Source organism: Erythranthe guttata, chromosome 7, assembly GCF_056151865.1.
Source record: "Erythranthe guttata isolate IM_541 chromosome 7, IM_541, whole genome shotgun sequence".
Classification (NCBI taxonomy): Eukaryota; Viridiplantae; Streptophyta; class Magnoliopsida; order Lamiales; family Phrymaceae; genus Erythranthe; species Erythranthe guttata.
This window is the reverse complement of record NC_142539.1, coordinates 8,828,739-8,889,686: the sequence shown is the minus strand read 5'-3', so window position 1 is coordinate 8,889,686 and position 60,948 is coordinate 8,828,739. Positions and strand designations below refer to the sequence as shown.

The 60,948-nt window shown below is 35.4% G+C and overlaps 2 protein-coding genes, 2 long non-coding RNA genes and 1 pseudogene across 4 annotated transcripts; 3 read left to right on the top strand and 2 right to left on the bottom strand.

Moving 5' to 3' along the window:
• The first annotated feature begins 2,699 nt into the window (after positions 1–2,699).
• On the top strand, positions 2,700–6,540 carry LOC105950351 (putative disease resistance protein RGA3). Its single transcript, XM_088820888.1, is given in 2 exon segments — positions 2,700–4,648; positions 4,650–6,540. Coding segments are annotated over 2 exon segments (3,588 nt in total). The 5' UTR covers positions 2,700–2,900; the 3' UTR covers positions 6,490–6,540.
• A 480-nt stretch (positions 6,541–7,020) lies between these two features.
• Positions 7,021–9,439, top strand: LOC148769157 (plasmodesmata-located protein 2 pseudogene; annotated as a pseudogene).
• A 54-nt stretch (positions 9,440–9,493) lies between these two features.
• LOC148769156 (uncharacterized) lies at positions 9,494–12,272 on the bottom strand. The gene is made up of 4 exons (XR_016032210.1): positions 12,200–12,272; positions 11,806–11,888; positions 11,673–11,718; positions 9,494–9,798 (listed from the first exon to the last, which is right to left on the bottom strand). It is a non-coding gene; the product is annotated as an uncharacterized LOC148769156 (long non-coding RNA).
• Positions 12,273–13,536: 1,264 nt separating this feature from the next.
• Positions 13,537–15,568, bottom strand: LOC105950352 (uncharacterized). The gene is made up of 5 exons (XR_016032209.1): positions 15,323–15,568; positions 14,905–15,207; positions 14,056–14,140; positions 13,917–13,971; positions 13,537–13,827 (listed from the first exon to the last, which is right to left on the bottom strand). It is a non-coding gene; the product is annotated as an uncharacterized LOC105950352 (long non-coding RNA).
• Positions 15,569–16,193: 625 nt separating this feature from the next.
• Positions 16,194–20,268, top strand: LOC105950354 (uncharacterized). Its single transcript, XM_088820266.1, has 3 exons — positions 16,194–16,396; positions 16,682–17,600; positions 19,951–20,268. The coding sequence occupies exons 1-3, from the start codon at positions 16,194–16,196 to the stop codon at positions 20,266–20,268; spliced, it is 1,440 nt and encodes a 479-aa protein (XP_088676392.1).
• Positions 20,269–60,948: the final 40,680 nt, after the last annotated feature.

Here is a 60,948-nt window from a genome sequence, read left to right as displayed (position 1 = left end):
CATTTAAGGGACTCTTAGCATATTATCTTTGAAACACATCTACACTTTTTTTTTTGGGCCCCCTTGTTAGTTGGGGCCCAAAGCAAATGGTTCCCCGGCAATACCCATAGGCCGGCCCTCATTGTGTTTACAGTAAGATTACAATAATAGACAGTAATATTATTACGTTACTCCGTCAATAACTTAAACAAAACAAAAAACCCAAAGAAATAATAATATTTATGTGGTTGACAGTAATATTATTGTGTTTACAGTTATTTTAATGTCAACGACAGTAATTACGTTGACTTGTCAACAAATCAAACAAAATGAAAAAAACCCCCAAAAAATAATAATATTGTCGTTGACTCTAATTGTACGGTCAATGACAGTACAATTACATAGATGTACTGTTAACGACAGTACAATTACGTTAATGTACTGTCAATGACAGTATAATTACGTTAATGTACTGTCACTAACGGTATAATTACTGTTAATGACATATAATTACAGACAACGTTTAGTAGCGAGCGTAAAAACATGGATACAAATTTTATGAGAAAAAAAATCACTTAAAAAAGTCAACGCCGGAGACTGGCGGCGGAAAAAACAGACCAAAAAAAAAAAAAAAAAAAAAAAAGGTTAACGCCGAAGACCGGCGGCGGAAAAAAAAATCGAAAAGTCAATGCCGGAAACCGGCGGCAAAAAAATAATATTTGAAAAAAAAAGTTTAAAAATAAAAGAGTCAAAATTGATTTTTGTGGTCAAAATTGATTAAACTGGGGTTACAATTAAGAATTGGGTGTAAAGGGTTGGAAGTAATTTTGTCATATACATTAATTTTTATTTTATTTATAATAAATATTAAAGGGATGGACTTATTGACCAAATAGATATAGCCCCTAAACTTAGTTTAATAAAAATGGTTGGTCAGATACTTATAGACAAAAATCCCTTATTATTATTATTGAAAACTACACGCACAAGCAAAAGCATTTTAGGAAACAATCAACTCTAATTAAAGAGCAAGCATATCATAATTAATGCCAGGGTCCTCAAAAATAAAAATAAAAATTAATGTTCGGGAAATTTACAGTTTTTATCCCTCAATTTTGAGACGATTTCAAATTTGGTTCTCTATGTTCACAAAATACACATTTGGTCCTCATGTTTCAATAATTTGACATTTTTGGTCATTTCCGTCAATTTATCGTTAGTCTGTCAGTCAGTTATGGTAGTGATGGAAACACATTTGATTTCGTTAGTTTTAACGGAAATTTGATAGAAATGACTAAAAATGTTGAATTTTTAAAACACGAGTGACCAAATTTGTTTTTTGTGAACATGGGGAACCAAATGTGAAATTGGAGAAAACATGAGGGATGAAAACTGTATTTTTCCCTTAATGTCTGCATACATGGCCTTAGTTAAATTATAATTTCAAAAAATAAATACGTAATTCAATAAAAAGAAAAATAAGTTCTAAATAGTATGGTGGTTGTGCAAAATTCGTCCCAGACTTCTTCCTAAGCACGTCGATCTCCTCTTCGTCGTCGGAAAAGCTTGACCTGCAACACAGGAGTTGAGTCTAGTGGAAAACCGTCCGACGCTTAAATTATGATGGAACATGGAAGACGCGCGACTCAAGATACGGAACAAGTAAAACGGAATCTTTTCCATAGGCCCCTAAAATAAAAGCAGTACTAATCTACATAACTACGAAAACTAGGAAGTCAGTGAGATGTCTTTGTAGTAGGTGTGAGGAAACGTTAAGGATGATTATTATTTAGTGCAACATGATTTAACACGTCTTTGTCATTGACTTTTTGGGAAAAATATAGTTCTTGTCTTCAAGTTTGCACGGATTTCACATTTGATCCTCATGTTCACAAAAAACACATTTGGTCCATTATATTTCAAAACTTCAACACTTTTAGTCATTGCCGTCAATTTCTGGTTAAAACTAATAGAATCAAGCGTGCACCCATCACTGCCTTAATTAACGGTCTAACGGTAAATTGACGGAAGTGACCAATCCAAAAGTGTTAAATTTTAGGAACATGAGGGACCAAATGTCTTTTTTGTGAGCATGTGGGACCAAATATGAAATCGATGCAAACCTGAGGAATGAAAACCATAAATTCCCCTTTTGAGTTTTTCTTTGTGAAAGACTCAAAGGTACTAATAATGTATCAAAATATATAGGGAAAATTACAGTTTTCATCCCTAAAATTTATACCGATTTCACATGTGATCCCCATGTTCACAAAAAAACACATTTGGTCCCTCATGTTTCAATAATTTAACAATTTTGATCATTTTTGTCAATTTACCATTAGTCTGTCGGTTAAGGCAGTGACGGACACATGCTTGATTCCATTAGTTTGTAACGGAAAATTGACGGAAATGACTAAAAGTGTTGAATTTTTGAAACATGAGGAAACAAATATGAAATCGGTGCGAACATGAGGGACGAAAACTATATTTTTCCCAATATATATATATATATATATATATATATATATATATATATATATATATATATATATTAAAATATTGACATATTAACATCATACACTTAATTTAATGATTATGAGTTAAAAGTCCAAGTTGAGCAAAATATTAAATTCATCTTGTCTCTATCTATTGACCAAAATATTTATCAAAAGTCTCCTTATGTGAAATTTGTACTTCGTTGTTGTAGCTAGCTAGTACTTTCATATCTCACCATCGCTGAAGTTCTCACCATCTCTCTCTCTCTCAAATACACTTACATAGTCAACGAAAGAATGGAAGCAGCTCCGGTTGGCGCAGCCCTTGGAGTTCTATTTCCAAGACTGATCTCAGTTTTGGAAAAGTAGATCGACCTCTTCCGAAATTTCAAGAAAGACCTAAAAAAGCTAAGAAGTTCAATCACCATGATTCAAAGATTCTTGAACGATGCAGAGAACAACCAAATCACCAACGGAACCGTCAAACTCTGGTTGCATAAGCTCGAAGGTGTCGCTTTCGATGCCGATAATGTTTTGGATGAGCTCGACTATCAACATCTCTCCGAAACGGTTAATACCCAACACAAAATCAAGAAAAAGGTTCGAGTCTTCTTCCCACGCAATATTCGTCGTCTAAAAATGCCACGTAAAATCAAGGATATCAATAAAAATTTGGAAGAGATCAACAAGGAGGCAAGGAGCTATGGCCTTCAAATGGCGGTAGGAGGTGCATGTGCTCCTATTGTTGGATCAGGCCCATCATGCCGAGAAACTGATTCGTTCGGTAACGATCCGATTTTTCTTGGTAGAGAAAACGACGTGTCTGAAATTGTGAAGATGATGACTACTCCTCCAAAGGGTGATCAAGTATTCTCTATCCTTCCGATAGTCGGAATGGGAGGACTCGGAAAAACAACAGTAGCTCGGGAAGTGTTTGATCATAAAGACATAAAGTCTCATTTCGCTAAACGTTTTTGGGTGCATGTTTCTGAAAATTTCGATCTCATGATTCTTTTCAGAAAGATTCTTACATCATTAACAAAAACAAACGTCAAACTTGAAAGTAAACAAGATGTTTTGGAAGAGCTTCAGACATATTTGGGAGCTGGAAGATTTCTACTTGTCCTCGACGATGTTTGGAATGACAGCAAGGGAAAATGGGATGATTTTATTAATCCGTTGAGAAAAATTAGTTCTGTGACAGGAAATGGCATCGTTGTTACTACAAGAAACCAGAGTGTTGCTTCACTGGTGACAACACTTCCTATTCACAAACTAAAAGAATTGTCAGAAGAGCAGTGTTGGTCCATAATCAAAGCAAAAGCCTTCCCAAAAGATAATGTTCCATCAGAATTTGAGCTCATTGGGGTATCTATTGCAAAAAAATGCCAAGGTTTGCCATTGGCGGCTAGAATGGTTGGGGGATTGTTGCTTGGTAAGTCGATTGATGAGTGGCTCCATATTGAAATGAACTGGCTCTCAGATTTAAGAGATGAAAACTCAGTCTCCAAGATTTTAAAACTGAGTTTTGATCATTTGTCATCACCAGCACTCAAAAAGTGTTTTGCATATTGTTCGATATATCCTAAAGGATATGACTTACCAAGGGAACGCTTGGTTGAGTTGTGGATGGCAGAGGGATTTCTTGGAGGAAATGATGATATGGAGATTGTGGGCAACAAATTCTTTAATAACCTTTTAGAGAACTCCTTGTTGTTACAAGTTGTGGAGAGAAGCGGTGACGACAATATAATATATTATAACATGCACGATCTTGTGCATGATCTTGCCTCCTCTGTTTTAAATTCAAGCGATAAAGTTCGGTACATAGGTTGGGAATCGATTAATGGTCAATCACATGCTATCTTAAAAGAACACGCAAGTTGTCTTCGTTCATTATGTTTCAATGATAGTATATGCGATCTCATGTTCTCGGAGTTCAAATCGTTACACGTTTTAATTTTGAATTCAGGTGGTCATTTATTTTTTGATGAGTTGCCAAGTTCCATTGGAGAGTTAATACATTTGAGATGTCTGGACATTTTTCACACATTTATTAAATGTTTGCCAGACTCTGTTGGTGATCTCTATCACTTGCAGACATTAAGAGCATGTCACATGGAGAAGTTGCCAAACACAATGAAACACTTGATGAACTTGAGGCATCTCCACCTTCCTTCTCGAATCGAAGCCTCCGGAGATGGGAAGATTAATTTCTCTTCGAACACTAGTATACTTTGGAGTGAGCGATAAAAAGGGTTGTGGAATTGGTGAACTCGGAAGCTTGAAGAATCTAAAAGGGGAACTGGAGATTTATAATCTTGAAAAGGTGCATGACAAAGAAGAGGCTAAAAGAGCAGATTTATTACAAAAGTCAAACATAGTCAAGTTAAAGCTTGTGTGGAGTCACGGTCAAAATGGCAATGAGAGTGTTTTGGAAGGCCTCCAACCCCACCCAAATTTAAAGAGCTTAAACATTTATGGATTTCCAGGAAGAAATCTTCCATCATGGTGTTCAATGATGTCGGAGCTTAATAATTTGATGGAGATAGGTCTTCGAAATTGCAAAGAATGCGAACAAATTCCAATGCTAGGGCACATGCGACATTTGAAGAATCTTTATCTACATGGTATGGAGAATGTGAAATCCATAGGTTCGTCATTCTACGGAATGGACAAGTGTGGCAGATCAGGTAATACAATTACTATATTTCCGGCACTTGAAAGGCTCGAGTTGGTTTGTATGTGGAAGCTGACACAGTGGTTAGAGGCAGAGTTGATGCCAAATGCAACGGGCAATCGACGACTATCTCAACTTGTGGTGGTATTTCCTCGCCTCGAGTACTTGAAGATTATAATGTGCATGCAATTGGAGAGTGCTCCAAGTCATTTTCCATGCCTAAAAGAATTGGAGATTTCTCAAGTCCACAGTGAATTACCTTTGGCGAGCATATGTGGGATCAAATTAACCTTGCTTACAAAACTCCGAATTAATTCAATTGATGGATTGGTGTGTCTTCCAGATTGGTTATTCTGTAAAAATCAAAATCTCTCGGAGTTGAAGATAATTCATTGTCCCAACTTAACACATCTAGTGCCTTGCTTCCAAAGTGGCTACACCTCTCTACTTAAAAAGTTGGAGATATGTTATTGTCCGAATTTGGGAGAATTACCAGATGATCTACATAGCCTTAATGCTCTTGAGATATTGAGCATACGTGATTGCCCGAATCTGATGGCAATACCATATCCACACGAATCACATGATGAACAACAATTATTATTATCAGGATTGAGTTGCCTTCGTGAATTGAGTATTCGTAAATGCCCCGGGTTGACCGATTTGCCAAGTGAAATGATAGAGTCATTTGCGGAGTCACTCGAGAAGTTGGAATTGTTTGAATTGAGCAACTTAAGGATGAATGTGGGAATGGTGACAGGGTGTTTGCAGAAAATGCATCGTCTCACGGAGTTAAGGATTGATGATATTCCAACCACCAATTCCTCGAAGATTGAGTTGTCGTCTAGTGACTGCAGCTCGCGGGGTACTTTAAGCACGGGTACAAGTTGCGGTGAGTCCTCACATTCCTCGGTTTTTGATGCCATCTTGAAAGGGTCAGCAAAACCCCTTCGTACATTACAGTTGTACGGGACAAAGCACAGCCGGGATCTACCAAAGGAGCTTCAACATCTCACTGCTCCTTTTGAGATATACTTATATGATTTTCAAGAGATGGAAGAACTGCCTGATTGGGTAATTGGGAACAACAACAACAACAACAACAACTTGTCTTCATCTCTGCACAAGTTAGGTTTATATAACTGCAGCAAGTTGCGGCGTCTACCGTCTAAGGAAGCCATGCTACGTCTCACCAACTTAAATCTTTTACTAATTTACCAATCTCCGATGTTAAATCTAAAAAGGACACCGGATAGAGATTCTGAGTGGCCCAAGATTTCCCATATTCCCCTCGTAGTTGTGGATGGAGTAGCAGTTTCAACTACCCTCGTCTAAATATGTTGCATAAGTCGAATAGGTCGCTCAAGGCATAAAATACAACACATATAAGGTCTAGAAAAGTAGTTGCGGCAGCAAACCGGTAATATTTGTTTGTATGTTGGAATTTTATTTTATATCAAATATTTGTTGCATTCATTTGAACTCCAACTTGTTTTGCACACAAGTGTTTAATTGCTATTTTTTACTTGTTACAAAAGAATAATAACTTACCTTGTGAAAAATATCTCGAATGTTTTTCACAAGGTAAAACTCTGAATACCTAAAACCGAACCCCAAACCCCAAAAAAAAAATATAGGGTTTCATTTTCGATAAAACTCTATTTCGTAAATTGAACGAACTTGATAGGAGCTAGAAAATCAATTGAAAATAAAATTTCTAGAACTAAAAAACTTAAATAGTATTCTACGACATAAATCAGAAGAAAACAGTGCACACACACCAGTTGGAACTTTTCGCCAAGGATTGTGGTCGTCGTTATCATTAGAGTTTAACTCCTTAATCGTGATTTGCTTCCGATTAGCGGAATGATTATCAAATGTGCTGCTGAAAAATCGGTGATTGAATGGATTGAAGAAATCGACCGTTATACCTAAATTTTAAATTAAGCCCTGTTACATGCCTTAACAACCACAAAGAGAAGACTCCATATCATATTTAATTCACGAACCTGGAAAGTACTCTAATGGTTGAAATTCATGATGATACACTATAATATATATATATATATATATATATATATATATATATATATATATATATATATATATATATATATATATATATATATATATATATATATATATATATATATATATATAGCTAGTTGTTATCAATATTTGGTGTCGCTTGCAATTATTCATCTCCATACCGTCAATTTAATTTGTAAATTTAATTTGCTTGCCGAATGCCGAGTGAGAAGATAAATGCATTTAATTTAATTTGGATTGAACGAGAACAAGAGGGTCTGTACGCGAGTAGGTGATCTTGGTTGGAGTCCTTGCTAAGTGGACGATCCAATGTGAGAAAACTCTTACAAGGAGACTCGCTTGGTGCTATCACCCCGTTGCGAGGCAACTCTCACGAGGAGACAACTTGCTCGGTGCTACTGCCCCGCGGCGAGACAACTCGCACGAGGAGCCAACTCGCTCGGTGCTACGACCGCGCTGCGAGACAACTCCCAAGATGAGACTCGCTCGACGCTACCACCCCAGGGCGAGACAACTCTCACGAGGAGACAACTCGTTCGGTACTACAACCCCGCTGCGAGATAACTCCCACGAGGAGACTCGCTCGCCAGTACCACCCCGCGGCGAGACAACTTCCACGAGGAGACAACTCACTCTGCGTTTATGCGTCACAGCGAGACAACTCCCACGAGGAGACAACTCGCTCGACATTCGTACCTCGTGACAAGATCACCCCTCGCACGAGATTACCAATTTGTGAAGTGACCATGTACCTACCTCGATTCGCGTTGCCATACGTGCACCACCATCCTTATTCCGCCACTCGATCCACCTATCCTCCTCCCGCATTGCCGCAACATCCAGTGCCACCCGACTCCTCTTGAGATCACTCCTAATGCCGCCCCAAAGATGCATGAAACCACTCACCCCCCTTGACCTAACGACCTGCTAAGGTCACTCTATTAGTGCCATCTCCAAGACAAACTCGACAATCTACTAGTGCCACACTTAAAGTTTGTGATATGGGCTAATTTGCATAGGCCCAAAACGCCTACTATCTACCCTCTTAGAGTCAGCCCACCCTCCACTCTTCTCTTTTTAGAGTTAGTACAAATAAGAAGATAAGAAATATGTTAACATAATTCACTAGAGGAGGATAATAAAATCACACATAGAAGAAACACATACTACACCAAGAACACACATTCTACACACACAAATACACATAAATACGATGAAGTGACCAAAAAGGCCACATCAATGGCGCCATCTGTGGGAACATTTGAGTTATATACGTGAGTTGTTCGGTATTTTGCTATGATTTCGAGAAACACGATAATAAAATAGAAAATAAGCTGAATGTCGAGAAATTGAGCACCGGCGATATCCAGAGGCTCCAGTGGGAGGCGATCGAAACGAAGATCCGACAGTGGATTAGCGCCGCCAAGATATGCATACCTGTGCTCTTTGCCAGCAACCGGCGGCTGTGCGAGCAGATATTCGAAGCTCTCTTTTCGGTTGTCGGCTTCTCCTCCTCCTCCGCCACCGCGGCCTCCGATGACTACACGAGCCTGGTTTTCAAAGGCTGCGCCGACCAAAACTTCCACGATTTTAATGGGCTGTACAAGCAGACACTCGAGACTCTCCTTGACGACCTGACCTCCAAATCCTCCCCCGCAAAGTTCTACACGGTCTCTTCCAGGGCGGAGGGGACCTCTTGAACGAAGACTGCCACAGATGCATGAAGAGGGCTCCAGAAATGACGTCAAAACTCTGCAGGGAAGCGCTCGCCGCGAAAGTTCAGCTCAATGGGTGCTACTTGAGGTACGAGATTTCCGGGTTCAGGCAGGTGAGCGGGACCGAGTTGCGGTACAAGGTTCGCGGGTCGACTCGGGTGAGTGGGGATGGGTTCGGTGACAGACTAGACACGGCGTTCGCGGAGATAGCGAAACGGGTGGCGAGCGGGAGTGGGTTTTACGCTGGCGAGTTTCAGTCGGTGTACGTTATGGGTTAGTGCGAAGGCGAGTTAGGCGGCGGCGACTCCGTGAGCTGTGTGAAACGTGAGGCGGAAATGGCCAAGTTTGAATGCGGTGGCACAGTTTCTATAGGTCAGTTTAGTATATATATATATATATATATATATATATATATATATATATATATATACACACACTAGGTACGGAGCACCGCGCCTAAGGCGTGGTGTCCGGTCGTCATATTTGCACAAGTCGATCGGTTATTTCGATGGGGTTGGTGATGTGAATGCACCATGTGATACTGTGCCATCCCCAAAATTATGAAACAATTGGACGAAAATGAACCTTAATAACTTATCAGTTGGAATGTACATACTCATGACAACTGCCATAATGTATAGGTAAATCTTGCCAATTATTTACAAATGCGTATTTGAATCCAACATAACTATTGTCGTTAAAAAATCTAATCCTACCAGCATAGTATATCTCTCAATGGTCGTATGATGCTTCCTACTATAGAAGGGAAATTTTGTTAACCATTACAATGACAATTCAGATCCATACGGGTACAAATACCTTGTAGAGAGGCATGCATTCCACATTACTTTGTCCCTCGTGTCAAACAAAATCAAATAGCCTGCAGGAAAAAGTGAATCTCATTTGAATTGGCATGATACTAAATTCAAATTCTTACAAAAGAAGTTGTAATATAAATGTTTTACACACATCAGAATGAATGAGGAGTTTATTAGAAACAAGTTTGGTAAAAAGTAATCAATCAGATAAGTTCCTATATGCTCCATTACGTTCCACCCGTCAAGCAGATAATTTTATAGACGTATTCAGCAAATAATGCACAAGTGATACGATTTACAATAGTCGTACTAAATTATATACTACACTATCCATTCTTTACAAAGACTAATTTACTGCGCTATTATTTGTAAGCAAGTGTGTCGTGAAACAATAAGTTATGCATAACTTTATTAACGGAATTGGTAGTCAGGTTCAGAAGCAAGGCGATCAATTAACATTTTTAAGAAAATGAGATGTCACTAAATAGTGAGGAAGAATAACCTAGGAAGTCAATAAAAATGAATAAAATTCATACCATTTTCTTATAATCACAGAGATTAAAAAAACTTCAATTGACCTTTAGACACTCAATCCCTAAGGGAAAAAAGGTTAATTAATTATTAACAAATCATATAAAGCAGAAAAATCCAGCAGTACTGACCAACTAATTAGACCTTGTACCTTGTTCTATTATATGTTATGTTACCAGAGTAACTGCAGTAGCTGCAGAAGTTATAGTTAAACTAACCAGGGAAAGACAATGAGGCTTTATTCATAAATTCTTGCAAGGGTTGTGCAGATGCTCTTCAAAGTGTGTCTACATTTCATAAAAATGCACAAGCTTATTTAAAAAAAAACATTTGGCACACACCTTTGCACCTTCTGAGGAAATTCTAGGAAATTCTTAATTAAGGTAGCTCTTGGACGGTTACGTTTCTTCAGAAACAAAAAGTGCGATGGCATATAACCAAAACGCATGAAAATATAATTTGAAAAGCTTTCAGATCAATTAGGTATATTGGAAGGTAAAAGGCAAGCATAAAAATACATTTTGACTTATATCGGACTCCGAGTAGCAAACATGAAAGTAAAAAAAGTAAAAATACATTAATTAAGACATCCAGATCAATAAGAAGTTTGTAAAAGATCTCAATCCCCCTTTGAAATAAAAGAACTCAAAAGGTAAACATAATAAGAGAAATGATTACCAAAATAAGGGGAAAAAGATAGAAACAAAAAAATAAAAAATAAAAAAAGCACAAGGGCCTAAACATCAAAAGAAATGAAATGAAATAACACAACCGCAATTATGAGGAATAACAGATAGACATGGAAGGATATATATTTCTGCAACATGGACAAAAGGACAACGTACATATGGAAGTAGGAGGAAAAATAAATTGGCTAGAATAGAATAATAGTGAAGTGACGATACAAGAGGGGCGGGATCGGCGGTTGAGCTTCAGCGGAAGAGGTCAACAAATGTAGGCTAGATGTGGAGGTTGTACGTGTAAACAGCGTTGTTCCGCAGCGAGAAAGAATAAAAGAAAATGGAAAACAAAAAGCAGGCAGGTTGATTGAGCTGGTTCTCAAGAATATAAAAAATAAAAATAAAAAGGCAGTGCAAATGTGGAGCAGTAAGTACGATACGACAGTGTTTTAGAATAAAATGGGGCAAAAAAAAAAGGGGGAAAAGAAATGGGATGATGTGATAAGAATGAAAACTCAACTATCTTGCGGTAATCAGTCATGTGGCATGATTATATTTAAAACGAATCAATCATGTGGCATGATCCTCATAATAGCATGCCCGTTACTGAAGTGCGAATTCCACAAACGCACATAAATACACAAACTTCATAATAAAAAGTTTCACATATCACGCACAAGCATTAAACATAGATTGCTAAATTAAATAAATAATCGAATTGTTACCTTAAAATACAGACATTAATCCAACACCTGAAGCAAGAGAGCATACCTATATGCCAAAATTAGGTGCCAATTATAAGAAAATGGGCCAAAATTAATGAAAATGTAAATTTAAGGAAAATGTGGATAATATTACTGAAAATGGCATTCCATCTCCGATCTATAAGCCTAAATGCGAAAACTCACATCTTGTTCTGTGTCACACAATGAGCAGATGACCTGAAGAGGGATACAAAGCCAAAATAAGTTGATTTTGGATAAATGACCAAAAAACAATATATGAATCAATATAAGAAAAATAAGATCTTCAAGGAATGAGAGAAGGGAAAACAATACCAATTAAGTTCGAAAGATATTCCCAAACACATCCATTAATTACGTGACTCGAGTGGATAAACTTCTAATTAGTTCTGCTTATTTATAGATTAAGAGGGTCAAAATATATATGAATTATAAATCTCGAGTAGAAGGATCCAATCTTATTTATAGATTAATGAGTTATAGTAATAATATTTTCTTTCAAATCTGACCTTTCAATCATTGTGGCAGTGCCTACAGTCAAATATTTCATTGCAAGAAGGTGCTACAATATTGGATCTTCTCATGCAATGCAAGTTTCGAAACGAACCTGCCAAATGAATTTCTTCAACCCAAACCCAATCTTCCAAATGTAGATATTCACATAAATGAAGCCCTAAATCAAAAGGCGCACTAAGAAGAAACCAACAAACATACAGAGTGGAAACCAGGGTAGCCCAAAGTCACAATCTTGAAGTAGCTTTCCAAACTAGAATAAGAAATTAAGATTTTTCTGACAAAGACTGGAGCATCCATATACAACAAATTGACGAAACATCAACAAAGTGGAAGAAAATCGAAACAAATAAAATCCCATAAAGAACCCATGTTAGGACAAAGGGAGGGAGGTAAGGGAAAAAGGCAAAGCGATGTTAAAACAAGAAGAGGGCACGTATCGGTAGCAAGTGAAATGAAGAAGTGACGAGATAACTGTTGACGGCGCAGAAGGTCAGCAATAACGGCGGGGAAGGAAAACGGAGCGGTAGGAGAGAAACAAAAAAGAGAGGTGGTTTGAGGCCTGAGGCAAAAAACGACGTTGGTCCACAATAAGCAGATTAAAGGAAAAGGAAAAACCAATTCCTTACCCGATCAGTCAAAATAAAACAATCATATTTTTTATCCAAAAAGATTAAACTTATGCTTGGGAGGTATATTTATGAATTTCGTACCGCTGTGTTATATTGAATTGCTAAAAGAATCACTGTGATATTAAAATTAGCAAAAGAAGACCCTGTAGTGAATTTTTTTAGCACGCAACCCCCTAAATAGTGAGATTTTAGGGGTGCAATTTGCTAAAAAAATTGAATCATAAGGGTTTAGGGGTTTATTACTATTAAGCATTAAGAGGCTTTTAGCAATTACACAGGGGTGTTGAATGCAATAAACCCTCCTTGAGCAGTTAATTACTTATATTTCAATTTCGTTTTCAAGGGTCCTTTTGCAAAATAAGAATGAGATGAAACCATTTTTTTTTTTAAGGAATTGATACTTACGGATCAAATACGAGTCCACCAGCTTCAGTTACAATAACAGCACTAGCAGCTACATCAGTGAGTAAACGGGGCCCAACTTCAGTAATTTATCGAACATTTTTAGAAATTGGAATAGTTTTAGAAAATCTGCCCAAGGGCCTCCAAAACAGAGCTCGTAGAATAAATCAAGCCTTCCACATGCAATCCTGCATAGATTTAAAGCACAAGAGCCACTCATACAAAGAGATCTAACGTGTTCAAGTGATCATAAATCCATGCTCTCAACTATTTTTTAGCATGAAAAGTAAAATAAATAAATAAATAAACAAAAAAAAATGGTGGAAGAAATATTTGTTGTGGGACCCAATACTGACTACTATGTTACAACCGTGAAGAGTAAGTTGTTGACCCTATTTGTAGAGGCGTCCACAGTAGACTTGTCACGCTTTTTGCCTATCTGTTATTCCAATTAGAATGAATCTTCATTAGTCGTGTAGTTAAAACAATCTAACGGTAATTTTTTTTAATAAATTCTGGTTAAGCTAAATATGTTTTGCAGATTACCTCTGTGACAAGAAGGGACTTCACAAGTTCATTTTGAGAAGATGCTGCACATGAAAAATATGGCAATAAGGATCAAACAATCGTAACCTGAATTTAAAATAAATATATATAAACGCCTGAAGACGTAACATACTGTTCATGGGTTTTCTGTTTAGAAATGCACCTTTGCCTCAAATCGCAGTAAAAAGCTGCAAATCGAAAAAACAAGATTCGTTATCTACTCAACAAGAAAATTCAGCTAATGGTACTATTATTCTCTTGAACAGTCGCACCTCGTCCATAATTGGATTGTAGACAACACCGACTGTCGAAACTCATCCAATCGTGAGCCCGACGGATACGCATACGAAAGGAAACCTGCAATGCATCAAAGATTAGAACACATTAGCTCAGTGCTTTTTACTATTAAACTTGTCGACAATTACTCAAAATTATGACAAGATACTAATAATAAAGATACGAACCTGTGAACAAAATTAGTGGTTCCATCTAGCGGATCGACAATCCAAGTCGGTTCGTCGGTCAATTTTGTGGTGCCAAACGCAGCAGTAGTTTCTTCCCCTATGAGCTAACATGAAACAAAAGACTAACGTCAAGATACGAAGTTCACTATAGCTAGCATCCAAGTGGAAAAAAAATACGGTTTCAAGAAATCTAACCTTGTGGTCAGGAAACTGTAGTTTGAAAAAATAAAAAAATGAGTTCTACGCATTTCTTGTCAGTCTTTGTGACCAAATCTACCTACACGGAACAATCGACACACATCAGCATATAACAAAATTAAAAAGAAACAAACGCGTCCCAATATATAAACTCCTAACATCATCATTCATACGAACAATTTTCAAAACCCGAAGAAGCAATCGAAGCACTACCGAAGTCGACAATCGGAAAGCTACTCTTAACAGTGAGCATAAATATAACAGTCCCAACTGTTTTTTTGACTTATATGATTTACGAAACAAATACCAATTACGATTTACGAAATAGTAAACAAATCTATTACAGGTTACTGAAGATATACCTCTAATCAATTGAAGGGTTACACAAAATGTTTAAATCTAGGAATATAAAATGATATTGTACAGAAATCAATAAATCAAAATAAGCTAATATTTTACCTCGCCCTTTTGCTCCTCGTTTTTTTTCTTGTAACACCCAGAACGAATTACCTATTTACCCAAAACCAAAAAATGAAATACACATAATAATAAAATCAGTGAAATGTGGGCGAAAGCTGATTTAATTAGTTCCTCAAAAAATTGCCGAAGAGCACCTCCCCAGCACTCTTAGTAGCATCCACCGTTGCCGTTAGGAAGTCCTCCGCTGAACTTGAAAATCAAAGAAGAATCTCAATCATAAACCACGGAAAAACAAAGGCGCTAATAAAACTGACCTCGCTCTGCCGACGTCCCATGGCAACTCTGGAAGAAAAGGATTGAAGAAAAATAAAGACGGAAGGTTCTTGAGGAGAAAAAGTGAAGGAAGAAAAAAATGGAGCAGAAATTGAAGATAAGTTTAATTAATTTGGTGCAATACCTATCAATTACTACTTGGGAACTTGAACTCTAGACCAATATTTTTCGGAACTTGAACCGAGTGAAGGGACGGTACAAGGGAGGCCGGGATGTGGGAGTCAAAATTTGTAGGCCACCGACCACCATGGGGGCCCAGCATCGATCGAAGCGGCGGCGGACGTCGGACGAGGTGGGGCTGGCGGGCGGCAGCAGTGGGCGAGCAAGGAGGAGGAAGTAAGAGAGCTGGTGCAAACGGCGTCGTTTTGCAGCGAGTAGAATAAAAAAAAAGGGAAAACCCAAGCACACATGTCACCGTCGAGCTGCACCAAAAATAAAAGGAAAAGAAAAGAATTTGAGAAGCTAATTGGACTGTGGAATTGCAACGTCGTAGTTTCAGCATTAAATGCGCCAAAAGAAAATGAAAAAGAAAAGGCTGTAAAAAAAGGGGTAAGTACAAATAAATCCCAACTCAAAACAAAACATACGGGTCAGTCCCCAGCAATGTTTAACAAGTGGGTCAGTCCCTAAAGCAAACATAAACATGCAGTTCAGTCCCCGACCCCACTTTTTTTCACTTTATACACTCTCTCTGCTCTCTCCTCTTTCTTCCCTTTCTTCTCTTCTCTTTTTCTCTCCTCTCTCCTCTCTCCTCTTATTTCCATTTTTTCTCTTATGTTGCTCTCTCCTCTCCCTTTCCTCATAGTCTCTGTTACTACTTTTTGTTTCCTGACCGCGAAAAAAAACTGAAATTTGCCACAATGGCGGCAAATGGTGAATCAAACCCCCTCGCCGCTGGTATTCTTGGAAGTTGTCGGTACAATGATTATCTTTATCTGCACATCATTTCCATTAAGAATGATTCGACTTTAAAGTAGATCTATGAATCTATCTTAATGAAGTGGAACGATATACATCCCGACAAATTGGTGCTCCAATACTTGGCTCCTCGTGAAAGAATGTTTGTCACATTGACTTCTGACGAAGACTTGGTGAATATGGTTACATTGAATTTGGTAATGCACATGATTGTGGTCGACATTGTAGTGAGCCGCACTGATGAACATGATGGGCGTAGAAAGAGGGCCCCCAGCCACGGGTATGCACCCATTCTGTTTTGTATGCATTTTCAATTTGTTTATATGATCATAGCATAGAATGTAATACTACATAGTATCGTGTTAATATAGTGATAGTGTAGAATAACTATGCTCGTAGTATCATATAAGGCTACTGATAGTATGGAATGATTGTATGTCTAGTATCTTAGAAATGGAGTTCTCGTATGCAAGCATTCCACTCAAAGTACTTATTTCAATTGTTACAATTTATTTGTAGTCCACTGTAATAATCCAATTTGTTTCATTGTTTTTGCATTTTCCAGTGAGTCTGTTAATTCCAACAGTCCGTTGCAAATTGAGTACAATCCGCTTGGAGATTCAATTGGTGCATGGAGACATTGCATACATGAGGAGAATCAAATTTTCAAAGATGCTAATGATTTTAGGTTTATGCTAAAAAATTACTGCATTGCTAACAACCGAAGCTTGAAGTACAAGAAAAATGATCAACAAAAGATCATAGCCGTATGCATTGTTGAAAATTGCAAATGGAGGCTTTATGCATCAGTTCATAAATTAGACAAGTTATTCGGCATTCGCAAATGTATTCTTGAGCACAGTTGTGGTGATGCTACTCTTCGTACAAGGGGTCATCCCAAAGCCGATGCTACGTGGATTTCGCAACTTATGAAACAAAAATTGAGAGATGAGCCAGGTTACAAACCAATCGCTATTTTGAATGAGGTTCAAAGAAAGTACGGTGTGGAGCTTAAGTACTATACGGAGTGGAGAGGTAAGGAAAAAGAAATGTATGACATTCATGGGGATGAGTCGAACTGTTATGATAAACTGAGATGTTATTGTCGTGCATTAAAACTGAATAACCCTGGTAGTTGTGCCGATTATGAGATTGACCTTCAAACTCAAAAGTTTCTTCGGATCTTTATTAGTTTTGGAAATTCTATTTTGGGTTTCCACCTTGGGTGTAGGCAAATGATATGTTTGGATGGGACTCATATTAAAAATAAGTTCAAAGGTTGCTTACTTTCTGTTGTGTCCAAAGATCCAAATGATGAGTTATACACATTGGCCTATGCAATTGTTGATGCCGAGAATGATAGAAATTGGGAGTGGTTTTGTAATAAGATGAAAGAGATTCTTGTTTATCACAATGGGGGTTTATTGAAAAATTACACAATTTTCTCCGATCGTCATTCGGAGCTTATTAAAGCCATTCCACTGGTATTTCCTGTTAGCACCCATGCTTATTGTTTGCGGCATTTGGAGGATAACTTTAGAACAAAGGTTCTAAGATCGTATCCATTGCACAACAAAGCATATTGGGTGTGTTGGGTTTCGGGCACGCATACGCAGCGGAAAACAAAAATTTAATGTGATTTAAACGACTTTAAAACACACAAGTACATGCCCGACAAATTAAATCAATTAATTGCGTACCTTTGCGCTTCCAGCGAAATTAAACAACAACATACATGCTAATTATTTAACCGAATTTAAACCAATTAACATGCTCGCGTTTAAACCAAATAACATGCTCACAATGATTTAAATCGATTACACATAATCACATAAAATCATACGAGACAAACATGAATACATATACATAGGTTTAAACGAAACTCAAATCGAAACTAGGGTTTCGCGTATTTACCTCTTGAAGCGTGAGGTAGGATCGTTTAGCACGTCGAGATTGCTACGGAAACCAATCCGTACAATCGGGGCAGCAACGGTGCAGCAGCAGCGGCGGTGAGACAGCTCACGGCGGCGCGTGAGTTTCACGCGCGGACTTCCGGGGCGGCGCGTGGGGCAGCGTGCGGCTTCGGCTCGTGCGTTGCTCCTCGATTCTTCGATCTACAGTCTTCCTCCTCTCGGATTTCACCTCGTACACTTCGATCTACTAAATCGTGGCACTAGACACGAAGTAGTTAGAATTAAACGGAAGAAACGAAAAGGAAAAACAATACCGAAACAATCGGCCAATGAATGGCCGATTCCGGTGAAGCTCCGGCGACGGCGGCGCGGTGGCCGAGGAGAGAGGGCCGAGAGAGAGAGTGTGTGAGCGGCTAGGGTTAGGGTTTGAGGTGTTGTTTTTTGTGCAAGGCCTATAAATCATGTATTTATAGTCCCTTGCATAAAACCCTAGCGGGCTTAAGTTGGACCGGGCCAACAGCTTAAGTCCGTTAGTACTTTCACTTGCTCGTCTCTCTTAATTCAATGACCGAAAAATTGCAACGATTACATTTTCGGAATCATTATAATTTCCTCGTCATTACGAGTGCCATCTTTCATTTTCCAACTTTCCAAAAGTGGAAACCCTAGTTCAGTGCACTTTCTAAATTTGGAAACTTCCCGATTTAGAAAGTTCACTAACACGTTCGCCTATTCTTTTCCTTTTCTTATTCTCATTCACAATTCCAAATTACGAATGTTGGACTCAATCATATTGACTTCCAATCATGCAAAGATAAACTATTTTATCTCTGACCGTTTATTCAAAGATCTCATGTGCACGAGCAGTGTGACCCTCGATGGTTCAGGTGTAAGCTAGCCGTGGGCCCACAACCCTTTGTGGTCAAAACTCATCCCCTTCGAGTTACGATTAAGATGAAGCTCGTTTCACCTTAATCACCCAACGAATCAAGATTGGCGTCTAGCAACTACGCGTCATGATTCCCTAGATACAAATGAAGTGCCTGCAAGAACCTTCAGATATAGTTAACGTACAGTACGGTCCCTTCGATTCATATGTCCCGATCGAACTAGAGGCATTGGTTCATCGAGACCTCTTTATATGTTCGATGACGGTGCGATCGTTCCAAGTGTTGTAATCCTTACGTGCATGACTTAGAGAATCGAATTCTCTAATCATCACCTTGTCAGCTCTGGCCAGAGACTTAGAATGATTACAAACTTTCAGAACACACAGGACATCCAAGACTATTCTAGCGATCGAATCCCCGACTACAATGCACAGACCTCCCACTAGATTTCGGACTGCACGAACACTGGCCCTTGGGATGGTCCTCGGTGGAACTCAGGGACAGGTCACGATACAGCTGGTCCTCTAGTGAAGTCACGGTGATGTCTAGGTCATAAGGACTAATGGTGTACAACTATACCATAGATATCTCTACTCGATTATTGGGAACCACTTAGAGATTTCTAGGGTGAGGGAGTTCAGTGAACTCGTCAACTTACGAGCACCCACTTATGCATGCCGATATCACAATACCGTTTACTGATGAGATGCAGTACACATACACTAAGTGCTAGTCTTAATGGGAAAGGCCGATATCCTCATTAGTGGCGTAACCCTTCGACTAGGAACACGTTTAACAGTTATAATACTTCAGTAAATATCTCACGATCCTAACGATCAATTACTAGTACTTGTAATAACTGTAAGGACTACATCTATGCTTGTGACAAAGGGACAAAGATATAGAATGCCAATGTGTTTTATCATTAATACGAATAAAGGTTCGTTTATTACAATAATAAATACGAAAGACCACAGCCACAGGTTGGCTTGTTGGTCACCTACTCTAACAGGGTGAGTATTCTACATAAGGCTGCAATTGCTCCTACTCGGCAAGAGTTTGAGGAACATATTTCTCTTATAGTTCAATCAATGCCTCGTGCGGAATCATTTATCCAAGACTCGGATCCCAATCGTTGGGCCAATGCATACTTTTCTGGAGATAGATGGGGAATAATGAACAGTAACCAAGTTGAATGCTGGAATGGTTGGGTTAAAGATGAACGATCTTTGCCAGTTCCATCCATGATTGATACGATACGAATCAAAATAATGAAGATGATAGGTAATCGATGGGAAGATTCTTTAGTCATGGCTGGTACAGTGTGTCCAAGAGTTGAAAAGAGATAATTAATCAACTATATGGCCTCTCGCTTATTAAAATATACCAGATCAAGTGGTACGCGTTACGAGGTGTATGAAGAGGATAAGTCGTATGGTGTTGATTTAGAGACTAGGACATGTACTTGCAAATCTTGGCAGTTGGATAAACTTCCGTGCAAACACATGTGCATGTATTGAGTCGAAAGGATATTCGATATTTGAATTTTTTGATCCTTGCTTCCGGGTTGATTTGTACAAAGAAGTATATAAGTACATAATTAATCCAATTCCTTCATTTGATGAGGAATTTGATTTGTACAATGCACAAACAAATCATGGTCCGTAAGATGTATTTATTAATGCACCTGCATCGAAAGCTCAACATGACATAGAAGGACGAAGAGAATTCCATCGCAAGTCGAAACCCGTGTTACGAAGTGTGCACGGTGTGGTAAACCTGGACATAATCGCCGTACGTGCAAACAACCAGTCCCGTAGCAACAATCAGTGATGACAAGGTGGATGAGAGCACATGTGGTTGCCCATCTCCCCACAAGGATTGCGGTGAATCAAACGTGGTTGTTTCTACTTTATTTTTATGTTGTTTTAACTTTGTTGACATGTAATTCGTACTATTTATCCATTTGCACTTTGTTTTATCTATTTGTATTATGTACCATGATATGACTATTTTACAATAGGGCGCACTGTTTTAGTTACAATAGTATTGTTGTTACGTTCATATGGTATAACTTACAACATAATATAGTTCACAGAAGAATAATAAATGAATCGATTTGAATTTTATGACCGTTACAACAATATAGCCATTATTTTTGTCTTCAGAACTTATAAATAGCACGTAATTATGTTCATTTGCTTCTCATTCATGGCTTCTTCTAGTAGCAACTCTCAAAAGAGTAGCTTAAAATATAAAAAGGATAACTGCAAGCATCGTGATTGTGGAAGAAAAACAATTATCATGGTTTCGGAGACAAGTTTGAATCCAGGGAGGCTATTTTACTGTTGCCCAGACCATGGCTATTCTCATTGGTGTGAGCCATTTGAAATTGGGCAAACTTTCTCCCACAACTATTCTCGATATGAAGAAAGTGAAGCTATGAGTGGATCGACAAACCAAGTTCATCGCGAAAGTAAAGTGAAGAATTCCAAAGATGAAGCTGGAGAAATTCAAAGTTTGATAATGTTAAACCTAGTAATATTTGCAGTTTACATGATTTGTCAAACCTATGTAATAATGTTTCGTGACTAATCACCGTAATAGTACGACTTAAAAGTTAGTGTCGTGTATTGTAGCTCGTTAAATCGTATTGTAATGTGAATGTGTAAGTACTTTGGGTACATCTAAATAAATTAACTCTATCGATGAATCAATTATTGTTGTTCGTAAGAAATGTACTCATACAATATAGTTATAGTTATTGTTGTTTTACGGTTCTGTATATCACGTGCACAACTCACACATAGATCGTACAATATCTACGTATTATAGTTCCCACGATATAGTCCTCATGTACTTTACTAATGGTACCCTTGTTATAATATCATTTGGGGTCAATACGACCATAGAAAACCATCTCAACCCTTATTTATTCATTTTGTGACTCATTTACAAGAATTGAGACAATTTGGGAGTTGATAGGTGTTGAATATGGTCACTTGTGATGAAAACAATCACTTATAGATACAAGCCTTGTACATTAGTAGTGTATCTTGTAAGGAATTCGATACATTTGTTCCATTTTGGACCCCAAAGTCAAAACTAACCTGAAAAAACCTTACAACCTTAATTTAAAACCTATTACATGTCTTTCCCACACTTATGGATCACAAATGTGTAAAAAAAAATCGAGCAATACAAGTCATCAACATTACGGTATTGGTTGGTGTAACGACTAATATATTCGGTGGCGTGTATATGGATGGACGGAACGGTTGTTTAGTATCCGTGTGCCAACGATATAGTCCTTATGTACTGTAATAATGGTACCCTTGTTATAGTATCATTTGGGGTCAATACGACCATAGAAAACCATCTCATCCATCATTTATTCATTTTGTGACTCATTGACAAGAATTGAGACAACTTGGGAGTTGATAGGTGTTGAATATGGTCACTTGTGATGAAAACAATCACTTATACATAGAAGCCTTATACATTAGTAATGTATCTTGTAAGGTATTCGATACATTTGTTCCATTTTGAACCCCAAAGTCAAAACTAACCTGAAAAAACCTTACAACCTTAATTTAAAACCTATTATATGTCTTTCCCACACTTATGGATAAAAAATTTGCAAAAAAAATTCGAGCAATTCAAATTATCAATATTATGGTATTCATCATTTTCGGTAATGGTATAGACGGGGTAGGTTATACGCATCGACAAGAATCTATCAGAGTATTAAAAACCAATGAGCAAAAAACTTAAACATTCTAAATAGGTGTCCCAACACCAAAAAAGAGGCACAAGTTTAATACCATTATCGCACGAAAACACTAAACTAAAAGTACTTGTTCATGCAAAGACAGTCAAAAGCAGATTGTTCATGACAATCACAACCCAATATCACCCATAAAACAGATTGTTCAAACATAATCAAAAATAATTTTAAAAATCCTTCGAAATATGTTCAAAGCATCAGCATCTACTGGCTCTCTATCCACTCCCTAGTACTTTAAGAAGACAAGTGCTAGTTTTGGACGGAATTTTTTAATCAAGCAAGTTTTCGTCTTTTCCCAAGTCTCAGCACATCTCTAGCATGGCAATATGCCCACATGCAGATGAAAATGCCGCAATCATCATTCTCATCTTGTTGTCTGCATCCTTCTACCTATTCGACACGTGAAGGTATCTCCAACGCGGTTTTATTTTCAATCACCCTACTATGATAAATCGTCTACAAAAATATACTATTATATTAGTATACATGTATTCTCATTACCATTTTGCAGCACCGTTCAATCACAATACCCAAACTATGGATTAATAAAACATATACCACATTCCCCAATATGTAAATTAAAGAAGTAATCATCGATTTGAGGACTTACGATATAATTTGCAAACAATAGAAATAAACATGAACTATTTGTCGATATGTTCCCCACTTAGATGATGATCAAACAAAAGATCGCACATATGCTTTCCAATCAATACATTTGGGCCTCTTTCGATCACAATTGCACTAAAATAGAAATAAACATGCACTATTTTTTTAGTACACCGATACTACATAAGAAGTTATTATATACCATATGTTCAGTAAGTTAGTGATTTGACCTCAAATCAACATCAACCAAGTACCTATCTAGTACTGCCCTCTCTACATCAGTTAGTTCATCTCGACATACATAGTCTGTTCTCCCCTGGTACGTAGAATTATCTACGATAACCTATATCAAAAGTAATCATTAGTGATAATAGTAATAATAATAATAATAATAATAATAATAATAATAATAATAATAATAATAATAATAATAATAATAATAATAATAATAATAATAATAATACTAATAATAATAATAGTTATTATTAAATTATAATCATAATTACTGTTGTGGGCAGTTTAGTAGAGACTACGCTGCGTTCTTGTCCTCAACTCTTTCTTCCTCGATTGTCTTCTCTTGCCTTCGACCTTCTTTCCCTTTCCATGTTCAGCACTTTTTCCAAGGTTTCTTCTACTTTATCTTCTTCTTCTTCTTGTTCTCCTTCTTGCTCTTTTTTTTCCTCATCTCAAAATTCTTCAACAACATTAAAAAATTTATCTTCCTCTTCCACTTCTTTTTTCCCTTCATCTTGCTCTTCTATTTCCTCTTCCTCTTCAAAAATAAATGTTTTTCTTTTCTTTTTCTTCCCTTCTGTCTTTTCCAATCACACATTCTTCCTCTTCACTTGTTGTGCATTTCCAGAATGCTGCTGCAGTTCACATAAAATAAACAATGATTAGTGTAATACAACAACATCATGTTGGTTTACAAATGGGACATTTCCATCTCATTAATAGTACTCTTCACTTACACGCCTGACTTCCACTTTTCCACCGACCTCCAAAGCAGCAGCAATAGGACCAGATAGTTCTTCCACAGGTGAAACCAGAAATTTTTTCTCTTCTTTGTGCACGGAGAATGATATAACCTAATAAACATATAAACATGTTTATTAAGTAATCAAATAACACAATGAAAATGCATAAATCAAATTGTTACCTTGTCTGGCGTGAGTTCCCTAAAAAGATGTTTAGCCTGACGTTCATCGGCTGGTATATTTCTTTAGGATGCCTATATTCCTTTAGCTGAAATGATTTGTGCAGGCTAAAATTAAACAGTCAGGCACATTTTTTACCATTCTTCAAAAAACAAAAAGTAAAAAACTCAAAAACTCTCTCTACCCTTTCGATTTTCTTTCGCAAAGCCCGTGCAAATCGTCAACAGATCGGAGGTAATTTTTACGTTTTTACGATCCTCTTGTTATGTAGATTACGAATCCGAAAAAAAAAACGAAAAAATCGATCTTAGCCACGCTCGTGTGAATTTATTTATTTATTTATTTATTTTTTTTTTTTTTTATAAATTTATTTCGAAATAAATTGACGTTGGATTTTTACTCGTGTGAATTTGCACGAGCGCATCCACTGCGCTCGTGTAAATTCACACGAGTGTTTAATTTTTTTTTTTATAATTTTTTTTTTTTTAAAAGTCCGATTTTTGCTTGCTCGCGTGGATTTACACGAGCGCATCCACTACGCTCGTGTAAATCCACGCGAGCATTTTTTAATTTTTTTTTTTTTTTTTTTAAAATTAATTAGTTTAATTATAAGTTGCGCTCGTGCAAAAACATGCGAGCACTGTTGAAATGCTCGCATGTTTTTGCACGAGCACAACAATTTTTTTTTTTTTCATTTCATTATTTAAATTCTTTTTTTTTTATTATATGAAATATTAATAAAGTGCTTATTTAAAATGTAGATGGCAGGAGGCCGGGGGAAAAGTCTTATGAGTCAAGTTGCCGGTAAAGGCAAGAGCTTAATGAAAGCCTTGAGCGGGAAGGGCAAAAACTTGTTGGTCGAAAACCTACACGCAAGTGCACGTATCGTACAAGTAATATAGTGGACTATTAAGTCCGGATATCGAACCCACAGGGAATATTTAATTATCTAATCCTAGACGCTAAATTCTACCAATTGTTATCAAGCCCACCCTACACAGTCGAAAAAGGATTAATAAACTAAATTAAACTAAAACAATTAAAAACACAAAAACAAGAAAGCAATTAAAAATACGAAGATTAATCAAAGTAGACAAGCCTAGGATTTTATTCTTCCCCCTATGTGATTATTACTCCCCCAATTCCTTCAATTATGCAAGCAATTAACCCGGATTATTAACCTGAGATGCTAAAATAATCATAACCCGCTTCCGCGTGTATTACGATTCTAATACTCTAGATTCAATTACTATATTCCTATGCAATTAATTCTAGAACACAGCATTAAGCACAAATCTCAATAATGGCTACCTAAGAGATTAACTATATTCCTATGTTAATACCACAAAGGCTCTTCTACCACAGTTCTAATTATTAACCCGATCTTCCGATTCATGCGATTAACAATAACATAAAAGCGCATAAAGTGGCCAGTTTCATGAACTTAATAAAACAAGTAGAAGAAATAATCCGGAATTAAAACTTGCATAAAATCATAGAAAAGGGTTCATAAATCCCACATAGGGTTCCAAATAAAATCCTAGAAATAAGAAATTTAGCTACTCATGATTAAAGGAAAAACACAAATAAAATAAATCATAGACGATAAATCTATGCTTGAAGTCTTCGAATTCTTCGTTATTGCTTTGTTGCTCTCCAAATTGCGTATAAAGATCCTCTAATTGTGTGCTTGGCTTGGTCTTATATAGGGTGAAGAACTTGGGGAAGAAGGCAGTTTCCTTGTGCAATTAAAATTCCTTCACTGCGCTATTTCGCCCATCCGGACGGCCGTGTGAGATTTATGCCTAAAATCCGCACGGCCGTGCGGTCCTTGATTCTCCAGAATTCTGCTTTTTTCACTTTTGGCCCATATTTTCTCCAAAATTGCAGTTTTGACCCCATACTTTTCCAATTCTTCAATTTGTACCTAAAATACAATAAATCAACTTTTTAAGCACCAATTATCATTAAAACACACCAAAAGCTCAAATAAAAAGATACGATAAAGTGTAAAAATATACACTTAACACACCCCCAAACTTGAACTTTTGCTTGTCCTCAAGCAAAATCAACCAATAAGCAAATAACACAACTATTACATCTCATCACATAGATCAATGATCAACTTCACGTTTTCAGAACTTGTAATTATAATGACAATTCTTAGGCATTCGCAAGCTCAAAATTCAACAACACTTAGTCACTCACCATTACCAAAAACCACAAATCATACAATTGCTTCAAGTATCCAATATTTGCAAGTTAAAGATAGAAAGAATTTATACTTACATGCATATGCTTGACTCCAAATACTCACCAAATTATTCTACTCTACTAATATCGAACATTAAGCTATTGGGATCATTGGGGCTTTGTGGCTTTCAATTGTTAGGCTCTTTGGTTCGAGGTAGGAAATATGGGTATGTGTGGCTATTCTTCTTGAATTTAGGTGATTACGCCAAAATTTGAAAGATAGGCGTTTGAAACAATGAATTCACCTCTACGGACTTTAATAAACTAGATTCTCAAAAGTTCAAAAGTCTCCACTTTTGCTTTTGAGGCAATGGATCGAGTTTTCAAAAAATAATTCAACAACTAGTCCTTATTTCTCCCTTCTAGTCTCTTCTTCTTCTTCTTCTTTTTTTTTTTTTTTTTTTTTTTTTTTTTTTTTTATATATATATTTTTCTTTTTATATGCATATAGAAGCATAGATATTTGTCTCTTTTTTTTTTTTTTTTTTTTCCGAAGAAGAAGAAGGACCTTATAAACTTTTCGACCGAACTCCAAGGGGTAATTTTCAAGAATCTCCACCTATTCTACCTTACGCATTGGCTAGAAGAAAGAACACCTTTTCTCCGAGGCTCAAATCAAGGTTCTAAGGATAGTTTCGATAAAAAGGTCGGCTTGAAAGGCTCAAACGGTTCAAAGAAGGCCCAAATCATATCCCAAATCACTCACTACTCAATACTTCGTATCATAAATTTCCTAAGGTGAGTTCTAAAACCGAACATAGCATGATCTAGCACAAATTAACTCCAAATTTAAAATACAAAACATTCAACCAAAGCAATGCACAAAATGTGATTCCTAGCAATAATTCGCTTCTAAGTCCCGTTGAATCGAAAGCTAAACAAACATCAAATCCTTATCACACAAAACAAGTAATTTCATCATCAAACATTGATCATCTCTCATCATCATAAATCATAGATGCATTCGACTCAAGCATATTTTTTTTTTAGAAAAGCAATAAAAGCGAATAAAACCTAATGCATGCAAACTAAAACAAATAAGCACAAAAATAACATGTTTTTCACCCCCAAACTGAAAATTTTCGTTGCCCTCAACGAAATTAGCACAAAGTTTAAGGATAGAAAACACCTGATTTAGTCGGAGTCGATGTGATCGGGGTGCTCCTCCCTCCTTCTCTCATGCTCATCCTCATCGGAAAGCTCGGGCACGGGCTCAAGAATGGGTGCTGGTAAAGGTGCCAGCTTGATGTACTCGGGCGTGCCTTGAAAGATGAGATTTTGAAGAAGTTGATTCGACTCTCTAGCCTCCATTCGAAAATTGTGTGTGGGAGGTTGAGAGGATGAAAGAGAAGGGTTTAGGAAGAAATGGGGGCAAAATCGAATTTTTAGAATTTAAAACGCCCAGTAATAGCCTCGGACGGCCGTGCGAGATTTCAGGCATAAATCCGCACGGCCGCACCAATCATCGGTTTTGGGCAGTAGCCCCTTGAATTCTCGGACGGCCGTCTGCGATTTAAAGGCAAAATCCGCACGGCCGTCCCATTTCCGGATTTTGTACAGTAGCCTCCCGAAATCTCACACGGCCGTGTGAGAGTCCTGCCTTTTTCTTGCACGGCCGTGTGGGTATTTGCAATTAGGTCCCTGAAAAATAAAAACTTCATATTAGTGCCCCTGAAACTTTTTTTTTTTTTTTTTTTTTATTTCGGACGCCCGACTCGACCCTCGATCACTTTTTCGACCCTGAAAAATAAAATTCAAATAATAAATTAGAATGCATGCTTATGATACTAAAAACGAAACGAAAAATTAAAGAAAAAATACGAAAAACAATAAAGCTCGGGTTGCCTCCCGAGAAGCGCTAAGTTTAAAGTCTTCAGCCGGACGTTGCTTCTTTAATTTCAAGCAAAAGTGACCGAAGCACTTGGCAATCTTCACTCGCTTCCCAATACGGTTTGAGCCGGCTCCGTTTTACGTTGAACGTACGATTTGAATCGCGCTCCTTTATTTTGACCACCTCGTGCGGAAGAGTTTCTTGGACAATAAACGGCCGCGACCACTTTAATTTGCACCTCCTTGGAAGTAACCAAAGACGGGATTTGCACAATAACACCAATTGTCCTTTGTGCAATTCCTTTTTGATTTTCTCCTTACGACCACTATAGCTTGACCCATCCTTCTCTCGTGACTTGCTCGAGCCTTTGGATGGCAACATCTTCCTTGCATTCTCATCTTCGTTAAGACCTCGACTCGCATGACTTTCTCTCGGAGGATTCAAAAGTGAGTCCATGAAATAAACTTGCTCCGTCCGATTCCCGTTTCCGCCATCATCTCCTGCACTCAAAGATGCTTTCCCATTGTCCAAGATCGAAACATCAAACTTTTCATTATTTGTAAAATCCATAAGCTCAATAGCAAAACAATCAATATTATCACATGGATTTTTATTAGCACTAAAAACATTGAATTTGATTGTTTGATCATGCACAGTCATTGTAAGATCACCACTAGCACAATCAATTAGCGTCTTCGACGTGGCTAAAAACGGTCTCCATACGATAAGAGGTATCTCCCTATCCTCATCTATATCAAGTATAACGAAATCAACAGGGAAGATAAATTTATTAACTTTCACTAGCACATTCTCTAAAATACCTTTTGGGTAAACTAAAGATCTATCGGCTAATTGAAGAGTTATAGCCGTCGGTTCAATTTCTCCTAACCCAAGATTTTTAAAAGTAGAGTACGGCATAAGATTAATGCTAGCACCTAAATCAATGAGCGATCTAAAATTTTTACCTCCTATAGTACAAGGAATAGTGAACTTACCTGGATCGCCGAGTTTTTGTGGAAGAGGCCGAGTAAGAATTGCACTAATTTGCTCCGTGAGTTGGATCATCTCGTTCCCTTGCAATTTCTTACTTTTCTTCACGAGGTCCTTGAGGAACTTCACCCACTTCGGCATCTTTTGAAGTGCTTCAATGAAAGGAATATTTATTCGAATTTCCTTCAACTTGTCCAAAAATCTTTGATATTCGGCATCGAGCTTCTCCTTTATAAACTTTTGAGGATAAGGAATTGGAGGGACTTGTAAAGGCACCGTCGATGGTGGCTCGTCATGAGGTGATTCTTTTTCCTCATTCTTTTTCGGCTTCTTGATTACCGTGCTTCTCTTCTCTTTTCGTGGGGCTTCCTCCAATTGCTTCCCGTTCTTCAAGGTGACTGCTTGGCACGTCTCGACCTCGATCTTTTTTGTTAGCAATCTTTGTGGATATGGGATTGGCTCAACCCATTCGGCTACAGTGACTTGCGGCTTGACTTGAATTTCTTTATTTTTCTCGATTTTGAAATCGATAGCTTGGCACGTCTCGAACTTTTGCTTTCGAGGATCTTCCGTATTCGATGGCAATGCTCCTTGCGGACGGTTCTCTTGATTCAAAGCTAATTGAGCGAGTTGATTCTCCAAATTTCGCAGCGAGGCTTGGGTAGCAGTCATGAATTGGGCCAATATCTCCTCCGTGCTTGATTTTTGGGCCGGTGGATTGTTGCCTTGATAGCTTTGTTGAGGAGGGGCTTGATTTTGGAATTGACCTTGAGGTCTTTGATATCCTTGGCCTTGTTGATTTACTCCATATTGCCCTTGTGATCTCCACCCTTGATTTTGAAATTGGCGAGGCGCGTTATTGACGTAGTTGAGCGATTCCACATCTTGTTGGCATTGGAGTGTGTAGTGATTTCCACCGCAAATTTCACAACATGGAGACTCAACGGCTTGGACTTGTTGTGGTGGACTTGCTTTGATGTGCTGCAGAAGGAGTTGATTTTGTTGAGCAATTTGGGTCACTTGAGCTTGAAGGGCCGTAATTGCATCTAACTCCAACACTCCGGGAACTTTCTTGGCTCCACTAACCGTCCTCTCGCTTGACTTGGCAAACCTATTTTGTGCAATTTGATCCAACATGATAAATGCATCCGGTATCGATTGACTCATAAAATTACCTCCGGTGGATGCATCTAAGACGGTTCGTGCGTTCTCGTTAATTCCTTGGTAGAAGATGTGGATTTGCCGCCATTGTTCGACTCCATGTGTTGGACATTGCCTCAAAAGGGTCTTAAATCTCTCCCATGCCTCGTATAATTGCTCGCCTTGCTCTTGGACAAAATTATGAATTTCTCGTCGGATTCTCTCGTCCTTCTCGGGTGAGCTGTAAACTTTCATGAAAAGGTTGAGGAGTTGAGACCACGACGAGATAGAGTGGGGGGCTTGGGACATCAACCATTGGCGAGCTCTTCCTTGTAGGGAGTGCTTGAAGAGAATTAATTGAAGCGCCTCTTGGGAAACGCCGTTTTGACGGTGGGAGTTACAGGTATCTAGAAAATTGACAATGTGAAGATGGGGATCTTCACCGGCCAATCCACTAAATAACCCGTTATTTTGGAGCATCGTCAAGAGGCCTTGCTTGATCTCAAAATTGTGCGCCTCAATAGGTGGATATTGGATGCTCGGGCGGAATCCGTCATGAGTAGGGATTATGTAGTCTTGAAGTGCCCGTGGCCTAGCTGCTGGCTGTAATGGAAGTTGAAGGGGTGGGTCTTGGACTTGGTTTCCATTGGCATTGATTAAATTACCCTCTGCGCGTATGCGTTCTTCGTCTTCCATTGTATTGGTTGCGTGTTGACGTCTCCTAGCGGCTCGAAAAGAGCGTTCGATTTCGGGATCAAACGGTTCTCTAGCAAGATCGAGTCTCCTAGGCATACACCGTACCTAAAACAAAAAATAAAATAAAACGAAAATTAAATGGGTGAATCGTGAAAATTGTTCAAATTTAGAGCTAGAATAAAATAAATAATTAAAATATTCCCCGGCAACGGCGCCAAAAACTTGTTGGTCGAAAACCTACACGCAAGTGCACGTATCGTACAAGTAATATAGTGGACTATTAAGTCCGGATATCGAACCCACAGGGAATATTTAATTATCTATTCCTAGACGCTAAATTCTACCAATTGTTATCAAGCCCACCCTACACAGTCGAAAAAGGATTAATAAACTAAATTAAACTAAAACAATTAAAAACACAAAAATAAGAAAGCAATTAAAAATACGAAGATTAATCAAAGTAGACAAGCCTAGGATTTTATTCTTCCCCCTATGTGATTATTACTCCCCCAATTCCTTCAATTATGCAAGCAATTAACCCGGATTATTAACCTGAGATGCTAAAATAATCATAACCCGCTTCCGCGTGTATTACGATTCTAATACTCTAGATTCAATTACTATATTCCTATGCAATTAATTCTAGAACACAGCATTAAGCACAAATCTCAATAATGGCTACCTAAGAGATTAACTATATTCCTATGTTAATACCACAAAGGCTCTTCTACCACAGTTCTAATTATTAACCCGATCTTCCGATTCATGCGATTAACAATAACATAAAAGCGCATAAAGTGGCCAGTTTCATGAACTTAATAAAACAAGTAGAAGAAATAATCCGGAATTAAAACTTGCATAAAATCATAGAAAAGGGTTCATAAATCCCACATAGGGTTCCAAATAAAATCCTAAAAATAAGAAATTTAGCTACTCATGATTAAAGGAAAAACACAAATAAAATAAATCATAGACGATAAATCTATGCTTGAAGTCTTCGAATTCTTCGTTATTGCTTTGTTGCTCTCCAAATTGCGTATAAAGATCCTCTAATTGTGTGCTTGGCTTGGTCTTATATAGGGTGAAGAACTTGGGGAAGAAGGCAGTTTCCTTGTGCAATTAAAATTCCTTCACTGCGCTATTTCGCCCATCCGGACGGCCTTGTGAGATTTATGCCTAAAATCCGCACGGCCGTGCGGTCCTTGATTCTCCAGAATTCTGCTTTTTTAGCACCTAGCATGAGTGTCATCTTTCTTCCAAACTTCATAAGTTTCCTTTTCAGCATCAGTCGTTGTGGCAGGTATTGTGGCGGGAAGTCTCTCGTTCAAAACATAGAGACGCCCCTCAACGGTTAGTACAAGCTTAAGACTACGCAACCAATCTAGGTAATTAGGGCCATTGAGTTTATTGTCGAGGATTGACATTATGGGATTCTTAGACATGATTATCTGAGACATATAGAGAAGAGGATTATTAGAGATTCGCGTTAAATGATTGTTACAATTAAATGTTTGGACTTGTGTTATTTAATTGTTCTCCCACTAATTTTATCGAGTTCCACTTCCCTCTAGTAGACAAACGAGAAAACTGATTTTTCTTAATGGGCTTTAGGTCCAATAGACAAATATAACCCGTAGTTAATCTAGCCCGATTATATTTGCCCAAAGGTAGATCACAATCAATCATATCCACAATATGACCCTAAATTAATTTTCCTCACACTTGATAATGACCTAAGTTAATCTCGCGAATATCAAAATCGTCGTGTGTCAAGTCTAACCTACCAATCAAAGATGCTCATAGAACTTGATTATGCCAAACTAATGCAGTCCCTAGTTAATCTAGCCGACCACGTTAATCCAACATAACCCTTTTCTACGGCTACCTTCATCATTATGTCAATTGAATTACAGCTTACTCTACCATAGCACTCCCCGCTAACACGGCTTACTGCACTATAGTAAAGGGCTACACATAATCCAACCGTTGGCAGAAGGAAAGAAATAACTCAACAGATTGGGTTTTTCTTTATAGCTTGAAATGATTCTTAATTAAAAGAATGAGGGATTTTATTAAAATGTTTTATCTCATCAGAAGGTTTGGATTGGTCTATGTGATTCCTACATCTATGTTCTCTAAAGGTATATGGAAACGCATATTGTCCTAAGAGGAACATACGACCTAATTTTATAATTAATTACATTAATTAATTATCGAGTTTTTCCAAAATAATTATAGAACCTCAACTAGCATAAATCATTCAAATAATGTTGAGGTACTACTAATTAAGTTGAACTTATAATCAATATTATATATGTGTTCTATTAATTGAAATCAATTTAACAATTTAAATTAATTAATTAATCTAACACCTATTTACTAAAATAGATGATTGTCGATCCAATTATCTAATTGGGATTAATTGAAAATAATTTGCCAAAAATTAAAATCAATTTGTTTTAAGTTTAATTTTAGAAATCTGAATTTTTTTTTTTTTTTTTTTATTTTCAGTGGACCGGTTCGGCCCAACCGGTCTGACCGGTTCGGACCGAAGCGGTCCGGTTCTGCCCGGTCCAGCTGACCCAAATCAGTGGGCCGGGTCAGTCGGACCGAGAACCGGTCTGACCGACCCGAATCCACGTGGATTCGGTCAACTAGATCGCACACAACCATCGAACCGGCCGGTTCGACCGGTTCGATCCGAACAACAAAAACCGACGTTTTTTAAAAACAATTTCAGATCCGATTTTCCAATTTTAAACAATTTTAAAGCTGGAAAAATTCTAAACAATATTTCAAAAATATTTTAAACTTACGAAAACTCCCAATTACATAATACGACAATCACTACTTCAATAAATCGAACATGCATAAATCATAGCATATTATACAACGCAATTAATTACGCAACGAGCTCTGATACCATTGTTGGGTTTCGGGCACGCATACGCAGCGGAAAACAAAAATTTATGCGAATTAAACGAGTTTAAAACGCACATAGAACATGCCCGACAAATTAAATCAATTAATTGCGTACCTTTGCGCTTCCAGCGAAATTAAAAACAACATACATGCTAATAAATTTAACCGAATTTAAATCAATTAACATACTCGCGTTTAAACCAAATAACATGCTCGCAATGATTTAAATCGATTTCACATAATCACATAAAATCACACGAGACAAACATGAATACATATACATAGGTTTAAACGAAACTCAAATCGAAACTAGGGTTTCGATTATTTACCTCTTGAAGCGTGAGGTAGGATCGTTTAGCACGTCGAGATTGCTACGGAAACCAATCCGTACAATCGGGGCAGCAGCAGAGCAGCGGCAGCAGCGGCGGATCAACCACGGCGGCGCGTGAGTTTCACGCGCGGACTTCCGGGGCGGCGCGTGGGGCAGCGTGCGGCTTAGGCTCGTGCGTTGCTCCTCGATTCTTCGATCTACAGTCTTCCTCCTCTCGGATTTCACCTTGTATACTTCGATCTACTAAAACGTGGCACTAGACACGAAGTAGTTAGAATAAAACGGAAGAAAAAGAGAAGGAAAAACAATACCGAAACAATCGGCCAATGAATGGCCGATTCCGGTGAAGCTCCGGCGACGGCGGCGCGGTGGCCGAGGAGAGAGGGCCGAGAGAGAGAGTGTGTGAGCGGCTAGGGTTAGGGTTTTGTGTTGTGTGTGTGCAAGACCTATAAATCAAGTATTTATATGTCTTGCATAAAACCCTAACGGGCTTAAGTTGGACCGGGCCCAACAGCTTAAGTCCGTTAGTACTTTCACTTGCTCGTCTCTCTTAATTCAATGACCGAAAAATTGCAACGATTACATTTTCGGAATCATTATAATTTCCTCGTCATTACGAGTGCCATCTTTCATTTTCCAACTTTCCAAAAGTGGAAACCCTAGTTCAGTGCACTTTCTAAATTTGGAAACTTCCCGATTTAGAAAGTTCACTAACACGTTCGCCTATTCTTTTCCTTTTCTTATTCTCATTCATAATTCCAAATTACGAATGTTGGACTCAATCATATTGACTTCCAATCATGCAAAGATAAACTATTTTATCTCTGACCGTTTATTCAAAGATCTCATGTGCACGAGCAGTGTGACCCTCGATGGTTCAGGTGTAAGCTAGCCGTGGGCCCACAACCCTTTGTGGTCAAAACTCGTCCCCTTCGAGTTACGATTAAGATGAAGCTCGTTTCACCTTAATCACCCAACGAATCAAGATTGGCGTCTAGCAACTACGCGTCATGATTCCCTAGATACAAATGAAGTGCCTGCAAGAACCTTCAGATATAGTTAACGTACAGTACGGTCCCTTCGATACATATGTTCCGATCGAACTAGAGGCATTGGTTCATCGAGACCTCTTTATATGTTCGATGACGGTGCGACCGTTCCAAGTGTTGTAATCCTTACGTGCATGACTTAGAGAATCGAATTCTCTAATCATCACTTAGTCAGCTCTGGCCAGAGACTTAGAATGATTACAAACTTTCAGAACACACAGGACATCCAAGACTATTCTAGCGATCGAATCCCCGACTACAATGCACAGACCTCCCACTAGATTTCGGACTGCACGAACACTGGCCCTTGGGATGGTCCTCGGTGGAACTCAGGGACAGGTCACGATACAGCTGGTCCTCTAGTGAAGTCACGGTGATGTCTAGGTCATAAGGACTAATGGTGTACAACTATACCATAGATATCTCTACCCGATTATTGGGAACCACTTAGAGATTTCTAGGGTGAGGGGGTTCAGTGAACTCGTCAACTTACGAGCACCCACTTATGCATGCCGATATCACAATACCGTTTACTGATGAGATGCAGTACACATACACTAAGTGCTAGTCTTAATGGGAAAGGCCGATATCCTCATTAGTGGCGTAACCCTTCGACTAGGAACACGTTTAACAGTTATAATACTTAAGTAAATATCTCACGATCCTAACGATCAATTACTAGTACTTGTAATAACTGTAAGGACTATATCTATGCTTGTGACAAAGGGACAAAGATATAGAATGCCAAGGTGTTTTATCATTAATACGAATAAAGGTTCGTTTATTACAATAATAAATACGAAAGACCACAGCCACATGTTGGCTTGTTGGTCACCTACTCTAACACCTTAGCCACCAGATACCATAGACACCCATAGACACTCACAAATATTTGTAGACATCCAAATCGAATTTTTTTAAATTTTCTCCACCAAACCCTAGATCCGCTCGTCCACCACCACCATCCACCATCATCACCATCACCAAGCGCCGCCGTCACGCCATCATCCATGCCCAGCACCGTTGCCGCGCCTTCCACCATAGATCTGACCTTACACCACCATAGCCGCCGCCTCCTTGCCTCTACAACCATGCTTTTATTGCCGCCGTCTCCACCGCCATAACCACCGCCCCCCTCAATAGTGGATTGGAGTGGTGGAGAACGAAAAAGATAGAGAGCGAGATAGAGATATTTAAAAATAGAGAGAGAGAGAGAAAGAGAGAGAGAGAGAGAGAGAGAGAGAGAGAGAGAGAGAGAGAGAGAGAGAGAGAGAGAGAGAGAGAGAGAGAGAGAAATAGACAGAGAAATATTGCGAGAGACAGAGAGAGGAAAAGAGAAGAAAAAGAAAAAAAAAAAAATTGAGAGAAACATGACTTTAGAATTTATGGATTTAAGTTCAGGGTAAAATAGGGATAAAAGAAATATTGATGATGTGACTCATGTTTATTTTTCTAAAAAGATTTAGTTCATAAAAAAAGATTAAGGTTGTATTCCTCATCTAATTATGTTTCCAACTAGAGCCCTCTAGCATATTACCTCAAAAAATTATTAGCAAACTGATAAAATACCCTTCATCAAACAAAATACAATTTATGCAAACCATTTTTTTTTTCTCATTTCAATACCAAGGATAAAAAAAAGAAAAATAAATCCTCTCTTCTTCTCCCCCAAACCCAAACCCCTTAAACCCTCTCTTCTTCTTCTTCTTCTTCATATTCTTATAAATCTTCCAAAAAATCTCCAAATTCAAAAAAATGAAAACCTCCCAAAATTTATAAAATGCAATCACAAGTCAATAAAATGGTAGTAATGGAAGGAAAACCCATTAAGGTATGTATCCATATCTTTTTTTAGCTTCGAAATCGATTTTGAAATTTTTTTTAAACCCGTCGACAATTTTCGACACATACATGTCGAAATTCGGAGAATTTTCGACATCTATGTGTCGAAAAATCACTTCTGCAAAAATATATATATATATATTTTTGTTTGTAAACCAACAGTGTTTTTTCGACATATGCCTGTCGAAATTTCTCCAAATTTCTACCGGTATGTGTTGAAATTAGTTTTTTTTGTTATTATTATATTTTTTGAAACGTGTCGAAAATTGACAAAAAATTCGACGTGTATGTGTCGAAAATTGTCGGCGAGTTTAAAAAAAAAAAAAAAAAAAAGAACTTCAAAATCGATTTCGAAGCTCAAATAAGACATAGATACATGCATATCTTAATGTGTTCTCCTTGGTCATAAACTATTATTTTGTTGTCATTTGACTCCATTTTGCAAGTTGTGTGAGGTTTAAATTTCGTTAGTTTTGAGATTTTTAGGAGGGTTTGTTGTGAGGAAGACGAAGAAGGAGGTTGAGGGATTTGTAAAGAACGAGATGGGTTTGAGGGGTTTTGTGTGTTTGGTATTGGAGAAATAAAAATGAGACTTTTAATGTTTTTATGGTATTGATTTTCATTAAGGGTATTTATGTCATTACCTGTTTATTATCCAATTTTATTTTTTTTGTATTGAAGTGAGAAAATTTTGGTATTAGTTTTAGTCACCCCATAAAAAATGGTAAAAAAATAGAAATTTTTATCGTTAAAAAATATTCGAGATGTTACATTACCTTGAGGTATAATATAACAACGTTAAAGTCCTTGTGGTATTCGTAATGACAACCACCCCCGACATCCGGGTTTCTTACGTTCCATTAGTTTTAGGGGATGGTTGTAATTATCAATATCATAGGGACCTTAAAGTTATTATAGCAAATTTTAGGGGTTGATTGTAATTTACCAAAAAACAAAAAAAAGAGGGACTGTTCAAATATAGGAGCTACAACATCTCAAGAAATGGCCTTTCACATACCATAACAATTCCCCATTTTAGGTTTACAATGCTTCAGATTCTGCTGACCCTCCTTCATTTATCATAACTTGCAATGTAATTGGTCAATCACACAAAGAATTTCAAAAATGCCATCTTCATAAAAAATGCATGCCCAACAGACATAGAACATTTTAAAAATCCGGTAAGTATACTTCAAGATTCATAATCTGATTGGAGATGGTTTCAGCTTTCCAAAATTATATACTTCAAGACTGTGCCGTTTCGATTTTGAAAAAAACAATAGTCCTATTTTGGCACTTTACATTTTTCAGTTTTCGATCTTTTCAATTGTTGGGATTAATAATCTCATTGGCGATGGTCTCGGATTTAAATAAAATAAAAAATATATATATAAGAGTATGGTTATTGCGGTTGGATGAAAATGTTGAATCGAAATTATTACCTACGCTACCATTGCTTCTTAACAATTTCAGTTCTTATCATACAGATAACTTGCGAACCCTGGAGAATGATTTAGTTGTGCCCCTTTAAGAATTACAAGTCAATCAGCAGTTCAGTACAACTAAAAGTTGTCCTGGTTGGAATTGAGATAAGTTGCTGGCCAAATTTTTGTACAATGGTTTGGAAGCTGATTATGATTGATGAAGAAGTAAGTACACAAACATTACTAATATTGTTATTATTGTTTTTTTTTGTGCCATGTTCGCAAATCTAATCAATTAAAAAATGATGGCATGGGTAAGAATTGGGGTCGTAATATTCGACGAGGATCTTCAATATTTCGACCGTTGCTTCTCACTGCATAAGAGATACATGATTTATAATGGGGTTGTTGATAAAAGCACGAAGAAGCTGCTCAAACTACAAATAACGATTTACCATTAATCATGTATTGTTGAATAATAGAAACATTCCAATACTTTTTAATGTCTCGGTGACATGGTCGTCGCCAATGCGAATACAATAAATTGTGGAGTACTTTTCCATATCCAAAGTTTGAAATGGTACTTAAAAATGATACCATTGTAAAAGAATTGTTAAGGCCAATTACCAAAGATAATGTCAGCTACAACTTGAGGTACGTAGTAGATAGAGATATCAAAGACCATGATAAAGAGTCAATTAGTATATATATTTCCTAATATTTCATTAACATTTATGATACACAAAAAAACTAATTTATGTATATGTATATTCTTTTATTTTAACAGATGTATTTGGTATAAAAAACGTATTCAATGGAAAATTGAAGGTTGTTTCCGATGTTATAGAAAAGATAGAGCCGGAGATAAAGAAGACTTAAGAAATCTACCTCGGGTAAAATTGAGATGATTGAGGTGTAAGAACATTACAGTAAAGAAGATGTTTATAGCCAAAAATGGAGAGTCACTGAGAGAATAAATATGCCTAAGAGGGGGGTGAATTAGGCTTTTCAAAACTTTTACTATTTTTGCAGAATTAAATTATTTCTAGAAAAATATATTTTTCTTTGATAATAAATATTTTGCAAACTTCCAAATTAATTCCGAATAAAGTTTTAGCAATAAACAATATATGAGTACGGAGATTTGAATACTATAAAATAAAGTGCGTAAAGTAAATGACACCGAATTTATAGTGGTTCGGAGAAATTCCCCTACTCCACTCTTCTAGGCCCTCGAACTTTTATTCCACGTGCCTCCAAGATCCTTGGATCCTCCACACGAAAAAGATGTGCTTACAAGACTCTAACGACTTTCGCACCAACGACGTGCTTACAAGAGACTTACTCTTTCGCACTTATCAATACGTGCTTACAAGACACTAACTCTTTCGCACTCAATAAAAACCTCACAACAAAGAAATGCTCTCTAAGAGCTTTACAAAATCCCTCTCAATATATATAATGAAAAAAGTGATAAGCAAGAGGAGAATTTCAAATTTCCTAATAAATAAATGACTCTCTATAAGCTCTTTTCGAAATTGGCTTGGAATGAATAAGCTTGAATGAATGGTCCACTATTTATAGGTGAAGCTCTTCATCTCTAGAAAGGAAATAATCAATCTTTAATCTCTTGATTGATTAGATGATGAGTGAGATTGATCTCCAGCTGATTAAGATCAATTAAATCACTTGAATATGGTAAGCATTTGAATTTTGAAACTCAAAAGAAGTGTTCTTCCTTCAAAAACGATTTTCAGCAAAACATCTTCCAGCCAGCTTCAGCAACTTCCGGGCTAACTTCCGGACAACTTATATATTTTTAAATCTTTGATTGAGGATTGATTTAAAATCTTCCAAGTCCGAAAATATGATTCTCAATCAGTTTAAATCAATGAAAAAACGTTTTTCAAACAATTCAAATAATTTTGAATATTAGACCATTTTCCAAAGATAGAAGATCTTGAATTTTGAAAAACCTTTTGCTTCCAAAATCTCACGGATATTTTCTTTCAAATCTCAGCTGACCCTTTTGAAATAATTTTCAAGTAAAAAGGATTTATTTTCGAAAATAAATTATCATTTTATAAAGGGCTAATTTTCGAAAATAAAGACCAAATAAATTGGGCTTATAATTTGATCCAAGAAAGAAGAGTTTGGACCAAGACTAGAAAGCCGTATGGAGGATCGTTCAGATCTCGTTCTCGGGATAGTTCAAGGACACTAGGCCTCTTATGGATTCTGTCACTCCGGTCTTGATTAATTTCGCCTTGATAAATTTGTCTAATAAAAAAATGACTCAAAGAAAGACTATTAGATCAAATCAATTGTTTGTAAATCATCACATTCGAAAGTAACCTTTCGGCTAACAGTCACAAAGAGGAAAATAACTATCATCACAAGTTCGGATGACAAAGAAACACTTCAAGAATGGAAAATAAAAAATAAAAGAAAAGGGGTGCGAAAAAAAAAAAGAGTAATCTACAGCTACTTTTATGTTTTCTTGATCATCTTAAATATCTTGCTTTGACTTTATTAATATTTGAGTTTTTAATTGAAGTCTTTGTAATTTTACATGATATAAGACAGTTGTGATACCATTTGTTGCAGTTGATGGTATGGTTATATATTGATATCATCTGTCTTTTTTGTCGATTTTACGACATTTTTGTTTTCCTGTTATTTGTTCTTTGGTTCATTGTGTTATTCGAGTACGTAATGGTATTCCGCACTCGGATCCATCCAATTTATATCTCTTAATATATTATACATCATTGAAATGACTCCCAAAATTTATATTTCGAACGGACATGGTCAGTATGAAAACGGTGCTCCGATTAACTTATCGGTTCCTCTAATATATGCTCATGTTCTCCCTCACTTGAGTTGGTTCTTCTTTCCCTATACGTTGTTATGGAAAAAAAATAGAAATGGAGTATTAGTGTTCCAAATTACATATTAAATTTTGAAATCACCCTCCATAATCCTTATAATCCATGTGATAAAAAAATTTGACCTCGCTTGACTAATTAATATGTATCTACCTTCAGCATAAAGAGAAATGGAGGAAGTGCAAAAAAAAAAGAAAAAAAACAATTTCTTCATAAGAACGATTTTTTTTGTATAGTACAGTTCTTCATACCTTAATGTTGCAAAATACTTACAGGCAGTGGCGAGGCCAGAAAAATTTGTGAGGGGGGGCTTAAACATATCGGGGGTTCGGGGGCAGAGCCCCCGAAAATTCTTTTGCTATCAAAGAAATTTAAGATGAAAATTTGATATGAATTTTTTTTCTCTCTATTTTCGTAAGATAATACCAAAACGAATCGCGAAAGTTAAATTACTATAAAAATCTAAGAAACAAGAATATCAAGTCGATTATGAAATTTATACAATGGACTTATAATTAATATTCTTAAGATGGAAGAAAAGACATCAAACGTTAATTGATCACCAGTGTACGTTCGATCGCCGGTGGGTAGCAATTTAACCGCCATTAATGCGCCTATGCAATAGAACAAAGTTTTTTTTTCTTTTTCAAATAACGAGAACTAAGTTGGGAAATAGAAGACGAAACAAGTTAGACATGAAGGGGGCTTTGAGAAGTGAGGCGACTTTGAATAAGTGGACTTAACTAGAGTAAAAGTAAGGGCTCGTTCGGTTACCGCTATAAGGTTCTACTGACTAAATAGTAGGGGCTAATAGCATGTCCGGTTTGCAAGATTCACACTTATTCGAAACCGCTACTAAAATCAAAGCCCGCTATTAGATGCTACTATTTCATTAAATTATAAGTAGCACCCCTCCCCCTGAGATTAATTTAATAGGGGGTGACTAAAAAGGAAAAAGACAGTTTTATCCTTAAAATCATATTTTATTATTGTAAACTAAGTGGTTTTATAGACAATTCATATATAATAACCGATTTTAACAAATTTAATAGAAAATCTAATCTAAGAAATCGAACATGCTACTAACTAATTAATTAATTAGTCAGTAGGGAGTTAATCTAATCTCATGTAATCCAATCTAATCCAATATAGGTAACCGAACGAGCCCTAAGTGGATAAAATAATATAATTGGGTAGGCAAAAAAAAAAACAAAAAAAAAAGGAATATATATATATATATATATATATATATATATATATATATATATATATATATATATATATATATATATATATATATATATATATATATATATATATATATATAGTAGGGAAAATTTTTGAAGTGAGGGGGGCTTGAGTCGCCCCTGCTTACAGGATATAATAGAAAATAATCATGACAACTTTGGTGGTACACAGTATTGGTGTTTGGTGGAGATTTCGGCAAGTATTACCAGTTGTACCAAGGGGTACAATTACCAGACAATATCTACAAGCCTTGTAAAATTATTTCTATGGAACAAAATAAAAAAAATAAAAAAATCGTTGTCAAAGAATATGAGACTCAAAAGATCCGAATTTCAGTGAGTTTTTAAGTAGAGATGAAAATGAAGATGAAACAGTTGATGTTGAAAGTTACATCACAATTCTTGAAGAAATGATAATCATGTATGATAATGAAGAAGATTCTATTGATTATTGTTGCAATTTTTCTATGTCGTCTGAGTAAAAATGTTGAATCTAACAACTAAGGCAATTATAGCAGTTAAGTTTGGAGATCATAGATTGAATGAAATTTTGATTTCTATATTTTCGGGAGAAGCAAGAACATTCATGATTTTTGATGAAGCTATCGATGATACAAATAATAATTATGAGAGGTTTCTTAATTCTTTGATTCCAAATGGTTGCCTTCACATTAGTTGTTGTTCAAGAGAAACTGTCCACTAAGTCTCATAAGGATTTTGGATCCATCAAATGACTTATGTAATGGCACACGAATGATATATAATGTAAGAATTTTAAGGACAATGTAAGTGACGCGGAGATTGTATTTAGTCAGCAGACCGGCAAACATGTGTTTATACCTAGAATACCATTTAATATAAACAATATTCTTGCCATATTTATGGAATATATCTTTGATGTAGTCTCAAATTGGTCTTGAATTTATGCAGTTGATGACGAATTTTAAGATGACAAGAATTAAGAAGAATCGCTAGCTACAGAGAAATCATATAAGCAAATATCACCTACCTCTTTTCAATGTAATGGTTGTTATTTTTATTTTTCTTCCCTATTTCATATCATTATTGTTTACCCGCTCTTCTATGTTATTTTTGTTTTGTAAATAGTAAATAATGTGAAATATGTTTTTTTACGAGTGAAGCTTCACAGTTTTTTAAAATTATTCGGAAATGTAAAAGAGCTTGTAATCAATGATTGTGGTTTTAACACCAGGTTTTAGTTCATAAATGGTTCCATTCAAGTTTATGCTTTTCTGCAGCAACTTTTTTAGTCGTATGTTATGGAACACAATATTCGTTTCTTCTTCAATTTTTTTCTTCAGATTCTACCCTTTTGTAACGTATTTTAGTATTTTGGGCATTTTTGGTTTGCAAACTGAGTGAATATTCAACGCATGATTACCTACTCTTAATTGTTGTCATCATACATTTAAATTATGCTTTTTCGTTTTTCACCTAACAAGTTGATTTCCATATAAAATAATGTCCTGACACGTGCAACGCACGTGCACCTTCCTAGTCTATACTCTTTATCTATACTAACTATAAAAGTATGAATAATTGGTGATGATTTCTTCCCTTTTTTGTGTGTCATATATTACCCTTTGGTCAATAGCTTATTTGATGGATAATATGGTAAATAGACATTACAATAACAATAATGTATATCTATACTAAAAAAAATACTAAAAAAATTCCAGAACTACTATTAATTTAATTATTAAAAAAATATATTTATTTTACTGCCCACTAACCAATTAAGTTATTAATACATAATAATTAGGATAATTATTAATACAATATTTAAGTATTACTATTAGCCATTAGGACTTTTGAATGGAGATATACATTGCAATAACACTAATTCATACTTCAAACAATTCCACAACTACTATAAAATAGTATTAAAAAAATATATTTATTTTTCTTGGCCACTACCCTCTCAATTAATTAGGATAGTTATTAATGCAATATTAATTATTTCTATTAGCATTCTTGAATGGAAAAATGAGCATCCAATCACGTGCTCATATAACAAAATAACATAAAAGACCCTTCAACTATTTACTACTTTCTCAAAAGACACGTTGTACACACTTTTAATTGTTTTAACTTTTCACACTACATACATCAGGGCCTCAATTAAAACTGAAATTACAAACTCATAATTACAAAATAAACTACATTGAATAAATTACATTTCATGTAATGAATAATTGGTTAGGTTTCATCCTTTTTTTTTTTACAAAATTATACATCGTATAATACCTATCTTTAAGGGTAATATAATATATTACAATTATTTAATTATATAATATAATATAATATATTATTTTGTAATGTAATATTCATTATTTAATTAATATTTATAAATATGTACTATTTATAAATAATTATTTTTCATCTCATTATTTGTAACATGTCAAAAAAAACAGCAAACAAATCTTAAATTGAAGAACAATAGTATACAAAGAGTCATTGCTTCTCTATTGTAATAAAAACGGACATGAAGAAAAATTGAGGGCATAATTACAAAATAAATTCCATTTAATTAGTAACAATCTGCATATGTCTACAAATTGTACTCCATGCATATATATATTCACTCTATAATTCAATTTCAATGCCAAACATATCCATATAACACAAGGAGTATGCACTAAGTTTGATTTTGTTTATCAGGTACATACATACCTAGGAAGCAAATTGATAGAATCCACTTCCCACAAATATGTCTTCCTTTACATATTTTTTTTATGCTACATCTTTAAATGTTAATTCCATCATCACATTTGTTTCTTACAATACATAAAAGGAACCGACCATGTCTCTTGCTTCTATGCTTCACATAATGGACTTACATGTGACGCAGAACTGTGGGACACTTAAACTGAAGGCTTTATGAGTTGAGAGTGAGATAACCTGCGGGACATATTTCGTTACAAAGCTGAAAAAAATAATTATGATGGACGGACAGGTGAGTAAGACAACATTAAAAATTCCAACATATACAAATATACCATTTGACCACCAACTTACCTTAAAAATTGTTGCAGGGTGATCGCACGGGGTCGTAATATTTAAAGACGACGTAATATTTAAAAAGTTGTTTCTCCCTGCACAAGTCTTACATAATCTCTAACGCAGTTGTTAAGAATATAAATCTTTCGTATTTTAGTGCACATCCACATTTTGAAATGGATGTTAAGAATAGAAATCTTTATTATTATTATTATTATTATTATTATTATTATTATTATTATTATTATTATTATTATTATTATTATTATTATTATTATTATTATTATTATTATTATTATTATTATTATTATTATTATTATTATTATTATTATTATTATTATTATTATTATTATTATTATTATTATTATTATTATTATTATTATTATTATTATTATTATTATTATTATTATTATTATTATTATTATTATTATTATTATTATTATTATTATTATTATTATTATTATTATTATTATTATTATTATTATTATTATTATTATTATTATTATTATTATTATTATTATTATTATTATTATTATTATTATTATTATTATTATTATTATTATTATTATTATTATTATTATTATTATTATTATTATTATTATTATTATTATTATTATTATTATTATTATTATTATTATTATTATTATTATTATTATTATTATTATTATTATTATTATTATTATTATTATTATTATTATTATTATTATTATTATTATTATTATTATTATTATTATTATTATTATTATTATTATTATTATTATTATTATTATTATTATTATTATTATTATTATTATTATTATTATTATTATTATTATTATTATTATTATTATTATTATTATTATTATTATTATTATTATTATTATTATTATTATTATTATTATTATTATTATTATTATTATTATTATTATTATTATTATTATTATTATTATTATTATTATTATTATTATTATTATTATTATTATTATTATTATTATTATTATTATTATTATTATTATTATTATTATTATTATTATTATTATTATTATTATTATTATTATTATTATTATTATTATTATTATTATTATTATTATTATTATTATTATTATTATTATTATTATTATTATTATTATTATTATTATTATTATTATTATTATTATTATTATTATTATTGTTATTATTGTTATTATTGTTATTATTATTGTTATTATTGTTATTATTGTTATTGTTATTATTGTTATTGTTATTATTGTTATTATTATTGTTATTATTATTATTGTTATTATTATTATTGTTATTATTATTGTTATTATTATTGTTATTGTTATTATTGTTATTATTATTATTGTTATTATTATTATTGTTATTATTATTATTATTATTATTATTATTGTTATTATTATTATTGTTATTATTATTATTATTATTATTATTATTATTATTATTATTGTTATTATTATTATTGTTATTATTATTATTATTGTTATAAAATAATGCCCATAAGTGGACGATGCATGGCCATGTAATTTGATGCTTATCAATTGGCTGAGTCATATGGCTTGAAGATTATCAACTTGATACGTGTTGGAATATAGCATGACAATGCTTAAAATGCATTTTGTATAAATAGGTTGTATCAGTATAGAGAAATATATATTAACTTTTCTTCAGCAGAATATTTTCCTCAACTCTTCACAGTAGCTTTGTATTGCAATATTATTATTGCTTATTCCAATATACGTATATATACATAAATATGTGTTGCTAATAGTTTATATTCTATAACACGTTATCAGCACGAGATTTTGCTCGATAGGGATTTGTTATTTTCGTATCTTTCTTTCTATTTTATTTTACGAAAATCCAGATCCTCGATTTATTGTCGAAATGACAAACGAGAATGATTAGCGAATACTTCGGTATTTTATATGCTATCATTTCTCAAAGGATATGATGGATTCGTGTATATTAATCTATTGCTTATTTATTTGTTGAATTGCTGCTGAAATTTATATTTGCAAGCTTGTGGATCCCAAACAGTGTTATAAGCACGTGCTATATATCAACAGATCTGTGGGCCGACTTAGAGGCCAAGATATAAAATCCGAGCCTGATGCTCGTGGAGTTGGAGAAATAATAATCTCAGTTGAAGGTCGATTTAGAGACTGTGAGATTAACTCCGAGCACAAAGCTCGTGGAGTTGGAGAAATAATAATCTCCGTTTAAAGCCGATTTAGAGGCTATCGTTTTAACTCAGGGCATAGTACCCGTAGAGCTTAACAGAGACCGTATAGAGGTCATACTATAACTCCGAGTGAAAAACTCGTTGAGTCAAGACGTTGGAATTCCCGTCAAATAAATAAAATATAGCTCCGAGTCTAAACTCGTTGAAGCAAGAAAGCCGATTTAGAGGCTAAATCACAAATATAACTCCGAGCCTGAAGCTCGTTGAGTCAAGACGTGATAATATCCGTCAAGAGCCGATTTATAGGCCAAATATCTGAATATATCTCCGAGACTGAAGCTCGTTGAGTCAAGACGTGATAATATCCGTCAAAAGCCGATTTAAAGGCCAAATATCTGAATATATCTCCGAGCCTGAAGCTCGTTGAGTCAAGACGTGATAATATCCGTCAAAAGCCAATTTAAAGGCCAAATATCTGAAAACAACTCCGAGCCTGAAACTCATAGAGTCACTAGACGAGGTAAAACCCGTCAAGAGCCAACTTAGAGGCTATTAATCACAAGTCCAAATTTAAGGGTTTTGGGTTATTTTGTACCCACTGTATATAAATCTCTCTTGGAATGTGTGATTCCCAAGATTGAGTTGTTTTGAATAAATCCACATGTACATATCCCCCTTGAGGGATAAATACCCGAGGTCGAGCTGATTTTGATACACGTACATGAAAAATATGGACAAATATGATTATTGCCTACTCGATAGTGCAACTACACACTCAATATTCAATAATAAAATATATTTCTCGAGTGTGACTTTGTGCAAGGCACAAGTTAAAACGATAGCTGGTTCCGCGGAGATAATAGATGGCTCCGGGAACGCAAAAATTTTGTTGCCTAATGGTACCACTTTGCATATTGAAAATGCATTGATATCCGGTAGATCAAATAAGAATCTACTGAGTTTTAAAGATGTGAGACGCAATGGGTATCATTTAGAGACACTGGTTGAAAATACCGTGGAGTGTCTATGCGTCACATCATATGTCATGGACAAAAGAATTGTTCATGAGAAGTTCGAAGCGACAGCTTCTGGACTGTATTGTGTCCAAATTCGAGCTTTCGAATCCTACGCCACTATGCCATGGAAACTTGTTAATTCCGATATACACGGGTTATGGCATGATCGACTGGGTCACCCAGGAACGACTATGATGCGTAGGATTGCACAACATACTAAGGGACATCCATTAAAAGATACAAAAATCTTGATGTCCAATGAATATTTATGTGAATCATGTTCACAAGGAAAGCTCATTATAAAACCTTCCATTGAAAAGGTCGGTTATGAATCACCATCGTTTTTACAACGTATTCATGGTGATATTTGTGGACCAATACACCCTGCAAGTGGGCCATTTAGATATTTTATGGTTTTGGTGGACGCATCTTGTAGATGGTCCCACGTATGCTTATTATCTACGCGAAATGTTGCATTTGCGCGTTTGCTAGCACAAATTATTAAACTCCGAGCACATTTCCCTGATTATCCCATTAAAAACATAAGAATGGATAATGCCGGAGAATTTACATCAAAAAGTTTTGATGAATATTGTGCAGCACTGGGAATAAATGTCGAGCACCCAGTAGCATACGTTCACACTCAAAATGGACTGGCGGAATCTTTGATTAAACGCGTCCAAATAATTGCTCGTACTTTGCTGATGAGATCTAAACTCACTAGTGCAGCATGGGGCCATGCAATATTGCATGCATCAGCACTGATTAAATTACGCCCCACTGCTTATCATATGCATTCCCCAATGCAATTGGCATTAGGCTTTGAGCCCGATATTTCGCACCTTCGCACATTTGGTTGTGCTGTGCAAGTGCCAATTCCTCCTCCTCAGAGGACTAAAATGGGTCCCCTGTTAGAGTAGGTGACCAACAAGCCAACTTGTGGCTGTGGTCTTTCGTATTTATTATTGTAATAAACGAACCTTTATTCGTATTAATGATAAAACACCTTGGCATTCTATATATTTGTCCCTTTGTCACAAGCATAGATATAGTCCTTACAGTTATTACAAGTACTAATAATTGATCGTTAGGATCGTGAGATATTTACTCAAGTATTATAACTGTTAAACGTGTTCCTAGTCGAAGGGTTACGCCACTAATGAGGATATCGGCCTTTCCCATTAAGAGACTAGCACTTAGTGTATGTGTACTGCATCTCATCAGTAAACGGTATTGTGATATCGGCATGCATAAGTGGGTGCTCGTAAGTTGACGAGTTCACTGAACTCCCTCACCCTAGAAATCTCTAAGTGGTTCCCAATAATCGAGTAGAGATATCTATGGTATAGTTGTACACCATTAGTCCTTATGACCTAGACATCACCGTGACTTCACTAGAGGACCAGCTGTATCGTGACCTGTCCCTGAGTTCCACCGAGGACCATCCCAAGGGCCAGTGTTCGTGCAGTCCGAAATCTAGTGGGAGGTCTGTGCATTGTAGTCGGGGATTCGATCGCTAGAATAGTCTTGGATGTCCTGTGTGTTCTGAAAGTTTGTAATCATTCTAAGTCTCTGGCCAGAGCTGACTAAGTGATGATTAGAGAATTCGATTCTCTAAGTCATGCACGTAAGGATTACAACACTTAGAACGATCGCACCGTCATCGAACATATAAAGAGGTCTCGATGAACCAATGCCTCTAGTTCGATCGGGACATATGTATCGAAGGGACCGTACTGTACGTTAACTATATCTGAAGGTTCTTGCAGGCACTTCATTTGTATCTAGGGAATCATGACGCGTAGTTGCTAGACGGCTATCTTGATTCGTTGGGTGATTAAGGTGAAACGAGCTTCATCTTAATCGTAACTCTAAGGGACGAGTTTTGACCACAAAGAGTTGTGGGCCCACGGCTAGCTTACACCTGAACCATCGAGGGTCACACTGCTCGTGTACATGAGATCTTTGAATAAACGGTCAGAGATAAAATAGTTTATCTTTGCATGATTGGAAGTCAATATGATTGGATCCAACATTCGTAATTTGGAATTATGAATGAGAATAAGAAAAGGAAAAGAATAGGCGAACGTGTTAGTGAACTTTCTAAATCGGGAAGTTTCCAAATTTAGAAAGTGCACTGAACTAGGGTTTCCACTTTTGGAAAGTTGGAAAATGAGAGTTGACACTCGTAATGACGAGGATATTATAATGATTCCGAAAATGTAATTGTTGCAATTTTCCGATCATTGAATTGAGAGAGACGAGCGAGTAAAAGAACTAACGAGCTTAAGCTGTTGGGCCCGGTCCAACTTAAGCCCGTTAGGGTTTTATGCAAGACATATAAATACTTGATTTATAGGTCTTGCACACACATAACTAAGTGAACACACGTTCATAACCCTAGCCGCTGCCTCTCTCGATCAGCCACCCTCTCCCACGGCCACCACCACCGCGCCGTCGCCGGAAATTCGCCGGAATCGGCCACCCGTTGGCCGATCTCTTTCGGTATTCCTTTCCTTCTTTCTTTTCTTCCGTTATTCTGACTATTACGTGTCTAGTGCCACGTGTTTAGTAGATCGAAGTATACGAGGTGAAATCCAAGAGGAGGAAGATCGAAGAATCGAAGATGCGAGAAGGCAATTCCGAAAAACTGCTCTCGGATTTTCTGCGCTGCCCACCGAGAAAATTCGCCATAAATCAACCGGTCATCCGATGGATGTGAAATTTTGACAGCAGCTTCAAGACTCATAAATATACCATCGTCCAGAAGGAATTGTTCATCCAGTAAATACGCATGGAGATACTGAAGTCGGAGCAAGGCTGTAATTTCAGATCAGCAAACAGGTTGGATCAATAGGAGTGGGAAGAGCAGCTAGCCATCTTCTCTGCGCGTGTACCTCACGCGCCGCCGTGGCTGATTCGCCTCTAATGCCGCTGCACCGCTGCTGCCCCGATTGTACGGATTGGTTTCCGTAGCAATCTCGACTTGCTAAACGCTCCTACCTCACGCTTCAAGAGGTAAATATACGAAACCCTAGTTTCGATTCGTTTATGTTTAAACTATGAATTCATGTTTGCTATCGTATGATTTTATGTGATTATGTGTAATCGTTTTAATCTTTGCAAGCATGATTATTGGTTTAAACGCGAGCATGTTAATTGATTTAAATTCGGTTAAATTATTTAGCATGTATGTTGTTTTTAATTTCGCTGGAAGCGCAAAGGTACGCAATTAATTGATTTAATTTGTCGGGCATGTACTTGTGTGTTTTAAAGTCGTTTAAATCACATTAAAGTTTTGTTTTCCGCTGCGTATGCGTGCCCGAAACCCAACATCCCCAACGCCGACTTGGCATATACGTTGGGTTTGATTCACCGTCGATTATTAGGTTCTTGGAACCAATGACGGGTGATTTATTTACCGCTAGATTTGCGGATTGTCATTTTGATGAGACATTATTTATACCGATTGGTAAGGATATTCAGAATATCCGTGATAACGATAAACAAAAACCAATCGAGAATCTCACATGGTGTGAGCAACATTTATCTCATCTCGACCCACGTACCTCTGAATGTGAAAATGAGGTCCATAGAATCATTCATTTACAAAATATTGCCAATAGACTTCCTGATGCATTTAATGATGCCAGTAAAGTCACGAAGTCTTATATTCCAGCTGTGAATGTGCCAGCTAGGATCGCTGTTCCTGAAGAACATGCGAAAATGAATGATGATCCCCCACGACAAAAATGGGGTAGACCTATTGGATCAAAGGACGTTGTTCCTAGAAAAAGAAAGGGGAAAATAAATGAACCCTCAAATGAGGCGATTCCTAGTGAGAATGCTCCAGATGAATATGTTGAGCCTGATATCGAAAAAGCGATATCAAATCCCGGGAATACCGAGAATCCCATAAGTTATTGCAATGAAATATGGGATAGAAATGAGATACTCATCGATAATATTTTTGCATTCTCGGTTTCACAAGAAATTATGTACGATGATTATGATAGTGAACCGCGTTCCATAATGGAATGCCGCCAAAGAAATGATTGGCCTAAATGGGAGGAAGCAATAAAATCTGAATTAGCTTCCCTAGAAAAACGGAAAGTATTCGGGCAAATCGTTCAAACTCCGGATAATGTAAAGCCCGTTGGGTATAAATGGGTATTTGTCCGTAAGAGGAACGAGAACAATGAAATTGTAAGATATAAAGCCCGCCTTGTAGCTCAAGGTTTCTCCCAGCGGCCTGGGATTGATTATGATGAGACGTATTCACCAGTGATGGATACGATCACTTTCCGTTTTCTTATCAATATGGTCGTCCAAGAGGGACTGGACCTGCGTCTAATGGACGTTGTAACGGCATATCTATATGGTTCACTAGATTCTGATATTTATATGAAAATTCCCGATGGATTTAAAATGCCAAACTCTGGCGCTCCTCGTGAGCTGCACTCAATCAAATTACAGAGATCATTGTATGGTCTAAAGCAATCCGGTCGCATGTGGTATCATAGATTGAGTGAATACCTTATCAGGGAAGGTTATAAAAATGATTCTATTTGCCCATGCGTTTTTATTAAACGATCAAAAACCGGATTTGCTATCATTGCGGTTTATGTAGATGACATGAACCTCATTGGCACTCCTGAAGAGTTGGCCAATGCTGCTGAATATTTAAAGAAAGAGTTTGAGGTCAAGGACCTAGGAAAAACCAAACTCTGTCTTGGTATTGAGCTTGAGCATAAAAATAACGGCATACTTATACACCAATCTGCATATACTAAACGATTGCTCAGAAAGTTTAATATGGAAAATTCTAATTCATTGAGCACCCCTATGGTTGTGCGCAATTTAGATCCTGAAAAGGATCCGTTCCGACCTAAAGAATTTAATGAAGAGATACTTGGCCCAGAAGTGCCGTATCTAAATGCTATCGGAGCGTTAATGTAACTAGCACAATGCACTCGACCTGATATCGCTTTTGCGGTAAATGTGGTTGCGCGATACAGTTATGAGCCTACCCGGAGACACTGGAATGGTGTTAAACATATTTTTAGATATCTCCGTGGTACTGCAGATTTGGGATTATTTTATTCAAAGAATGCAACTAACCAAGGGTTAGTTGGTTATGCCGATGCGGGATATAGATCTGATCCCCATAAAGCTCGCTCACAAACTGGATATTTGTTTTGTTATAATGGTGCAGGTATATCTTGGCGATCTACCAAACAGACATTGGTGGCCACCTCCTCAAATCATTCAGAAATAATAGCTCTTTATGAGGCAGGCAGAGAATGTGTTTGGCTACGATCGGTTATTTCGCATATACGAAACTCCTGCCAATTACATCCAGTTACAGCCTCGCCCACTGTCATTTATGAAGATAATGTTGCTTGCATAGCACAAACAAGGGGCGGATACATAAAAGGTGATAGGACCAAACATATATCACCAAAGTTCTTCCATACACATGAGCTTCAGAAAAATGGCGAAATTGATGTTCGACAAATTCGCTCATGTGAAAATCTTGCTGATTTGTTTACAAAGTCCTTACCGACTTCTACATTTGAGAAGTTGGTATACGCCATTGGAATGAGAAGAGCCAATGTGAAGCAAGATTGACGTCCCATTTTGAAAGCTATATTGCTCATTTCAGGGGGAGCAATGGTGCGCTGCACTCTTTTTCCCTGATGACTGGTTTTGGTCCCATTGGGTTTTCCAGCAAAGGTTTTTAACGAGGCAGCTTATGCACACGGCTTGGATTGAGTCATGCACTCTTTTTCCCTTCCGACCGGTTTTGTCCCATAGGGTTTTCCGGCTTGAGGTTTTTAACGAGGCATACATATATTTAACTCATCCAACTTACAACTGATTCAATAATGATGCTTCGTCCAAGGGGGAGTGTTATAAAATAATGCCCATAAGTGGACGATGCATGGCCATGTAATTTGATGCTTATCAATTGGCTGAGTCATATGGCTTGAAGATTATCAACTTGATACGTGTTGTAATATAGCATGACAATGCTTAAAATGCATTTTGTATAAATAGGTTGTATCAGTATAGAGAAATATATATTAACTTTTCTTCAGCAGAATATTTTCCTCAACTCTTCACAGTAGCTTTGTATTGCAATATTATTATTGCTTATTCCAATATACGTATATATACATAAATATGTGTTGCTAATAGTTTATATTCTATAACAATTATTATTATTATTATTATTATTATTATTATTATTATTATTATTATTATTATTATTATTATTATTATTATTATTATTATTACTATTATTATTACTATTACTATTACTATTACTATTACTATTACTATTACTATTACTATTACTATTACTATTACTATTACTATTACTATTACTATTACTATTACTATTACTATTACTATTACTATTACTATTACTATTACTATTACTATTACTATTACTATTACTATTACTATTACTATTACTATTACTATTACTATTACTATTACTATTACTATTACTATTACTATTACTATTACTATTACTATTACTATTACTACTACTACTACTACTACTACTACTACTACTACTATTACTACTACTATTACTATTATTGGTGCTGGTGTTGAAAATTGAAGATGGTTCATGGATGGGATGCGGCGGCGGATTGTCTTGATGGTTGGTGATTGAGTGTTGGTAGATGATTGTCAGCAGAATTGGAGAAGTATTGCTACATTTTTTTTTCTTTCGTTTCTAGCGGCATAAGAATTGGGGGAAGAAGACACAAGAAGATGACATGTTTTGTTATTTATTTTTATTTCATTTTTGAATTTAAAAAAAAGTATATGATAAAGAAATAAATACTATTTTTAAAGAAAATATAATGTACTAATTGCTAAAAATCCTCATAGGGTATTTATGTTATTTCACTTTTTTAGTTGATTTATTCATATTTTATTTTTCTTGAACGAAATTGTAAGCAAAAAGATTATATTAGGGCTAAATAATAAATATAGGTGAAAAAAAAGAGTCGTGCTATTTCCACCACCAAATTATCTCAGTTCACCACTAAAGATTGTAAAATATCATAAATACCCCGAAAATTTATAATTCACCATCCTTCCTTATATTAACTTAGTTCTCATGTGTTCTAACTTATTTTTATTTTATTAATTTTTTAATTTTTTTAATTTAAATTTTTTTTTATTATTTTTGCGATTTTTTACAATGAAATATTTATTACAAGATATTTAAACTTTCATATCAGATGACAAACAGATTATGTAATTTTGTTTTTAGGAAATAAAATTATATTAAGCCAAATTGGCTAATTCTTGAAGAAGTTCAGGATTCTATGCAATCAATCTTAATTTATTTCTCAAAAAAAGTGAATTCCTGCTATTTTTTACCTTCGAAAATGTTTTTCTCTCGTAAAAGTATTATTCACTTACGGTGGACAGGGTGAGATTTCCCGTGAAAAGGGTGGGATTTGTTTTATAAATATTTTAATTAGTTTAGTGGTAGATGGTTTATAAATATTGAAAATATAGGTGAAAGAAGAAGAAAGGGGTAAAATTAGAAAAATATTTAATTTGGTGGTGAAATAAGATATTTTGAGGGTGGAAATAGCACGTCTAAAAAAAAAAAGGGTTGAAATTCATTGTCACGTGCCCGCATTTGACTTTTTCCATCCAACTTAGCAGCAATTTCAAACGGTGGACTGAAAATGTAAAAAAATGCAGTTATTTGATGACCAATTTCGTGGCAGAAAAAATTTAAGGACCAATATCAAAAGAGGTGTATAATATAGAGACCGAAACTGTAATTTTCCCACATATTTATCTAGGGGTGGCATTGGTAGGGATACCGAAGTTTGTGACAATTACCGTGTACCAACCGTTAAGTTATGGTAATGAAAAGTTTCGTACCATTACCGTACCGAAACATTCGGTATACCGTTGTTTGGTATACCGTTACTTTTGGTACGATACCATGGTACATGGTATTCTACCATTATCACGTATTAAGCTACAATTTGATATAAAAAAAAATCTTGTCAATTTTACCCGCAAATGAATTTCGCAATATACAAATTTATATTATTTTAACGTCTTCATACATTTATCGAGCCAAACATTACAATTAATTTTACGACGTGACATAGTGCAAATTTATTCATATATATTTGGTTATTGTTATATATATATATATATATATATATATATATATATAGATTAGAAGAAAATAAGAAAAAGAATACATTTAGTTTGAGAAAAATCAGAAAACTTACATGTAATAAAATAAAGTATTAGAAATATTTTTTTAAATAAAGTTATAAATATTATGGTATAGAAAATAAAGGAAAAAAATAAAAATGGAAAATAGAAAATATACTATAATAGTAGGTATGGTACGGTACGGTATTACCATGGTATTGAAAATGCAATACCATTACCGTACCAACCATTTGCGGTACGGTACCAATACCGTACTGAATCAAATGGTAACCGCTACTTCGGTATTTTTTCGGTAATCTTCGGTTGGCATACCGTGGTACTTGGCAATTGGCAATTTTTTTCCAGTACCCCTATATTTATCACTGCCAAAGAGTAAGTTGTTTATTGGGAAATATACAATTTTCATCCCTCAAATTTGCACCGATTCCACATTTGGTCCCCATTGTCCATATAAAAATCCATTTGGTCCCTCTTGTTTCAAAAATCAACATTCAACCCTTTTCGTCAATTTTCCGTTAGTACTAAAGGAATCAAATTTGTGCCCTTCACTACCTTAACTGACAGATTAACGGTAAATTGATAGAAATGATCAAAGGTGTTAAAGTATTGAAAAATGAAGGACTAAATGTGTTTTTGTTAACATGGAAGTCCAAATGTAAAATCAATGCAAATTTAAGGAATGACTATTATATTTTAAAGTTAAAAGGGTATAAGATCGAAAAGGAACCCAATTTATAATACAATTCAAGCTAAAAATGTACCACAAAAATTTACAAGGACAACGATATGTAAAGTATATATGCAATGTAATCTTATATATGATAAAGACGTAGACAAAATACAAGGATTAAATTAATTTTATAAATTCTCTAAATGGGTGTTACATTCTTACGCTGCTATAAAATTAGTTTATTGGGAAATTTACAGTTTTTGTACCTTATGTTTGCAACGATTTTATATTTGGTCTCCTATGTTCCAAAAAAATACATCTGGTCCCTCATGTTTCAATAATTTTACATTATTGGTTATTTTCGTCAATTTACCATTAGTTCGTCAGTTAAAGTAGTGATGGGAACACGTTTGATTCCGTTAGTTTTAACGGAAAATTGACAGAAATAACTAAAAATGTTGAATATTTGAAACATGAGGGACCAAATGAGTTACTTGTGCGTAAACATGGGGAACAAATGTGAAATCAGTGCAACATGAAGAATGAAAACTGTATTTTTCCCTTATTTTATTACTTCAAAGACATGGATTCATGATAAACATTATATAAGGAGATTAATATAGTAATTATTTTTATAATGAATATCTTACTTAGAAGTAACTGGTCAAACTAAAAATTTATTTTTCTTAGTTATCCCTAAGTTAGATTTTACAGTGTACAATGTAAATCTTGGTAGATTAATGCATGTTACATTAAATTAATTTATATTTCAGATTACTATTATGGATATTCTTTGTTTATATTAATTATATCTTAGATTTTCAATATATTAAATTATGAAATATATTACAAACCTAACATAAAGTTACGATATAGGATTAATATAATGTAGCAAACACATTGAACAAAGAAACAATTAATGCTAAATGAGATTTCAATTTATTTGCACCATTTCGACTTTAAACGTGATTTTGATCCTTTTCGAGTTCGAATTTGGAAAAATCTCTAATCAATATATATGTAGCAATTTGAATAGTTTTTTCTAATCCAACTTGATTCATTTAGATTGGATGACAGGTGAGAAAGTTGATCCTTTGCGACTTCGAATTTGGAAAAATCTCGAATCAATATATATGTAGCCACTTGAATACGTTTTTCTTATCCAACTTGAATCATTTAGATTGGATGACGGGTGAGAAAGTTGTGGATGAATGAATTACAGTCATAATGTTAGAAAACTCTGAAAAGATCAAAGTTTAGCCACTGTTCACTTATTAGTGCATATTTTTCTCACCGGACTTATAATTTCGTTGATTCAGGTTGTATTAGAAAGCCAACTAAAATGAATACACATCAGATATATTGAAGTTAAATCTAGATTGGAAAAACGTCAAATCACATTTGAAGTTGAAGCAGTAGTAGTTGTAAAAATAGAAACGACATTTAACATCTTCAATGAAACAATATAAACCAATTAACTAGACACGTACAACGCACGTGTATCTTCCTAGTTCCTTTAAAAGTGGGAATGATTTGAATGTTTCTTCCATTTTTTTTATTTTCCGAAGAAATTGTTCATGTCTAAAACATAAACTATATGCCTGGCCTTGATTTTTGTAACTGAAACATTAATCTTTCGAGGACGGCTAAAACAAATACTGTTTATTTCTCAGTTTAATACCACCAACATAAAAAAATAGAAAATAAATAGGTAACAACATTAATATTGTTAATAAAATCAATACCACACAATTTTTGTGTGTGGTATTGATTTTCATTAAGGGTAATAATGTCATTACCTATTTACTATCCATTTATTTTTTATGTTGGTTGTATTAAAGTTAGAAAGAACCGGTATTTGTTTAGCCGCTCCCTAATCTTCCTGGTGGTAATTTTGGTACATAAAGTATTATTAGCAAATTAATTAACAAAATTAATTATTAAAATTAATCTTCCTGGTGGTAATTTTTATAAATAAACTATTATGGACAAATTAATTATAGAAAATATTATTAACAAAATAATTAATAATTAATAATTAATAATTAATAATTATAATTAATAAAACTAAAAAGAGACGTAATATAAATCTGGATACATAAAATATTATTAACAAATTACTACTAATATCATTTTGATATTTTGCTATATGTATTGATGATAATCTTCCATCCTTAAGCCATATTTATTAATTTAATTTTATGTTTTTTATGTCATATGGTTGCATATTTATATTATCTCAGTTAAGGTAGAAGTTTGACGAATCTTCTTCATTATCACCCATTACAGGTCCCAACAAATTTACTATAAATCAATGATGCCATTAAATCTCAAAAGTTTATCGGGAGCCACCTTAGTTTTATTAATAAAATAAGAACCAAATGTTTTTTTCTAAACAATTAAATGAGTTTCCCATAAAGTTAATATTAAGTTAATTAAACGACAATTTTAGTGGTAAAAAATACATAGATTTGGGGCCAAAAAGTCTGGAAAGTTAACGGATTTATTAACCTTGATTATATTAAATAATATAAAAAAATAAAATAAACGACAATTATAACTATCAAATGAGCGGGAAAATTTTCCTAGGATTTATCAGGAGCAACCTAGCTTTATACACCAAATCACTGTTTTTATTTCTAGGTTTTACGGTCTTCAAAATATGGTCTCCGTCTACATCGTGGGCAAAGTAACCGACGCCCTTGAAGGAGTTCTAATGACTAGCAGTAAATTGGAGCATAAATGCATCCAATGAATATATAA

Excerpts from the sequence above, each read along its gene's own strand:
- LOC105950354 (XM_088820266.1), top strand. The coding sequence starts at position 16,194 with ATGAAGTGGAACGATATACATCCCGACAAATTGGTGCTCCAATACTTG. Across the intron at positions 16,397-16,681 it reads AAGAGGGCCCCCAGCCACGG|TGAGTCTGTTAATTCCAACA; the intron begins GTATGCACCCAT and ends TGCATTTTCCAG. Across the intron at positions 17,601-19,950 it reads TTATTAAAGCCATTCCACTG|GCTGCAATTGCTCCTACTCG; the intron begins GTATTTCCTGTT and ends ATTCTACATAAG.